The 67,506-nt window shown below is 35.5% G+C and overlaps 1 long non-coding RNA gene across 1 annotated transcript; it reads right to left on the minus strand.

The window, feature by feature from the left end:
- Positions 1–30,565: 30,565 nt before the first annotated feature.
- LOC137851057 (uncharacterized) lies at positions 30,566–40,822 on the minus strand. Its single transcript, XR_011092979.1, has 4 exons — positions 39,801–40,822; positions 37,974–38,085; positions 36,260–36,410; positions 30,566–35,694 (listed from the first exon to the last, which is right to left on the minus strand). It is a non-coding gene; the product is annotated as an uncharacterized lncRNA (long non-coding RNA).
- Positions 40,823–67,506: the final 26,684 nt, after the last annotated feature.

A 67,506-nucleotide genomic window follows, 5' to 3' on the forward strand; every position in this document is an offset into this window, starting at 1 on the left:
TTATTACTACCATTTTGCTTACCTTTTCACAGAATCACAGAATCACAGAATTTCTAGGTTGGAAGAGACCTCAAGATCATTGAGTCCAACCTCTGACTTAACACTAACAGTCCCCACTAAACCATATCCCTAAGCTCTACATCTAAACGTCTTTTAAAGACTACCAGGGATGGTGACTCCACCACTTCCCTGGGCAGCTTTTGCCACTGTATTTTACATGCTTGTTGAGTTTCTGCACCAGTGCCAGAATACAACCATTTAAAATTTATGGCAATTCATTTAATGTTCTGTCATCCATCCAGATTTATAGCAATACTGTCAGAAGATGTCTGAATTCTATATAATAAAACACAAGGGTATTGATTACAAAACAGGATGATGAAAAGGGAACTAGGTTGTCTTTCAATAAAGTTGTGGAGGAAAATATGAGTCATCTAAAAGTACCCATTCGAAAATGGAGCACGATAAGCCCTCCCTTTCACAGGGCTGAGAATTCTGAGTGGTATGGATAAAGTGGTATGGATAAAGGTTTCTCCAATAGCTGTACTGCATGAGTGCTGCCATCCTACTCTTCTCTGTCCACACTTGGGTGTTTCATGTTGATTAATTGTTAATTGGCGAATGTCAATATACCCTGAAGTATATTTTGCTGAAAACATACAACTATTCCAGCATTGATCATTAATTTTACACTTAGAGTGGGGTTCATGTCTTGTAATGTATCTGAGGGTCTCCAGGGTACAATAGATCCCATTTTAGCTCCTAGTACTCTCTATTAAAACTATGAATTGAGTATAAAAAAGGAAAAAGGGTGATTGTTGTGTCTAAGAGAACGGATTGCACTAAGACAGTACCTAATTGTAAATACACAACTACTCATTTCCTCAGTACAGTTAGATGTGTTTATACATGCTATGGAACTGAGAGCGTAGTGTGATCTGGTCAACAGCACTCTCTAAATCAGATGTAAATCAGTAAGGGGAAAAAGAAAAAAGAAAAACCAAAAAAAGCACATAAAAGAAAAAAAAAAAAAAAAAAAAAAAAAAAAACCTCTTGCTTAAAGAACTGGCTTCCTGCCATTGTGTTACCAAAACAGCTAGAAAGCTCTAAACTCATGAACTCATGGCATGGACTTTTACTGACAATGCAACTGCTGCTCAGTTCCTGTTGCTTTTTTGTGTCATTGTTACAGTTTAGTGACTGTATTTCAACTGTAATGCTTTTGGAGTTGGTGTGGAGGTGGATACTTCTGCAAACATCTAGAAGAAAAAAAAAAAATCTCTTTTGGCACTAATGGATATCTCTGTAGCAGTCTAAACAAAGACGTTAAAGGCTGAGTGAGCATGAAAACTGAAGTATTGTAGCGTATTAGAAAAAAACAGATAATTTTTTTGTTATTTGTGAATACTCTAACCAGGCTAAATGTGTCCAATTTTAAAATCATCGAAAGAAATAATGAGTAAGTTTAACTGGGTTTGCATGCAGGATACATTTAGAGAATGTGATTATTTGTACTCACAGAGCCTGCATAGTTTCTTCAGATTATCTAAGGTCAAAATATATGACTGTACTCCAACCCTTATAAGTTTCCTTCCAGAATTGTGCTGATGGAATTCATACCTGTTGCCTGCTTATTGCCCAGTATAGAGATTAACTGAAACCTTCATTCTCCAGAGTTGTCATTCTTTCATCTTTCATGTGTACTAAATTCAAAATAAATAAATAAATAAATAAATAAATAAAATGAAACAATAACAGTGCTTCGTAACTCATACACTGTGATTGGTGTCCTGTTGAAATCTGAAGCTTTACCTTGAATTTCTAATGCACCTTATGTTTGAAAATACTTCACACAAAGTGTATGGCAGTCCTGTGTCTTTGCTGATGTAATTTTCACTTTAAACATACAATATTTTTATTGGTTTATTCTCACAACATTTACAGTTACACCATATATATATATAAATAAAAGTTTTGGTCTAGAAAAGTGACTAAAAAAAAAGTTTCTTAATCTTTTGAGGACATTTCTTCCAGACTTTCTAGCTAAGTCTTTATTTTTAACTAGAAAGTTCTTCAACTAGGCCTTAAATTTCACTATTTCATCTCAAACTAGACTGTCTTTTAACAGGTATAAATAAAGTTTTACTATAATCTCAAGATTTTTTTAAAAACACCTAGTGGTCACCTGCAATGACTTTTTATTTGCCTTACTTGGGGGAGGGCACAAAGTGCACAGTTCCTTCTCACTTCCACACTTTGCCCAAAATTAAAGGACCCTCACCACAAGCCTGAGAAAAAGTTCTTAACCACCAGTTGTGAATGCTAGAGTCTTATGACTCAGAGATCAACTATTAGGAAGCCTAGGCACAAATAACACATGGGTCTTTTTGAAGACAGTGCTGACTTTCATCTAAACTTGCCATCAGTTTTGGTAGCCAAATCTTGTTCTTCCTATGAGGAAAGTGCTGTTCCTCAGGAAGAAAGCTATACTATAAGATAGTCCTCACAGACAGAAGAATGCTCATGGGAGGAGATAGATATGGGGGCTCCAGAGCATTGAATAGGTCTGAGGAACTGGTTATAATGAGTACAAAACCTCATAGCAGACAGGTTTGAGTACAAAGAATTCAACATTGTTTTTAGTATCAGACATCCATCAAAAAACTTCAAAGGAGTCACTCAGCTAAAATAACAGTAGGCCTAAATTTCCACTGAGCCTTTTTTGAGTTTTAAAAGAAGTTAATACTTGGTCATAGTGACCATGAAGTGGTCAAGTTTAGAATTTATGGCGACAAAGAAAACTGACACCAAAACTTCAGCCCTGGATATGAAGAAAGCAGACTTCAGGCTGCTCAGGGAACTTGTCGGCAAGGTCCCCTGGGAAGCTGCTTTTGAAGGCATTGGTATCCATCAGTGCCGGTCAATCTTTAAGCACTGCCTCCTAAAGGCACAAGATCAGGCAATTCCAAAATATCAGAAGTCAGGCAGGCAGGGCAGAAGGCTGGCCTGGCTGACCAGGGATCTTCTACTGGAGCTTAGGCGAAAAATTAAAGTGTATGGCTGCTGGAAGGAGGGTCAGGCAATGAGGAAGGAATACAGGGATGCTGTTTGTGTTTGTAGGGAGAAAATTTGTGTGGCCAAAGCACAACCAGAGTTGAAACTGGCCATGTCTGTGGGAGACAATAAAAACTTCTTTTTTTTAGATATGTGAACAGGAAAAGGAGAACCAAAGAAAACATAGGTCCACTACTTGATGGGGAAGGTCTCCTCACAGACAATGACATAGACAAAGCAGAGACATTTAATGCCTTCTTCGCCTCTGTCTTCAACACTGATGATAGGCTTTGGGACCCAGGGTGCCCTGAGCTGGAGGACCATGACAGTGGGAATGACAAAAAGAATCTATGATTCTATGATTAATATTTTCATTCATATTAGGAACTGTTTGTGATACTACCAAACACCAGTATTGTTGGAAGATCAAAATCAGTATCCTTCCATGCCCTAAAAGGAAGGATGAGCTATTGCACATATAGTATTACTCAACTGTGCATTCAAAAAGCATTGATGTATAAATTTAACCATGAATGAGAAGCTTGTGACCATAATTTTGTCTCAAATGAGTCCACATACGGTTCACTATACTTTTTCAGGTCTGTATGTGTCATTTAATTATTTCTAGCCTATTCAGAGAGCATTTCTTATCCTTTCCATTATCTCCCTGGACAAAAATGGATGGAATTGGGTCAGACTGATTCTTCTCACATCATTCCCTGGGTTGCTGGACACCTGCATCTTTAACACATTGTAATATAACAAATGTAACAAACTTATTGCTTTTTACATCCAGATCCAATACCTTCAAGATATTTCCCAATAATTTCCCAAGATATTTCCCAATCTACAGTAGATTGGTGGGAAGGTATATAGAGTTCTTTTTTTTTTTAAGTTGATATTTCCCAGCTGCATTCATAGAAGAGCAATGCAATGTCTTCCAACAGCTCAAAGAGAGCTGCATGGTCACATCTAAGGTCATCTTTAGACACTCATATTCACTCCTGTCTCCATATACTAATAGAACCAATGCAATCATAAATCTCATGTAACTCAGCAATATCATATGACATAGAAAAGGGGCAGAGTTTGGATTCGTTTTCCTTTTACCCTGCTTTTGAATATGATTGATATAGAGAGCTTACCATGAACTGGATTTTAGTTATAGCTTACCCCTAAAAAAGAGTAGTCAAATGACAAGGTTTTCACTTCATCAATTTGCAAAGAAAATGCAGGCAGCATTTACTATTTTTAAGCGATTTCTATGGTTATTTAAACTTTAATTGTCTGTATTTGGGAATCTGATAAATAAAAAAAAAATCTATTCTTAACATTAATCAAAGGTATTGAATTACCTTTCAGTAAATTTTTAACTAAAAAAATATGATTATCCTACAGAAACAACCAAAATAATTTTTATTAATTCATTGTTTCAGGAATGCATAGACATTTGGATTTCCATAAATCCGTGTGGGATCCTGATTTGCTAAACTTTAGATTTATATCTGTAAGTCATTGAAATAAATGAGACGTTTTCTTTTGTTTATGCACCTACATTTTGTATGCTATTGTACATGAAGTTTCTTCACTGATGAAATACGGCATGGTTCATTTACATCTAGAGCACGGCAATGTATCTTCCTTTCTTGAAGCAAACCCATATCATTTCAGGTTAAATGCTACCAATGCTGCAGTTCTTGAAACTTTTTGTATCATTAAAAGTAGGGCTAATAGTCATTGTTTTATGTTCCTTCAGCAATATAGGTACTCACACGTAAACCAATGTATAACTTGTAAATTACTTATTGATATAATATCTGGTTTATATTGTCCTGAAATAAAACACAAATTAACAATAACAAGCCTGCAAACCCAAATGTTATGAGCAGATTTCCTCAAAAGTAAAAATAATGATGCCCTTAAGATCCAAGTTTCCAGAGATCTAGAAAATTTTCAATTAGGGTGCCACAGAAAACACAAACATATCATACACTATCTACTACACAGCCGTTGCCAAAATTGCCTCTACTGCAAATAAGGAAACAAAAAGCTCAAGCTAGACCTAGTGTTGACGACCTCTAGCATTCTCTCTACTATACTGTGGTTAACTGATTTTAACAGAAGTAGACAACAGGCATTCAAAATGCTAGCAGTTTATCAGCAGCACACAGCAAACACTGACCACCATCAACTCTGTATTAATACTCTGTACTGGTTCTGTCTGGGATGGAGTTAATTTTCCCTGCAGCAGCCCATACAGTGCTGTGCTCTGCTGTTGTAGCTAGAACGGCATTGATATCACACCAGTGTTGTGTCTACTGCTGAGCAACGCTGGCACAGCATCAGGACTCCCTCTAGCCCCCCCAGAGCCAGCAGGCTGGGGGTGGGCAAAAGGTGAGGAAGGAACCAGAGGGATATTCCATGACATATAATGTCACACTCAACAATAAAGTTGGAAAAAGGAAGAAGAGAGGAGGGGTGGGCTCTCGTGAAAACGTCTGTCCTCCTGAAAAACAGGTATGTGCATTGAGGTACTGCTTCAAGGACATGGTCAAGCATCGCTCAATTGTGGGAAGCAGAGAATAATTTCTTTCCTCTGCACTTCCACGCAGCCTTCGCTTGATTATTTTTTCCCCTTTCCCTTTAGTCTAATTATTTAATATTATTTTTTTCCTCAATAATTATTTTTTCTTTAATTAAATTATCCTTATCTCAACCCATGAGTTGTTTCTTTCCTTTTCTTCTTTCCCTCCTCTTTTGAGAAGGGAGAGTGAGAGAAGATTTGCAGTGGAGTTCAGCTGCCTAACAAGGTAAAACCACCGCATACTCTCTCCCTCATTTCAACTGGTTAAACTCTGCAGATATTAACTACTGTAGAAAGTACTTGGGCAAAAAAGTACACACTGCCATAAGAACTGAAAGCACAACTTCTCTAACCTCAACCGTGTGGCTAGAATTAGCATATAAAAGCTACGTTACAGGACAAATAATTATTTAAAGACTCCTGAAATAACACAAGAGAATAAGATCCCTGTTATGTATGATACTGATAAGCAGTTTTAATCTGTTTGTGTGTGGTGGGTTTTTTGTTCGTCTGTCTTTGCTTAGGGGAATAATATAATTAGATGCAGACAGTGAACCTGACTCTTATATTACTGTGGTCACTTAACAGTTAAGCCTGCAATCACCTTCAATTTAGAAATCCAGTTTGCTGCCATATTCACATCTTTCACCAAATCAAATAACCTCCATGAAATATCATGTACAAAGGTTGTTCTTTTTGGTTTGTTTGTTTTTTCCCTTTGTGATTTAGAAATAATCAGGACTGTGGGATTATAAAGGCTAACAGCCACATAGTTTAATTTTGAGTGGAGCTTCTGCAGAGCATAAGTTTTGTATTTTATTATGACAGTATACAAAAAAAAAGAGATGTATTGACATGAACACACAAGACTAAGCCAAGAAGGTTGATCTATACCTTGAGAAAAGTAGGGTGTTAGTGAGAATCAGGAAGAGGAAGCATGTTGTGACAGTGTTTACAAATTATGGAGAAATTAGGAACTGCTAATTCATTTCAGAAAATCTTCACCATATGAGTTTTCAGAAGATACTTTAAAAAAAATTTTGAGAATAAAAAATTTTTGAGAATAAAAACAATTTTGCTGTAACTGAAACATATCTGAATGTTGATTGCTTTAGAAAAAGAGATTTAATGAAGAGATTTGTGGTTATATCTGTAAGGAAATAAATAATGGAAACAGAGCAGGTATTTTCTAATGAGAAAGTAGTATTAGCACAGCCAGTATAGGAAAAATTCTGCATTTTAGCAAGGCAGCTTCCTCCACATAAGCCTCAGTACCATAGCTTAATGCTGTGACAGCATTAGTTTGTTGTACCAGCTTATCAGACTTTAGCTGCTCTGCTGGGATAGTTGGATTCCAGCTTTGGTAAGAACAGCAAGACACATGAAAAAAAACAAAGAACAGTTGAATGTCTGTGAAAGCATGTCACAGATATGCATCTGTCTTTAAGGTTGGAGTGGAGGTAGGGAACTCCTAAGATGCTTGAGCCTCTTCTCATGCAGTGATTCACTAACACATAAGATCTGAAAAAAAAGGAAGCAACACTCAAATTTCAATGTGCTGCCTCATTATGAATTGTTTCTAATCGAAGAGGGAGAAAAAGTACAATGAAGTACATTCCAAATTTGTTGTTCAGTAAACCACCTAAAAAATTTCTAGGCCCACTGTTTAAATTTTATGACCCTGGATCTCCCAGGACAACAATGAAATGATTGAAGTCCAGGAGTTGTTGGTTTCTTCCCAAATAAGACATAAGGATTCCCTTGCTTCTAGTCTGGTTGTTCTTTTACTAATTTTTTTTTTTTTAATTTTGTTATATTGATCACCTATTATTTTTATTATTTATTTTTTACAATTCAGTTGAAGTACTGTATAAGGCCATAGCTTTCAAACAATAACATCCAGTACCTCTATCTGTATGTAATGCAGCTTTTAATCACAGGAAGCTGCAACATTCATCAACAGTACTTTGAAATTCCTATTATTATTTTTCCTCAGTTCTTGTCATTGGCAAGATAGATGAAGCTTCTCTGGTTTTCAGCCTTCCTTCAGTTGATAGTTGGCTACTTAAAAAGAAAATACTAAACCTTGTATGAAATGCTTTTGGATTCAGATTGAAGAAGTATTAGCTTGCACTACCAATTGCAAATACCTCTAAAGGAAAGAAGCAAAAAAATGCAACAAGAAAAAAAATAGTTTTCATTGGCTTCTAAGCCACTGAGTATAACAGGACTCTATAACACTTTCAACTTCTTGGTCCTGAGGTGAAGGAACCATTCTCCTCAGTTACACAGAATTAGGAAAATATTAAGAAAAGAGCACTTCAGAATGAATCTGTGGGGTTTGCATTTTAAGGAAATTGTCTAGTATCTTGTTCTTTTCTATAGCTTTTACATATCATGGAAGGGTTTGATTAGAATCTTAACAACAGATGATGAGCCACTGTTTGAACACACGAAGAAGCTGAGAAACACATGCTAAGATATTAGTATAGTCTCCAACTACTTTTTGCTGGTATCTCAGTTAGGTAGCTGTAACAGCTACCCATGTGAGAGACCATGTGACAAAACTCAGCTATTCTTTTTGTTAATGTGAAAATATGTTGAGCTGCTGACTCCCCTAAAGCTATGAAGTTCAGCCTATGATTAATTCTCTATAATTCACCCTAGTTGCAGGGTGTTTGTTATTTTTTCTTCATATATCTAGTAAGGCATAATACATACATTAAAATATTTGAACAAATTAACTTAAATTATTATAGGTAAAAATAAAATAGTAACTTGTTACAAATTGATGACAAATATGACTACAACTCACAGATCAAATCCGATCCATGTCAATAATAACTGAAAATCCTCACAACTGATGGCTCTTCACTGTTTCTATAAACAGCTATATCCCTAGGACAGGCTGAACATTACCAGTTCCATCTGGTGGATAGTGATGAACATAGGATGAACAAATGCTAATTTAGTTCTCACATCCACTGACACTAGTGTGAACTAGGATGAAAACTACATTTTTACAAATTTAGCAAATCAAAGGCAAGATTAGGCAACGTTATTAGCCTTCAGGGCTACTACAAGAAGTGCTCATTAATTCTGTATGTTTCTACAATTAGGCTTCTGTAGGACTTCCTGCTTATACCAAGCATAAACAGGTGTACAGTCCAGATTGATGACAACTTATATGCTTAAATCTTGTCTTATTCAAAAAATGATTTAATAAAATTCAAAGCTTAGAAATTCATATTAGTTCATCTGATATTTTTTCCAGCATCCTTCTAAATGAGGACTTCTCTTTTAAATTCAAACCTCAGAAACACAGATTCTATGTTGAAAAATACCTCTATTTATCATTTTGCTGTAAATAGATATGGTGACTCATCATCATTCTTTAACAAAAGTGCTTTATAAAAATGTCATTGTTGAACAGTCTTTCACTGGACCCATCACTTAAAAAAAAAAAAAAAAAAAAAAACTCTCAATAGGGATGCACTTGTTCCCTCTTTTTGAAGTTGCCCAGTGGTCTTCAGCTTAGGTCAAAGTTCATGGTATCTACAAGTGCATGCTAAGCCCTGCTTTCTGACTAGATCCCCATTTCAGGAATTCCAAAGTGTGGGCTGAGACATAAAGGCAAGCGGCAGCTCTTCTTTTCTCTCTGGATATGCTAACACATAAATAATCAGTCAAAACTATAAATAGCAAAACAGAAAGATAAGTTGTCTTTAAACAGCATATACAACAATACACTTTTTGCCTAACCTCCCTGCATTGCATATTTGCATAATGTAGTATTAGCTATATAATCAGCCTCTTAATTATTTATTATTTTCCCCAGAGAACCAAAGCAATTTTTTCTCAAAGCAAGCCTTATTAAATGTACAGAGATGCATGTAGTTATGCCATGAAGTGATTTTCTTATACAAAGTAACACTTTGTTTTTATAAGACTTATTATAAACATCAAAGAAAAATATTGCATATTGAACATATATAGTTTTCCATATTTGCACTCCCCAGAAACATACAAGAGGTATGCCTTTCCTATTACACATTTATAAATTCTGTCTACTGATTGTGTCTTAATATTTTAAAAACATAGTTTGGTCCAGACATACTCAACTTCTGGATGGTAGTAAACAAAAGCATCCTGTTTCTGCTTTCATTGCTGTTCTGCCATGATAACTTAAATGGTATAGATACCAGCATGTCTTTCTGAGGGGTACCTCATGACCCTCTTTTAAGGCCAAAGGTGAAGCACCTTAGCTGAACAACTTTGAATGACTAGTTCACAGGTGGATAAGGAAATTTAGTACCAGCTGTGAAAATGACTGTGGATTGCCTTCAGCTGTAATTAGAGTTGAATATACAAGATTACCATTATCAGTCAAAGGCTGTCAGAGTGCTTGTTCCTCAATTCATCATGTTTGAGGGATTTTTCCCTATTGGGCCATCATTGCCTTGTGCAGGGCAAGAAAGGTGTAATGTTCTTTCTTTTTTTTTCCCCTTTTTCATTTTTTTCTACCTTCAGAACTCTTTGAACATTCTCAGACTTAACAGGTGGCAAAAATTTCACTTGTAGGTTAAACATAAATGTTGGGTTAAGCAAGGAGTCTTTGTATTGTCAAGTATTTTAGATTTGTAATCAGACTAGGAATCAGATCCATATTCAGCATTTTCTAGATAACATCCAGAGTCGACCAATAATAGTTGTACTCCATCAGAATTGTCAGCTACTTTCCACCCAATTGGGTGGGCTGTGAAAATGATATGAATCACTACCTAGGTATCTGTTGCCACCTAGATTCAAGATCAGTAATCAACTTTAAATCCCCCCAGTTCTGAGAGTTCCTAAAAGTATCAGAAGGCTTTCTTCCAGGTAAATAATGAATATTATCATTGTAATAACCTTCAAACCTAAGAATCTTTATGACTGATGCTCTTGGTTTTTCTATAGCTACAAGGCCTAGTCACTTGCCTTTATTTCATTTTTTTTGATTTTGAGGGGTGTTTTTGTAATGAAAGATGAATTGCTTGTGTAATTGCCTGAGCTCAGAAGCTTTAAGATGAGACCTTGTGAATAACCTTAGAAGATAACAGCCTGAAATATTGCAAAAAGATCTGTTCATGAAATGTTTCTGAAACCTTCTGTCTATGAATAACTTCTTTCTGTGTCTCTCAGTTTCTGTGTTAACCCTCCATCAAAAACAATGCTTTGGCAGTTGAAGACTAAATCATGAAGCAGTAATTTGGCCAATTGATATGTTAAATACTGTCTCTAAGGTAATAAAATTTTATTTTTTTAACCAACACAATTTTGTGTTGTAAAAGGTTCTATTTATTTTACTACTCCCATTGCAGCACTTTACCTTAGAATTATTTAGATTGAAAGAAGATGTCTACCTACATTCTTAGGAAAATGAGGTTTGGCAATCATAACGTGTTTGGAACGTTTATTTCAGAAACTTTTTGGGAAAGGAATTTGCCTTTCCTTCTAAGAGTTTCTCGCTGAGACAGAGTAAGTCATGATACAGGAGTGGTCTCCCCTGTATCACAGGTACAATCTACAATTTATATGATTTTGAGCTTGTATAGACTGGAAACAAATGAGCTTATTAAGTTAAGAGGCCAAGCTATCAACACAGAACTCAGTTCTTGACCACTAATAAAGAATGTTGCACTGTTATGAGTCATGCTTTTCTCTTTGGTAGTAGTCCATTTTTCAGTGTATCTACAATTCTTTTCTGTTAAGAGAAAAAAAAAAAAAAGAAAAAAAAGAAAAAAAAAAAAGCAATTAACCATGTACTCTTGTATAATATCTTAATAACTTTGCTAAGCAAAATCTCCACAGGGAGTTTTGCTTGAAAAAAGAATGCAGAACCCAACCCTCAGCAATGATACTTCCTACTAAAATGAAGTGTTGGAGTCAACAGATGATCTTCAGAACTACACTAACAGTTTGACATGTCTTGGCAGTTCCAGCAAGTGTATGAATCTGACTGCAGAACTTAATATATTTATATTTCATGAGAAATATCTGTCCCAAGAGATGGTGTTTCTCTTTCAACATTTTGCTGTATTACTCAAGTGAACACACCTCTCCAAGAATACCTTCGGCTGCCTGTTTGTTTATCTCAGAGAAATATGTAAAGAAAAAGAAAGGCATATTTACTTACTTCTGTCTGTATGTAAGCTCACAACGGACTGTAAGAAGATTTGAAAACAGTAAAATTAAATGTATTTTTATTTTCAGTTGAATGTGACCTTTCAAAGTACCAGTTATTCCTCTAGATAGCTTCAAAATATGACATCTCTAGTGTATAAGAACTCTTCAATAATCCACAGTTCTGATGGCTCTACTTTGGGAAGAGGCAGAAGGGAAAAAACATGATTCTTATGAAACACTATATAAAAATAAGAATAAAGGCTCATGCCAAACTATTTTAATAGTTAATTAATACACTTTAATAGCATTTAATAGCCATGCAGATGTGTATGGAAACATTCTAAAAACTAAAATACAAACCACCAGGTTATGAGGAAAGCACAATTACTTTTTAAACAATTCAACATGGTATAGGCAATGCAGAGTTCTTGTTTATATAAACTCATCTTTTGTAAGCCCAATGTTTAATAAAGACAAAGTGCTGAGCAATTATTTCATGTGCAAAAATAAACAGATAGCTATTAAATAGAACAAATATTTGATTTCCTATAATGGAAAATGTTTTAAAATACTGCACATATTTACAAATGCTGTACATATTTTCTTATTCTTGTTTATCTAATGTATGACCAAACTTAAAATTGCTCACATTCAATTTAATTTCTTGTTTTGAATTCAGATAAGCAACATTGAATTTTCCTAATTTGTTTACAACTGCTGCTTTGTTAAACTGACATAATACAGTAACCAGTTCATAACCATCTCCATACTGCAAAGGTATTAATGAGCTGAGGATGACAGTGAAAATCTGGAATAACAGAGTATTCTTGTCTTCAAGTTATGTTATAGTCAGGAAGATCAAGCGGTAGTTGTTCATTTCTTCTGCACCATGCACTGATTAGTAAATCACATGCTTTCTTTTTTTTTTTTTCTTTTTTGATAAGAAAGTATTGGCAATTCCTCAAATAAGTCATCTGAACTTCTACTTAACCTTCATAGAGTTCAGACTTTTTCTAACATCTATTCATTTCTCTGTTGGTTGGTGTGTGGGTGAGGGTGGGTGTCAGTTTATTTGCAGGAAGAGCATAGGAAAAGAGCTAGTCCTGTAGTCTTATATGTAGTTAATCTTGATTAAATTCCCTTTCTTTTCATGCTTTTTGTATACTTTGTGTCATAAGCTTCCAAATATAGTTCATAGAAAAACAAAAGGAAAAAAAAAAACCTTTAATATGCACAAAATTGAATGCAATTAAGGAATTACCAAGGATAGGGAAATGATATTTTCTTCTAATTGCAAGGAGGGGAATACATTGAGAGGAATGTATTCAAAATTAATGCTGAAGTACTAATTACTGAAAAGCAAAATAGTGAAATTATACACAAAAGAGAAACAATAGTTTAATGCATTTGTATATGTACATATTTGCACAGTTACATGTACATAATGTGCAAGTTATTCTTACATCAACTGTATACCATTGCCTCTTCTTCCTCTAGATTAAAGGATTCCATCCCTTCTCACAAATTAAATTGTAACTAAACAGTTTCCAAATGCAGAAAACAAGAATGTCAGCAACTTCAAAAAATGTCCACATAGGTTCAATGAAAAGACTTAGCTAAAAAGAAAATAAAAGAAAGCTCATGATATATAATATCTTTAGATGAGGTATAGAATAGAGAGGAATATTTCTAGTAGTCCTTTTCATAAAGCAGTCCACTAAACCAGCAATGAAGCATACAGTGAAATTGGAGAGAAAACACTTCTTAAAATGTTGGAAGGAAATCCTTTATGTCCACACAATTCACCTGCAGAAGTCTTCACCACAAGTGTGGCACTGAGGTCAAGATCGTAGAACTATCCAGGGCTGAGCATTAATAGGACTCTGAACAGCCACACTTCCCATCAATTAAGACTGACATAACTGTTTTGGTAATATTAATCCTCAGGCTTCTAAGCACCAGTTGTCACATGAGTGGATAGGATCAAAAAAAAAAAAATAAATGTTAGTGACTGCTACAAGATTCTTAGGCATGTCTCTAAAACTCTTGATAGTATCCACTTCATTGTGTGGTTGGGATTAAACAAGTCCAATATTATTATATTTGAAAGGAGGATACATATTTAATTTCAAATTACAACCTTTGTTATTTAATTATTGGAAAAACATGTCTTTTATTTTCAAAACCCGTTACAAAATTCAAGCTCATTTTATCTACAGGTGTAATTATACAAGACTTTTCATTAGAAAGATTTTGTGTGATATTGCTTACTTCTCCACTTGTATTATTATATATTCAATCTCCTTTTATATTTGCCCATCTGAAGTAATTTAATATGCATCTCTACAAAATACTAAAATGAGAAATAAATGTGAAGAAATTAATTATTATATATTCTTTTCCTGCAGTAAATTCTTGGTCAGAACGATTTCCATTAGTATTTTAAAATGAGTAAATAAATAATAGAAGTTGAAATATGTTTCTGGCCTGATTTAAAATAATAATAATAATAATAATAATAATAATGAAAAAATACTCATTGCTGTTAAGAAATATAGTAAAAATTTCCCCATTTAACAGTTATACTAATACATCTCAGGGTAACTAAAGACTAACTTCTTTTGAAGTAACTTTGAGCTTTACAGTAATTTCTTTCTCCTTTTACACATTCTTTTATTACATCACTTCCTCTGTTTTATTCAGCTTAACCTGTATATGTAAGTAATACAACAGATCTTGGACACTAATAGTTACAACTTATCTGTGGCTACATTTACTGACAGACTCTGGTCCCAAGTGATGATTGAACCTTTACCACCAAAACCACAAGACCCTTCTCTTGCTAGCTGAATTGAAGAGTAATGTTAGATATGAGAACATAGTAGATTACAATTACCATGGGAAACTTATAAACAAGGTCAGTATATCTTGTGTTTCCCATGATGTAGTGTGTTCTAAGGCAGTAAAAAATAACTGTTCTAACTGTCTCTCTGGTGTTTAAGAGCTCATGTCATTTCATGAGAACAATTTTACTATTAACTGCGAATGTATGTCACAGAAAAAGTAGGACTGTGATAGATAGCCCTCAGTTACTGTAGATTGGGCATTGCCCATCTGATCAATGCTTTAGCTTCTCACATTCTTTCCCTGGCAACCTTTCACTATCAGTGAGATATACATTTCCCATATGTCTGAGGAGCAGCAAAGCTATCTCTATTTCGAAATGTCTGCCCACACATGGGAGGCATGGGCCACGGAGCAGCTTGAGGCACAAATCACAGAATCACAGAATGGTTCAGGTTGGAAGTGACCTCCAGAGTTCATCTAGTCCAACCTCTCTGCTCAAGCAGGGTTATCTAGAGCATGTTGGACAGGATCGCATCCTGGCAGGTTCTGAATATCTCAAAAGAAGGAGACTCCACAACCTCTTTGGACAGCCTGTCCAATGCTCTTGTCACCCAAACCATAAAGTTCTTCCTCATATGGTGATGAAACCTCTTGTGGTTCAAGTTATACCCATTACCCCTTGTCCGGTCACTGGCGACCACTGGGAAGAGTTTGGCCCCATCCACTTTACGTTGTCCCTTCAGGTATTTGTATAGGTTGACAAGATCCCCTCTAAATTTCTTCTTTTCTAGGCTAAACAGTCCCTATAACACTTTTTGCTGTTCTGTGACAATCTGATCTGAAGACAAGGAAAAGATTCATTATTCTGGAAGCTTGTTCAGCTGAGGAGTGATAGGGCTTTACTCCCTACTGAGTAGGTTTTCCTGAAAGTTGGTGTCTTCATCACAGTCTCCTCCATGCCTTGGAGCTGGTCCTCGCTGTGGAACTTATTCCTGGCTCTGCCTTCCCCCAGACACTGATCTTTCCAAGACATTCTTAAGGGATTGTGATAATGGCTCTGCAATTCATTGTGAGATGTTCTTATTTCATATAGCTTTTTTTTTTTTTTTTTTTTTTTAATTGTATAGTAAAAAAAGATAAAATAATGAAATACCAGACAAAAATGAACTTGTCTGGATGCATGTTGTAGAACATACTGCTGGGCAGTGTATATTATGGAAAACTTACCTATCAGGTACTAAACTACTTACTTGGATGTTGTGATGGTTTCACACTCATGGTCAACTAAACTCTACCACAACAGGTCTCTCACTCCCACGCCTCAAAGGAAAGGGGGAAAGAAAATATGATGCGAGAAAAAAAAAAAAAAATCACTGTTTGAGTTAAGAATAATTTAATTAAATAGAAAAGAAACAGACAATAATAATAATTGTTGTTATTATTATAATTATAATAATAAAGACCCCATGGAAGCAGAGAGAAAGAGAAGGAAAACAATTATTCTCTAAATTATCCTTCACTTCCCATCAGCAAGTGATGTTTAACAATGTTTTCATAATGAGAGACTCCCTTCTCCTACCCCTTTCCAAGCTTTTGTTGCAGAGTATGACATCATATAGTATTGAACATCCCATTTTGGTCAGCTTAGGTCAGCTGTCCTTGCAGTGTCCTCTCCTTACTCACCCCCAGCTGACTTGGGAATGGGGAGGGTAAAGAGAGTCTTGATGTTGTGCCAGCACTAGACAACAATAGACAAAACATCAGTCTGATAACAAGGTTGTTCTAGCTACAAGTACAAAGGACAGTACTATATGGGCCGCTATGGGCAAAGCTAACTAAATCTCAGACAGACTCAGTAAGGATGTGCAGCATGCTATGAGCCAGTTCTTTTCTCAGAATCTTGTCAAAGCGGGATGACACTGTCTGAAAGCAAAAACCATTCTCACAGTTTGCCTTCAAGATCACCTGTGCTAACAGACGTTTGGGGCTTTTGGAGTCCTCACAGCATTTTAGGACTGGAAATGGGCTAGCCAAGTTAATTAATTCCTCTGGACCACATCATTCACAAAGAAAAATGACATTCCTTTTCAAACAGCTGAGGTCTTGATTTTTTTTTTAAGTCTCTCAAATGTACAGACACAAATATATTTCTTTTTTATGAGCCTTCTGGCTTTCACATTAATACTATTATACTGTTTTTTGACAGGTGACATTACTAGCATACCCAACTCATTGTTCTTACCTTATGAGTTTTCCAAACTAACATTAGACAACCAGCTGTACAAAGTGTACAGTGTAATTAATTACATAAGACTTTTCAAATCTATATGAAGAAAGACTGTGAATCACAGTGCTGCAAATGCTTACTGTCACATATGGTTAAATATCTTTAACTCTTAGAGGTAACCATAATGGACAATTAAATTTATAACCTTGAAAGATAAGTATGATATTTATAGAAATAGTTGATAGATGCACAGTTTATTTCCTTCCAGTTATCTGTAACAGTGGCACAAGCAACTCAGATTGATATCCCTAACATAAAGTGTAGTGAGTTTGCATAAGTAGCTTGCCAGAAAGGGAAAAAATGACTTTTTTATAATGTCTTATCATGTGCCAACCTTGCCACACTGGTGCCACATGTCTCTTTGCAAAGGATTATATCAGTCCATATTTAGCTACAGAAAATAGTTTAGCATATTTATTGTAAACAGCATATTTTCAAACCAGAAGTGTTGTGTATAGCTGTTTAACACATAATAATAAGAATGGCAACTCCTAAATAAACAGCACATGAGTATTTACCCTCTCCCCCAATTAAGAAAAAAATAGGACTCGAGAAAACATGTAGAGTAGATAAACCTCAAACATGGAATTAAAATATGTGTCAATAGTTGTAGTCTATTACTGTCCCACAGCTTGTGGCTAACTTGCATCTTCACATTCCTCTAGTTCTGATGCCATATCCAAACTGACTATCTATTCATGGTAATTTTATGCAGATCTGCCTCTGCTTATTCAAGACACTTTCTTCAACCCGTTTTCATATGCTGACATGAAAAAAAAAATGCATAACCGTTAACAACATTTGTACTATTGATGCCTGTGCATGAGTATGAGAAAAGAACCTTCTTTAGTTAAAACCCTGCCAAGACAGTACTGCATTTGATGTAATCTGCTCCAGGGAAGAGAATAACAAAACAATTTTTAACTACAGCTCAGGGTAGTCACTACTGGATAGTATTCAAAGATTTGGAGATAGGACCAATTGGAGAACTTACATAACAGGACAGCATGTCTCTCCCACTAGACAAAAGAAGCTGACCAGAGTTATGCTGACATATAGTCAAGGCACTAGCCTTGATCTCAAGGTGTCATTTGTATAATATTTATTCTAGATATACATATGTACATTTATATGTGAAATATACACATGGAAGAATGAGTTACAAATATATTCATATCAAAATCCTCCCTGTCTAAAAGGTAGGGCATTTGAAACTGGGTTTTAAGAAGAGCATTTTCTAATTTAATGTAGTACAAATTATTTTGACTGGGCTCATGAAAAAAAAAAAAAAAAAAAAACCTGTATTTATGTCTACAACAAATTTTTGTTGGTCAAGTGGAAGAAATATCAGATGCTTCCAAACAGGAAGTGATTTGTTTCCAAATAGCTCAATGTTTAACCAATCCTTTCAACATCACTGTAAGGATATCATTCTCTTTACTTCATTACACCTGTAACTGCAAGAAGATAAAGTATTTGTTTAATGAATAATCATATACATGCTGACTACTGCCTTACATCTTTATTCTTCAGACCTTCTTCTTCCTCCTCGAGCAGACTCCTAGAATATCCCATACAGCAGCTTGAAAAATGTCATCTGGTCCAAAACAAAGTTCAGTTATCTATCTCTTTTCCAGAGATCTTTAAACTATTTGTCCAGAATAAATTTGTCACCAATATCAAGAATATTCTAAGAGTTAAGAACAAAGCCTTTAAAAGGCATCACTATTTTTAGATATTACAAACTCCTATTACACAGTTTCAAAAGTATTAGCCTTATCAGCTGTTCTTTAATGGAAGCAGCATTTATACAATTATATTTGCCTTCTCCTAAAAGCTTGCTATCTATACAGTGAGGGAAAAAAAAAATGCCCTGAAATGCTTGCTTTTCCTTTCTGCCCAACATTCTTTTTTCAGTAAAACTACATTGTACACTAAATGGCAACAATTACTGCATGCCACAAAGTCCAGACAGTAACCATTATTTTTTCAGTTTTCATTAAAATTTTAGGACAGGTACCTAAGCAAAACATGCACTTACAACTGTCACAACAAGTGCACTGTATGCAATAGTCTATTAAACTAATAAAAATTACTAAAGTAAGTGCAAAATTGTATAATGCTGTACGGCTAGCAAAATGCCTTCTACGAGTATAGCATTTACAATGCTGCCAGCCCATTGACTGCTGTGAGATGGTAACTACTTTTCCTAAAAGCTGAAATTACTTTGCCTCTCACAAGTTCCAGCTCTTGATCAGATAAATGATAAACATCTGGATGCAAGAGCAAGCCTTCAGATGTTTGTTGAGCATCTGGAACATTAGTGCAGTGACTCCAGAAAACAGAGAAAGGGCTGTTGGCTTATGGTTTTCTTTACCCAACACAGGAAGTCACAGGCTAGTCATGGCTGAAAGCAAGTCATATTAAGATAACGACCACATTTGCTCTCCAAAGAGCTACATAAGCCCAGAAGACATATTACCAATGTAGTAGGTAGCAGTCATATTGTAAAACTTTTATCATCACTTTCTAACACAAATAACCTCCCACAATTTGCCATGAATGTATTTACATGGTTCTTTTTTTTTTTTTTTTTTTTGTAAAACTCATAAACATTTCTTTTCAGATGTGTAATGACTTTTCTAAATGTGTAATCAGTTAAATAATCTTATTTTGTCTTAAAATTTTCTTTGGAGGGAGGAGCTACATTTTGCTCCTGTTACTCTCATTAATAACCTCTTTCATATGGTCATTTGAAGCAGTAACCCCTTATTATGATAATTATATCTCGATGCGAGCAGTAGCAAGGAGCAGCCAGAGGCAGCAATAAGATAGCTATGAAAGATAAGCTTTTTACTTTGGATCAGATGACTTCAGATAATCTGTGCCAGAACAGCAACGTCTATGGCATTTAATTGCCTCCAGCACAGACAACACATTCTGAGAGACATTCACCTTACAGTCTCCCTTCTCTTTTGGAGCAACCACATCATCAGCCTAATGTCAATATAGCCAAGATAACCCACAGGTCCTGGCTATGTCTTTTCTTGTTATTACACCTATTCAATCTGAAACTGCAGTCAAAGTTGAGCATGGGATAAGGTGTGGAAAGCCAAGTCTCATAAAGACCAACCACTAGTCTGTCAAAAAGCTGACAATGCCCTCACTTCACTTGAGCTCAGCATCAAACTGAGTCTTTTTCAAACCATCTGTGACTCAGATGTTTCAAACCATTTGTGAATGCAGTTACCTGGTTTCAAAGAACTTGCTTCTCTGCTTATACCAGCCTTACCAGAGCATCACATAGGTGTCAGGCCTATGTAGCTGTAGGCCACTTTGCCATAGTACTGCCACCTGTTACTATGATGTGCAAACATACGTTTCCAAACAGGTTAGTTACTCAACCTCAGAGCTATGTATGTGGTATTAGCAGAATAATAGGAATTCCACCAGAGAAAGTAAACGAATAAAAAATAAAAAAAAAAATAAAAAATAAAAAATAAAAAATAAAATAAAAAAAGCAATGACAAATGCTTCTTGAAAATTCCTTTAAAATTCTGTCTTGTGGTAACTTAGCAGCACGATCATTTATTTGTTTCATACGAGGGTGAACCTGAGTACACAGTCCCAATTTCAGAGAGACACTGACATGAGTTAATACCCTAATATTCAATTTTTCAGTCATGGAGAAGAATTCTGTGCACTAAAAACACCTTTCACCATTAAGGAAAGCAATAGTAAATTGGCTGATTAGCATAAATGTACAATATTGTCTCTTAAGAGTCATTAACATGCTTTCCCAATGTAGTTGTTTCAGTTGTTAAATTTATGAACTCTTTTTTTGTTGTTGTTTTGTTTTATTTTAAATCTTGGCACCTCTATCACAAATGTTATGATTCCCAGTAGGTAGAAAAGCCCTGAGCAAGCATAAAATGAACTTTTTAAAAAATATGAACCTAGTGAAAAAAATACAGCCCAGAAATGCAATTAGTGTTGCAAATAAACTTTGTATTGGGAAATTTACAGAATTTAATCCAGTGAGATTTTGTTATGCCTTGATACAAACTACATAAAATAAATAATAAATGTCTTCCATCTTTCATTTTTAAAATAAAAGTACTCCACTTCCATTATATCAACAAGAAATTGTATATTGGGAATCATAGGATTATTAACTTTCTAAAAATGTTAATAAATAATCAGACCATTATCACTGAAATTCAAATGTGATAATCAGCTGAATTCAAGGGGTCCTTTCCTATAAAAAGGCAAAGAAGCCCTGGACCAGGTAGTTTCTTTGACTTAAATAGAACCACAAAGTGAGAATCTCTCAACTAGTCCAGAGCTTTTTCAGCACTACTTCGTAAATTATAAAAAGATATACTGTACCATATCTGTGCCATTAGGCATAGTTCAGCTGTCGAAAATTGTACTGTTGGTACTTTTATCATCCATAGAGAATGTATCCAAGATAATGAAATCATATGCTACCCTTTGAGATTTACAAATCTGACACCACATGCAATGTCTGCTCTCCCTTCTTCAAATTAATATAGAGAGGCATATCTTAGTATGCTGAAAATCTTTTCTCTCAGCTCTCCATAATTTTAGAGGTCATTTAATGAATGCAGTCATGAGTTGATAGAGTCCTCCCCCTATTGTAACTAATCCAATAAGTATCTAACATTTTAGGTATTATTGTGCTATCTGTATTGCTGCTCAGTAAGGCTGCCACTTATCCCAAAGACAAAAAACAGACTGGCAAGGAAGCAGCAGTTTGGCTTAAATTCACATACTTGCCTGTCGGAGAATTTCAAATCACTGTTCATATCTTTCATGAGCTCATTCATTCACCAGCAACAGCCTGGTGCTGCCAACTGATTTGGGGAGTATATTTCTCCGATGTTCTGGGGAGTAGTAATTTGCATCTTGTAAATTACACAAAGTATCTATCAAGCAATAAATAGGTAAATAGAAAAGAAGGTCAGTAATATTTGAATGAATGCACCGATAGAGATTTCTCTGATATTTTAATTGCTCCTCTCCAATGCATTGAAAAGGCAGACCACATGTTGTTGTTGTTGTTGTTTAGATAATGGTGAAAATAAAGAAAGTATAAAGTTCATGTTTTATTTTTATAAGGTTGTACCAGTGAGGCTCCTTATAAACTTGTCCTGAAGTACTAACTTCTTTTCTCTCTCCTCTCCTTTCCCTTTCAAACCCATTAAACTGCTGTTTTGTTTTGTTTCATTGTTGTTTTTGTGATTATCTATCTTCTGATTATCTAGGACCAGCACTGCATCATATTTCAGTCTTCAGAACAGCACTTGTATATTATTGTGTTATTTTGATTCTATTTTTAATAATTTGCTTTACGTTTGATGCTAGGTTATTGGATATATTTTGCCCATCAAACTAATGCAACTTATTGTTTCCACTTCTTACCCAAGGCCTTTATCAAGGTTTGATCCTATTTGCAGGACAAATGAGATTTTTTTATTTTTTTTTTAATACCAGGAGGATGAAAGGAGCAGGTTAGCTGCTATGTCCAGACTGCAGTTCTATAATCCACGTGTACAGTTCACAAAAGCAGGCCAAGGAGTTTCAACCAGTGGTTTCAATCACAGTTTATGACTCTAGGATTTTATAACAAGTTTTGAGGAAGACATTACTATTTTTTTTTTCCTGAAAGGCACTCACACACTCTCACCCCATGTGGGGAGCAATCCTAGCTTGACATGAATTTTGCTTAGACTCTCAGTCATCCACTTTAAACAGCTTACTGAGCCCAGGGCAAAGACCCAGAATGCTGTGGGTCACTTTGCTGGTACTGAAGTGAGTTGCAACTGAGCCCTCTTCCCTGGAAACCTCAAAGACATTTGTCTTGACATTTCTGGTGTTCAAAGTTTTTAAGAGGTTACTGGTTGAATAAGGATAATGAGTTCCGTCCTTCAACCTGTTTTATAGATCCAGGTTGCTTTTCAGTAGGTTACAAATTAAATTCCCCAACACGCACAGACTATTCAGTAATTCACCACAGCTTTTTAATCATAACTCACAGTATGTGAACTAGTTCTCCACAGGAATGAAGGATTTTTAGAAAACAAAGTACAGATACAGTTTATTCTGTCTTTGAGCGGAGGATGGACACTGTGGCCTCTTAAAGGCCTTTTTATGATTTGTTTAAAATATTTACTCGGTTTCCATCCAGTATTTTTGCAAATACAGTACTTCAGAAACTATAGCTTCCCCATAGTAAAAATATTGAGCAGACAGATTCCTTCCATACTGGAAGATGCTACCCAATTATCACACTCATCAGGACATCTAACCAGATGTTTGAAGCCTGTAATAAAGATAATCTGCAAGACAAACCCTCACACATTCACTGCTCAATGTAGATGACTTCTGCTGTGAGCTACTTCTATTTCTTTTGATATGAAACACCCCTAGGAGACTAAATAAAAGGTATGCCTACTTACATGCTGATTGTATCAATTCACTGAAATCCATCGGAGATATGCAGCACAACAAAACTGTGTACAACAATCAAGTTTGTTAAAGATGTCTGCATAACTTCTCTTTTTTCTCACCCCCCTTCCCATGTGCTTCTCTCTGGTAGGCAAATGCAACCCCTAGATTATGGGGAAAGAGTTTTGGAGATGTTTAACAAAATCTTAAATGCTAAGTCTCTAGATTTCTAAATTGTCTTCTCCCAAAGCTTGTGGTCAGGCAGCAGCAAGATGAAACTTAAAATCTACCCATAGATATTATTATTGGTGCACAAATTGAAAGGGAACATGGAGATAACCTGCTTTAGGCAGACAGCAGAATGAATATCAGGAGATGGTAAATAAAGCACACCTTAAGAAAGCACACAGTAAGAAATGCCTGCTGCTGGTGACTGTCTTCCCTGTGTACCTAAGTAATTTATTCCTGACTCAATTAAAAATAATAATAAAATAACGTAAATATAATTTACATTAAAATGTAAATGTATTTTACATTTATGTAATTTACATAAATGTAAATTAATGTAAACCTGAGGATAGAAATCAGTACCACAATTAGAAAGAGAGGGGAAGGAAGGTATTGTATTAACTAGACTAGACTTCTCCAGAAAATCAAGGCATTCCAATGGTTTGGTGTAGGGGGAGGTTTGCTGATTTGTTTAAAGAATGGAATGAGTTCTCAGCATTTATTATTTATTTGTACTTGTTTACATTGATATGCACAAATTATTACATGAAAATCTTTCACCTGTAGTGCTGAAGGTCTTTTGTCTTGGATAGTTCAAAAGTAAAGTTAAACCCAAATAGACTTTATTCTCATTAATCTTAAAACACCAATTGGTTAAAACATTGTGTTTGCCCTAAGATAATGCTGTGAAAAGACTATTTAAAATGACATAGGCACTCATTCCTGGGGACTTCCTCCTGATGGATCCTTACATTTCAGCTTCATAATGTACGAGGCAGGTTTGTTTTGTTTGTGCAATTAGTCACATTACTTAGCAATATAAAATGTGTTTTTTACACTAAACTCTAGGGAATACAATATGCAGAATTCATAAGATACAAAATACATAAAAATTCATTTCCTGAGCAGAAGCACTGCAACACTGTATAGCAAAAACTATTACTTTTTTCATTGTATTTGTAATAAAGAACTCAAGCAACCATGCCCTTCAAGGCTGGGCTCCTCACCACTTCACTTGAACTCAGCCTCAGCATTCAGCCATGGCATGTGAAGTTAATTACTCTGGGCACTGGGGCTCTGAACAGAAGAATGACCCTATTTGCAGCTTCATGTACTATGTACCACGCTACAGTGAATTCTTTCAGTACCTACACATTGCACACTCAGTGACTCTGAATGGAGTAATAATTCTAGCACTCTGGAGGAAAACTCTACTGTCATCTCATTTTCACAGGGACACTCTTCTTCCCAGGTAACCATTTAATGGGGGCTGACATCAGTCCACATTCAGTCACTGTCACCCTCCCAGTTAAAATGGCATGGAAATCCAGTGATTATGAATTTCAGAAACCATCATGCAGGAAGGCAGGCTTGAAACTGTTTGCAAGCATTGGATCCCTAGACCTTTCCTACAACTTTTATATGAAGGACATTAGAATTATGGTGATTCAAAAATCTTTGGTTGTAAATGACTCCTCTTTCTAAAGAACAAAACATTATCTTCAGGAGATCTGGTTACATAATCTGTCAAGATAGCTGAGGAGCTGAGGAGCTGAATATTTTCATAGAAACTGCAATATCTTCATAGAAGCCAAGAAAAAATAAAGTAATTTAATTTAAGAAAAAGTCCATTACACATGATTTTTTGCCAAACACCTAACTATTTTCAGTTGGAGTAAGAAAACACCTAACTATTATGCTGTTGGGGTAAGAAATTTCAGCAGCCTCACAAAAAAAAATAAAAAAAAATAAATAAAAAAAGTCTACAATTAAAGATGAAATGCCCTACATCAATGTACTGAGGTGGTCAGCTTTGTCTGACATAATCAAAATTATGTCAGATGATGTGATCTATCACAACAATAATAATAGTAAAGGGAAATTTATAAAAGTGATAAAATATCTGTACCTGGTATAAAATAGTTGCAAATCTGATTCAAAGAAAGGAACATTTATAATTTCTTTAAAAAGACTTGTATCAGAATATTTGCTGACATGCCGATATACCTCCAGCTTGAAATGTTTTTTAAGAACAAGTCCTTATCACACACTCTTTTGAATAGTAGTTGTAGAAAGATGACTAATCATTTCCAAGCACAGGATTTATTTGCTAGAATTTTCCAGGACCCATAAAAGTACAAATATTTTTTAAGAGTACATGAGGAAACATGTTCTTATTAGCAAAAACAAACAAACAAACAAATCTGCAACTCAAAATTCTAAAAAATAGCTCTCAGATCTCCTAAGGTATCAACAGGGACAGAATCCTCTTTCTTTCTTTTGTTTATTTACTTATTCACAAGCTCTGAGCATTTTTATTTCCCAGCACAAAATCTGAAGCTTTAAAACAGACAGCCATGAAGGTGACACTTTAAGAAAGCTTAAGTAGGTGAGATCTGGAACGATTTTGTGTGAATTGACAGATTAATGTGCACAACTTTCATCTGACCCAGACAGAAAGGGAAACACCATTTTTTTTTTCCTGATGTACTTTCTGAAATCACTAGAATGCTTATTAGGTGGTAATTTCCGTATTGGGACACAAGTGTGATATTTCCATGAAACATTACTCTTTTGCTACAGTACTAAAAGAATTAAAGTGTACAATGGGAGCCTGGGTTCCCCTTTCCCTTTTCCCTTTTCCCTTTTCCCTTTTCCCTTTTCCCTTTTCCCTTTTCCCTTTTCCCTTTCCTTTCCTTTCCTTTCCTTTCCTTTCCTTTCCTTTCCTTTCCTTTCCTTTCCTTTCCTTTCCTTTCCTTTCCTTTCCTTTCCTTTCCTTTCCTTTCCTTTCCTTTCCTTTCCTTTCCTTTCCTTTCCTTTCCTTCAAAATATAAATCTTCTGTATTTTTTTCTGCTTTACAAAGAAATATTACCAACCATCCAGATTATGAAGTTTCAATTTAACTACTGTAAATTTATATTCTGCTTAGTCATGAATTGTAATAGTCAATGCTGATCTCACAAAGTACACTTTTAAGGTAAATAGTGTTCAGCATGTTATCCCTTTACCTTTTTGATTCGTAGTAGTTATTATAGGCAGTGGCTTGACTCTAGGAAAATATTTCTTCTTTCACCTGGGTAAAAACATTAAAGCTAGAGAATAAAGAATAGAGGGTAGCAATATACAACCTGTGCTACTTCTAGAAAAACTTTAAAATTAATATCAGTTTGTGAATTTACTTCTGAAAGTGTTGTGTCTTTGTGCATTTCCAGAATTTATTGCCTGAATAATCATCAATAATTTTGAACTATTTATATCAGCTGAGAAATTCTACCTTCCATATCTTTGTTGAAAATTGACCTTTATTTTTAATATATATCTAACTGCCCTACTTTACTTGTAAGAAGCCAAATCAAATCATAGAATCATAGAATGGCTCAGGTAGGAAAGGACCTTAAAGATCATCTAGTTCCAACCCCTCTGCCATAGGCAAGGAAATCTGATAACATAAATAAGTATTATACACTCTCAACTATAAATCACGTTACTCATTAATTAATATTAATATTTTAACTATTCCAAAAATTTTTAATGCTCTACTTAATATATATAATCACTTAATGGATGTAGAATATGTTTAGGATACTTAAATTATGAGTTTTCTGTGCCACTTACCAGCAAATTTTAAGGAAATGTGACCTGATGGGAAATAATTACAAAGAAAATTATTCCAAGTATATTGAGATTAAATATTTGAAAAGTGAAAATAACTTACAGAATTAAATTCATGTTATGTCACATATTGTGTGACAGGCTCACTGAATTTTGAAATCTTCAGAGTTTTGTGACAGCATAGAAAGGTTAACTTTAAAGAAAACATACTTGCAAGCCTCCTAGATTATGAGAAAATCAAATGATATTTATCAATAATCTCACAGAACATCTCTTGAATCCAAATGAAAGGCAAATTTACTGGCTTAAGAAGTATATAATATTTGAAAGTGTTCTGTGGTAGTGAAGCAATTACTGATAGAAGATCCTTTGCAGTTTTGTATCCCTGAAGCAAATTCAGTACTTTCTGTTCAGTATTTGAACAGAAAACCTAAATTTGGCTCATGTTTTGAACTTTCCTTATTTCCTCTAAAATAAAAACAAATAATTAACAAACAATGCAGAGAAAGAAGGAACCTGCATTGAAGATTCCCTGCTAGGGCTCTGAACAGGAGATGTGGAAGTCCCTCAGAGTAATTTACCAACATGGGGTCTCCCCACGTCTCTCCCATTCTCAACAAGATGTGGACTATTTATCCACTTAAACTATTTTCTCCCTTCTATTCTCATTAATTTTGCCGAAAGATGGACAAAGAAGGAGCATTTTTATAAGAACTTTCCATTTTAAGAAATCATCACACAAAGCAACTATATCAGGTACACAAGAAGATTTTTTAATATAGATCATGACCATCTCTTTCTAATACATATTAAAATGTGCTTTAAGCCTATTAACTCTGCTGTGTGAGAATCCTAGGCACAAGGCCTAAATTCCTGGGAAAGTGTTAGAGTCTCAACCAATAGGTCAGATCTGCAGAATATGTTCCTCCAGTTTCAATATTTTAATGCCCACACAATGGGCATATATGGGCGTGTAATGGGTACAAATATGATAGCATTAAAAGTTGTATAATGGCAAGTCTTTATCAAAATATATAAAATCTAGCACTGATTCATGAAATGTGCTATCTCTGCCAGGAAATAAAATTATATGTTGATTTCAGTTGAACTATTCTTACTTGTACCAGCTGCAGATCAGGTTCAGGATATGTAGAAATGCCATTATTACACATAGTGTTTATCTATGATTTGTTTTTTATTACTGCTTATCAGTGACGCATATGTTCTTTCCTTTTATACTGCCACAGTATTTTGAAGGATAAAATAAATAAAAGTAGTATCCATTTTACTCCTGTGGTAGTCCTTTTCCTCTTCTTTCTTAAGAATATTGAGTAATGTGCTTTTTTAATATATATTTTTCAAGTCCTATCTGTAGAGTATCAAGTTATATTCACAGAAATTAGACTGAAAGAGAGTCACTGGATATCAGTAGCTTGGTCTGGTTTTATTAAGAAATAATAAAATAAATAAAATAAAATAAAATAAAATAAAATAAAATAAAATAAAATAAAATCCATGTACAGAACAGAATATGGAGAAAAAAGTGCTGTTGACAGGTGCCTGGATAAAATAACTTTCTGTTGGAAGGTTTTAAGCCCTGAGGATTTACTTTTACCTGTCGGGTTGGAGATGGCCAAGGAGCAGAAATAATGATCAGACAGACAAATACACTACCACAAATAAGCCTGTGCCATTCCTCCTGGCAACTCTTCATTATTTAAAACAGTGCTACTTTGAAGAGAAGCAAAATGCTTGAGACTTGCTCTTTGTGTAAAGATAACAGACGGCTCTTTTTAAAGATAAAGCATCCTGAGACATCTTTGAAGGTAAAAGGCATTCTTCCAGAAACATCTCCTGTGGTAGGTATTTGGAATCATGATGTATTTGTTTAAAGTAAATAAAGAGTGTTCTCCAAACTGCAGGTCCCTGCCTAGAGCAGCTTAAAAGAGGATGTGTGTATGCATGTAGTTACAGTGCTGTTTACTGAATCTATCTATTTAATTTAAATATAGGTTTAATTTACATACTCAGTGAGCCAAGTTTATTCAAAGGACATAAGTAGGACTAAAGTATAAGTCACACCCTGTTAGAGTGGAAGGGGTAAAATGGCATCTTTACATGTTTTTCATCATATCCACTACAGAATGAACCAGAAGTGATAGAGACATTCTTGATTCTGAGGGATTGCATGTGACTCTTCATACATTCAAAAAGGATGTTGGAGGAACGACCAACAAGCAAATATAGCTATCTCATTGTCAGTGTTCACACAGGGAGCAAATAGTTCTTATAGCATTACTGAGCTGCTAGTCCCGTATTTCCCACCATGACAAAATATACAAAGAGCTATAAGATTTGTTTCATCTTTTTATTCTGGCCACTTTGTTTTTATGTTAATTCAGCATGCTTGTATTAAGAATGACAAACTGCCCAAATACAAGAAGGGCGTTTGACATGAGGAGTCAGGGCAGCAACATTGCTACCTTTTATCCTTTTCTTATTCCCTTTAACTTTTGATCAACCACATTGTAACACAGCAGTTTATCAGACTAACACTTCTATTTGGTTGGAAAGCTGCCTGGCAGAGAAGGACCTGGGAGTGATGGTTGACAGTAGGCTGAATATGAAACAGCAGTGTGCTCAGGTGGCCAAGAAGGCCAACACCATCCTGGCTTGTATCAGAAACAGTGTGACCAGCAGATCTAGGGAGGTGATTGTCCCCCTGTACTCAGCTCTGGTGAGGCCGCACCTCGAGTGCTGTGTTCAGTTTTGGGCCCCTCGCTACAAGAAGGACATCGAGGTGCTTGAGCGAGTCCAGAGAAGGGCGACGAAGCTGGTGAGGGGTCTGAAGAACAAGTCTTACGAGGAGCAGCTGAGGGAGCTGGGCTTGTTCAGCCTGGAGAAGAGAAGGCTCAGGGGTGACCTTATTGCTCTCTACAGATACCTTAAAGGAGGCTGTAATGAGGTGGGGGTTGTTCTGTTCTCCCATGTGCCTGGTGACAGGATGAGGGGGAATGGGCTTAAGTTGTGCCAGGGGAGTTTTAGGTTGGATGTTAGGAAGAACTTCTTTACCGAAAGGGTTGTTAGGTATTGGAACAGGCTGCCCAGGGAAGTGGTGGAGTCACCATCCCTGGAGGTCTTTAAAATATGTATAGATGTAGAGCTTAGTGATATGGTTTAGTGGAGGACTTGTTAGTGTTAGGTCAGAGGTTGGACTCGATGATCTTGAGGTCTCTTCCAACCTAGAAATTCAGCTCCTCCAGGTGACAGTAAGTTTACAGCCAGAAAAAAAAAAAAAAAAAAGAAAAAGAAAAAAAAGTACAGTTGAAGAAATGCCGCTTCTCTTTCCTGTTGTTTCTATGTTCCAGTTTTAAGTGAATAAAAGCAAGCCTGTAGAGTTTGAAGTACCTAAGAATTCTCTCAGCTGCAAAGTGCAAAGGAAGAAGCTTATACATCAGATGTTGCTGAGGTGACAACATTCAGATAAAACCAGTACTTAGCAGACAAAATACCAGTGGAATTTCAAATGGATCTATTTCTTGCAATGTTGTTATTATTTTCAGGTAAGAATGATGTTACATAAGCCAATTATAACTAGTAATTTTCACTGTAGTTCGAATCTTGTCCCAATCTTGTGTAAATTTTGAAAGTATCACCTTCAGCACATGATCTAAGGGTTTCTTTGTAGAGAATAAAAATATATATCCAAGTAATATTTTCCCATTAAAAACAAATATTTAAATAATTTTGACCTTCTCTTTAATTATATATAACATTGTCCACTTTCATCCTCAGACAAGAACCATGCTTCGAAGATCTGTTTTGCACAAGGTCCGCAGGCAATTCTAAGCAAGTGTTTGAAGACCTCTGAAAACAGGCCTAATGTTACTTGCCTTCAGGGTGGTTATCAGAGTCAAACTCTCATCTAGTGCTTACACTAAAGAATTAACCTCATTATCATACAGGAATGACTTCTGAGTGGCTGTAGCAGTATTAAAAGAACAAAGGGAGCTGGATTTTATATACTTAATAAGGGATTTTAGTGGGTCAAACACAATATGGGGAGACTGGTTGAATACCAGTGAACGGTTTTGTAAAAAACAGAGCATACAACAGGTTACTTGTTTCCAAATTTAATTGCTTTGCTGTGGGAAAAGAATTTAGGGTAATGTTTGCAATGGAAGCATTTTTGCTGAAATCTCATCCTATCCATAAATCTTTTTCTCAGTAACATGGGTTGTTTGTTTTTATGAGCTCTGAAATCTGTTTTATTGCTGTAAAATATAGAAGCATGGATTACTTAGGGTCTACTTTCATTTGATTTGATGTGGGTGGGTTTTTTTTTTATTTATTTTAAAGAAATTAACCCTTTAATTTTATATTGCTTTGTGCCTAACTTAACCTAGGCCACAAAAACATGATATTTTAAAAGGAAATGTATATAGTTCTGAGGATCTGGGCATTTCTGTGCAGCTACATGATTTCATCAACTACAACTGCATCTCTCCACACAGACCTTCACTGATTTTTGTCACTTCCTCCCATTGCCCTTGTCAAACAGGATTTAAGAAGAAGGAAATGTTCTGTCCATGTTCATCCTGAAAATCACAGCCAGCATCTCCAGTACTATGGTGACCACAGGACAAGTAGTATTGTTCCTTTCAAATCCTCCCTTCGTCTTGCTATTTAGTTATTGAACTAACTACATCAAGAAGTAGGTACAACAAGGGTAATTGGAATCAGGTTACTAGTGTGCTTTCAGCAATAAGAGGTGTATGAGGAAGGAAAGCAGAAGGAGATCTATGTAAGAGTGGTTTAATTGACTTTTGGGTCCAAATGAGGCACTGCTGCAATTTCATGGAATTCCATGATGTTACTCCTGAGAAAATATGGTCTGTAGAGAGATTAACCCTCTAGGAGAAAATGACACTTTCTCATAAGCCCCTATTTTGCTTTCTGGAAAACTGGTTACGCCTTGAAAGCTTGGAACAGGGTATGAAACAAAAGGGAAAAGAGCAATTACCAGTCAAGGTGGATATAATTAGGCCTAAATCAATGTGATAGAAGTTAAACGCCTCATTTTTATAAGATGGGAAACTGTGTAAGACATAAACAAATTATAGCTTTTTTTTTTTTTACAGTAATAGAGGCTCCTTGGAACATAAACAAACAGATAGAACCAGGAAGGTTTATGTCAGAGTGCTAATTAAAATCCCGGCCAAGCAAGATAAAAATACTTTGGATTTAACAAGAAGAAGAATAAAACATTTTTTAAAAGAACATATGGACAAGCTTTTTCGCAAAATACTTATATCATTACAGGAAAAAGATATGGAATAAATAACTGGTGTGTGGAAGATGGAAAATATGTCTTAAATGAGAACTTAGAGTTGGTTGTCAGGACAGTTTTATTAAATGCAAAAACTGAATACCTCTTTAAGCATTTCACCTCCTTCTATTCCCAGTACTGGAAACACCCTCATTACTACAGCATAGACCATTAATGGGCCAGATTCTCCACCTTTACTAACTGCATCTGGAGCTGTCAGCCTATGAGTCCTCAGGGGACAGAGAAAGAAAAAACAAAACCAAACAAAACTAAACAAAACTAAATCACAAGTCTCAATAGAGTTAAAACAGTAGAAGTCTTCAACATACATATGTTAGCTAAACTGGAACAACAGAGGTGCAGATGAATATTCCCTTCTCCAGCTGTGCAAGAGAGGTGCTATTCTCTGGCAGGAGGACTGTAACAGCTAACTGGCAGTGTATAAGGTATGTTAACTTCCTCCACCATCTCAGCTGGTTGCAAGGGTCTCTATTAACTTGAAGAGTGGCATAAAAGTAATTAAACACTATTTGCTTAAACCCAAAGTCCCCACAGTTTGTATGAGGCTAAACATTTATGAGTGCAGAAAACAAACAAACAAATAAACAAACAAACAAACAGACTGGCACAAAGAAATTGATATCTTTTGATAGTCGTGTAATTGGTTAAAATTAGTGATTTTGGTAATTAATATCTTTGTGGTTTAGACCAATTTCCTAAACATTTAAAGCTTTTTATTACAAGTTTGTTGAAATCCAGCAATTAGCCTGTTGTCTCTTTGTGACTTTCCAGATGAGTCAGCCATTTTTTTTTTGGATGGTTATGCAAGAATTTCTTTATTTTCATTCACAACAACCAAGTTTAACTTTAACTCCCTAAACACTTCTGTATTTTTGTGAACTTATGCAAAATCATTTTTGTGAATGTTCTTGTGCAATGGACACTGAAACAAAATGGTCTACAACAAATTAGTGTTTCTGAGTTACTCCCCTGCTTCTAATATTTTTTTATTTTTATTTTTTGAATTGAAATTTTAAATAACTGAATTCTAAATCACATAAATCTCAGTCAATACAAATTCTGGAAATGGAATTGCTTTGGAAAGGGAATAACTCATCATGTTTGGATCACCTTCTTATTTTTTATAAAAGAACCAGTAATTATTAGCTATTATCAGCTGTGTATTTGTAAAATGGATACATGGATTCCAAAATATATTTCTATTTCAAAACAGAGTAAAATGATCAAGTGTAAGACATGTTGATTAAGGAATTATTTCTCCTTGGTATATCCATCACAAAACACTTAACAAATTGGTGATGAATAAATGGGAAGGGAAAGTACATTAGGTAGGGATGATCAGGTAGGGTAAATACCTGAGAAACAAGTAGGAGATGTTCAAAAAAACTTTTTCTTTATGTGTACCGCCTTAGCAATTGTTGGATTATTCATACATGTAGGAGAAGTCAAACACTGATACTTAGAAAAGAAACCTCTTAACAGAGGAGGAGACTTATTGGAAAGAAAGCACAGAATTAAAAAGAGAGTTGTACCAGTACTATACAACTTTTTGAAGTTTGTTTTTTTTTTTTTTTTTATTCCCTGATCACTAAAGATTAGCTATACTATTCCCAAGATCCAAAAAGTGGTTGCATTCAATTCTGCACTTTCTTTCTCCCCAAGCTCTGTTGCTCTGTTAACCATTATGTCTATACATGTCTATGAGATATCTCAGTATCCACATAGGACTAAGAGGCATGAGAGCCCCATAAGATCTAAACATATATCTTAGCAATGTGAAGCTTAGACACAAATAAAGCATGTCCATTGCCCCTGTGGTATTTTAAATTATTGTTCTAGACTTTCTACGTTTCATTTGCTGTTTTTCATATTGCAAAAGGTTTTGTCTCCTTGTGTTATATTCAAATGTTTTTACCTATGATTTGTCTTTTATCCACTAGTTCCTCATATCTTTTCAGCAAATCTTTCCAAAGATGCTGCCTTGGAAAACATATATAGAGTCCACATATACTAAGAAATGTTAATGATGCATTCTTAAGTATGCATGTACAAACCCTGTTAATGGCAGGGGATGATCAGTACAATGCATCACATTCAGGAGTACAGCTTGCTTGTGTTACTTTATGTACTATATGGCACACAGTATGGTCAACAGAGTATTAACATTTAAGTAGTTGAAGCATATGAGATAAAGCATATTAAAATATCTTTATCAAAAGACTTGTCTAGAAAAAAATTAAAAATCTTCCAAGCTTTCCTGGGAAACTTGTATTATTCACAAACTATTCATTCAGTTAAAAATATTCACTATTTTGAATGAAAATAAAACTATTATTTTTAGTAAAAGTTAAAGACAATTTATTGTCAACTAACATTGTCATTCTTTTCCATTTTCTTTATTTAAGTTTAAATAATCAGAAATTATGAAATGTTTATGAAGACCTGGTGCTTCCTTTCTTTTCTCTCTCTCCTCTATCTCGTCCTCATCTCTTTGTTCACCAACAAAAATTTATCAACAAATGAGAACATTATTTTAAGTTCTATGCTTTTTTGGCTAATAATTTAACCACCACAGGTTTATTTTACATTTCTTTAATCAAAATAAAGCTAACAACTGAGAAGCAATAAGCAATGCTTTTGCTGCTTTTCTGTGTTTCAAAATCTAGTGTATTCCTTGTTCTTTTATACAATTGCTAGTACTGCATCCATAGAAGAAAAAATACAAAGTGCTCTTGTACAGATCCAGTTCCATAATTCTATTCAGAGTGTTTTCTAAGTCAAATATGTGGGATATAATCCCCACTGCTAGCCTGATTTGTGCTTCCATTTTCATGTCACTAACTTCTATGAAGATAGAAGCACAGAAGTTAACTCAGGTATGTCCTGATATTTTTTATGGAATATATTTGAGGTACTCAGCTCTAATTGAATAGTTACTAACTTGATGAGGGAATACAAGCCAGCTATGCTGCAGAAATTCCCAGCTCTGTTTTAGATCCTGGTCTTCCACACTTCAGACTCACATCCATGGGGACAAAGCTGCAACATTGGTCTATGGCCACAACTTCCAGGGCTTCTTAGAATCATAGAATGTTCTGGGTTGGAAAAAAAAAAAAATGAAAGATCATCTAGTTCCAACCCTGTGCCATGGGCAGGGACACCTCCCACTTGGTCAGGTTGGTCAAAGCCTCATACAACCTTTCCTTGAACACTTCCAGGGGTGGGATATGCACAGCTTCATTGGGCAACCTGTTCCAGTGCTTCACCACTCTCTAATAAATTTCTTCCTAATATGTAATCTAAATCTATTATCTTTCAGTTTAAAGAGTTTTGTTGTTGTTGATTTTGGTTTTTAAAGAGTTTAAACTCCTTGTCCAATTAGTACATACCCTTGTAAAAACTGTCTCCAGCTTCCCTGTAGGTACCTTATAGTCTATAGGGCACTAATACTATATATTAGTATAAGGTCTCCCTGGAGTCTTCTCTTCTCCAGGTTGAACAACCCCAACTCCCTTGTAGGAGAGCTGCTCCAGCCCTCTGATCATCCTTGTGGCCCTCCTTTGACTCACTCCAATAGGCCCATGTCCTCCTTATTTTGGGGACCCCAGAACTGAGCACTAGCTTGGGTCTCACAAAAGTGGAACAGAGGGAGAGAATCACCTTCCTTGACCTGCTGGCCATGCTTCTTTTTATGCATCTCAGGATATGGTTGGCACAAGCACATCGCTGGCTCATGTTGAGCTTCCCATCAACCAACACCCCCAAGTTTTTCTCCGTCAAGGCTTCTCTCATAGGCTTCTAAGCTTCTTGCCTGGATGTAGAAAAAAAATGTTAAAATAATATCCTTTTTTATCCTTTGTCATTATGACCACACATTTTTTACAGAGTAATAAAATAATTTAGGTTGGAAGAGAACCATAGGTATCATCATTCAAAGCATGGGCAATATCATGCAATGCATTGCTTTCATTAATAATACTTATTTTAGAACATAATTTGTAAGGATTTTAACTATTAATAGTTTTATAAAATTAGAAATATAAGTTCGTCTGATCTATTGTAGTAGATTTTTGGGGAGAAGAAACTAGAAAGAGTCAGTAAGGAAAGTAAATAACAGAAGGAGTGGGTGTTCAGGAAGCTGCTATCATTTCTCCTAGAATATATTTTAAGGAAAACTTGCAGCTATTCCAAAAATCAAGGAGTCTGGTTTTGCATTTCCCTTTGGAAGGGACTTTACCACACTGAGATAATTTAACCACTAAAACTTCCAAACCAGGAAGAGGCCAGGGGCAAAGTTGTTTGGATTTTTACACTGTCCCCAGCACAGTTTTTTATTGCTGCATCCCCTCAAGTCCCTAGGCTGCAACAGATATCAAAGTCAGCTTTCCAAATCTATTTTTACAATAATTCAAGCTGTTTTAATGCAGTGTTTTAACATTTTTCCATCTGTAGTACATTTATAGTATGGAAGCCAATTATATGTGAAAATATAAAGTGGTCCCAGTTAATGAAAAAAATACAGACCACATGTAAGCAGAAGTATAAGCTCTGTGTTATTCCTTACATTTGTCCAATGCAGCCAAATGTAAATACATTTCTTTCAGCTTGTTCAGGAATGTTTTTAGTACTATATACTGCATTCCCATGTCTCAGCTTTACTCAAAGTAGATGTGAACAATAAATAAAATTACCACTAATGTTACTTAAAAACAAGACAAAACAAAAAAAAAAGTGGCTGTTATAATCAGACAAGTGATGCTATAAAAATGATATCTCAGTGTTTCATATTTATTCTCCCTCAGTGACTTCCTTATCATATGTGCTCATTTTGCAAGTCAAAACAAGATTCTTCTACCAGTACTGCAGTTACACATGTTTCTTGGAAAGCAGACAATGTTCTTCTACTCTCTTTTCCAGTGATAAGGATTTTAGAATAAAAAATATTAAGAAAAAATATACCCACCATCCATCATATGGATGATGGCACAGGAGATTAAATAATGAGACTTTGCAGTACAGATAGTGGAAAACATTTATTTATAGTTAAATGTATGAAAATAATACCAAACCTGAGACTGCCGTTTGTGATTGTGTTTCTGATTGCAGTGTCTTCACACCAACAGCATGCCATAAGGTATGGCAACCATAGGCATTAATGCAGCACAGACTTAGATAGTGTAGCATGTTTAAAACAGCTGAAATTGCATTGTCTTGTTAGTCAGCATCTCTAGTGAGCTGAACGAGAACTCAAGTCTGGATTTGGCTCTGGGGATATCCCCTTCTAGTAACTCAGTAACTCAGAAAGGGGCACAGAGAAAAATTGCGATGCAAAGGCTGTTTCAGTATTTCCTTGTGGGAACACAGATGAGTATACCTCAACATCATCCTCTCCCTTCCCACCAGCTGTTGTCCAGCTGGGGTGGCAGTTGGAGTGTGCTGAAGGGTTTGTCCTCAACAGATGCCTTGCTCACATTTCTTGAAATACCCTGAAAGGCCAGTGTGACATATTAGACTGCATCCTAAAATTTTATGTACTATGTTCGTTTCCATGTTTCCTGGCAGAATTTTGGCATATGTACAGAAAAAAAAGGAAAAAAAAAAAAGAATCTATAATCAAGATTGTTTTCTGCCTTGAACTGTCTTCAACATTCTTCAAAGAAGACCATCACTTTTTTTCAGACTTCTAGCTAGTTAAGGTGAAATCATGAGTACTCAATTGCTATACTTGAAAACACATTATTTTATTTATTTTTTTTTTTACTGCAGATAAGGTGTACATAGAATGACTGCTGGAACAAAGACTGAATTAAGGCTGACATTAAAATGTTGGTTTGCCTTGCTTTACAATATTTCAGTGTTCAGATTTTATAGATTGAAAGGTTCTGGATTTGTCATGTGTATTTACTGTATTCACTCTTTCTTGACAAGAAACTATGTCTTCCTGTTTCATACGGACAGGACCGGAACTATGGGTTTATGAAATGGAAAATTTAAAAGAGGTAAAAACAGCTGACATATATATTTGCTCTAACTTGCTTGCTTTGATTCGCTTGAATTTTCAAAAAAACTATTATTTCTGCTACATACTACTAATAAAAGCTTCTGTTTTTAAGCAGCCAGGATTAATTTATGAAGCTTTTGTTTAAACAATCATTAAACAAAATAAATTAATAGCAAAATATGTGCTACTTCTGATAATCCAGTTAAAATAACAGCAAGACTTATCTAATAAATACTTTCAAAGTTTCACTGAACTACCATTGGAGCATCTGCCGTATTGTTCATTCCCTCTATTCTTCTGCACGAAGGAGGCTAAGTTTATATTGCTCTGATGTCTATTAAAAGAATAATCTTTTTTTCAATAATTTTTATTTTGCCTGACTTTTTAGAACATTTGATGCACTCTTCCTTAGAGTCCAGAATTTACAAGTTTCAATTTGAATGGAATACACAGATTTAGTGCAAACTACCAAAACTTATGTATTTATGTAACTACGAAAATTGTACTAATGTCTTCCATGGGTCTATCTGTGACTCTGAAACTGTATGTGCTAGTATACATTAACATGTCTCTTAGAGAGAGATTTTAAACCCTTTTGAGCCTTTTGCAGCCTCAGACTCTGATGATTGCCAAAGATCTTCTATGTTTATGTAGATACCACCCAAGAAAACCTCCCAGTTCTTAACTTCTCTGTTGTTTACCCTTTCCCATTCCATTCCACTCAGCCCTAAACCAGCTTGTCCTTTAAATGTCAGTGAATGGAAACACATTGCCCTCTCACAGACATAGGTACAATTCACATGATTTGCACCAGAATAAGCAACAAACAAGTTGTGTTTACAGTCAACGTATTTTACTTTAGAAGTTCAGCTTTGGGCACTGGCAAGTTACCCTCAGAATTTCCTCCAGCTTGCCCTTTCCTTGATTATATTTTTTTTCCCCTGATAGAAATCTCTGAATAAGCTTTTACCTTTGCTATTGTTTTTTCTTTCTTTGCAGCTGGTTCCCTTTCTAATGTACAGCTCACTCTCCACAAATAACTCCTCTAGCTGTAAATAAAGTAAGCAGACACTGACTTGTAGCCATGCCACCCAAATTAGCTATAGCTCTAATCACATTTCACCTTTCCTGTCTGAAATGAACAACAATCAAAACTGGCTGCTATTAAAGTCCTGCAAAGCATATGAAAAGCAAACTCACCAATAAAGTTTCACCATGTTTTTCTGAGCCATATTTATCTGGTTCATATTACCGGAACTTGTGATGTCTGTGTAGCGCTGGATCTTTGCCCTCTCCTTTCATTTGTTTTCTTCATAACTAAAAAGCTAGCCTAGGTTAAACAAATATATATATATATATATATATATATATATATATATATAACAGCTGTAATCAGCAAAAAGAGAAAATCAGATATAGTGTGAGATATCTGAATCAAACAGCACAGCTAGGGGCTCAGCTCTGTGATGCTGAATAAGCTGGAAGCTGTTCTCAGGATCCTTTGTTTAAAAACTGAGTACTGAAGAAAGAATTTCAGCCAAGTACTGTCCCACAGTAACTGTAAAAGTAATTTCATTCCTTTTTCATTTCCTCAGATTACAGGCAGTCAAGAACCACACATAGACAGAAAATCTATTCTTAGATTCACTGGAATAAGTGAATCAGTTCAGATTAGACAAGAAACAGCACAAATCTTTGACTGAAACTTTAGCCAAACAAATCAAGACAGTTTTGGAATATGAAGGAGTTTAATTAGCTTTGTATTATTTACTCCAACTCTTCACTTCATCATTTCTAGTGAAATCAGACATGGAAATATTAAAATAAATGGGAAAAAAAATGTATTCTCATTTTGTTTCTACTAAATCTGTTTCAGATAGTGAACCAGAGAAAACCTTCCCCTCTCTCAGGACCTGGGAATTATATTAGATGACAAACTAATAATTCAACAACATGTCATTTTTACAAGAAGGTAAATCTCTTCTGAGGATGCAACAGGACTCAACAGTGTCACACACAGAAGAGAATTATTCTGTTCTGCCCAGCTGCTGATTAAGGCTCAGCTAGGGTGCAGTGCTTAGTTAGGGACACTGCAAGAGGTGTGAACAAATCATAGAGTATCCAGGGAAGAGCAAAAAGAGCAGTAAACTCCTAGGATATGTAATCTGTGACGAATGAGTGACGAACCTTAATATCTTTACCCTTGTAAAGACAAATTTATATGGAGAAATGATAGCTGTCTTCTCCTATGTAAAAGTGTTATAAATATTTATATGTATTTAGTGACAAATTGCTTACCATAAGAAAGAGAGGAGAGGAGAGGAGAGGAGAGGAGAGGAGAGGAGAGGAGAGGAGAGGAGAGGAGAGGAGAGGAGAGGAGAGGAGAGGAGAGGAGAGGAGAGGAGAGGAGAGGAGAGGAGAGGAGAGGAGAGGAGAGGAGAGGAGAGGAGAGGAGAGGAGAGGAGAGGAGAGGAGAGGAGAGGAGAGGAGAGGAGAGGAGAGGAGAGGAGAGGAGAGGAGAGGAGAGGAGAGGAGAGGAGAGGAGAGGAGAGGAGAGGAGAGGAGAGGAGAGGAGAGGAGAGGAGAGGAGAGGAGAGGAGAGGAGAGGAGAGGAGAGGAGAGGAGAGGAGAGTTTAATTTGTTGGAAGAATTACTTGAGTTACTTAAGATATTGGGAAAATCTTTCTAGATTTATACAGAAGAAAAGTCCCCAGCCAAATGGGTTTCATGGAATACCCTTCACTGTAGGTTCTCAGAAGACAGGTTGGAGAAATTTCTCAAAGCCACTAAGTTCTTATAAAATTATTTAAGCAATTGCTTAAATACAACTAGTTGATATTCTTCCAATGCAGAAAATTTTATTAAATAGATCCTTGAGGTCTCTTTCATCCTTACATTTCTATTATATAATTTCCGCAACTGTGATTTCTGTCACATCCACTTTACTTTCACAAGGCATGCTGGAAATCAACTTCTGAAGCTTGTTCATTTTGAAGTCAAAAAGCTCTAGAAGAGACATTTCATCCACAGTCTGTGTTCCCACTAGAACAGTCCATTCCCATGACATAGAAGCTTCCATTTGGCTGCTATATGGTTGGACTGAAGGTCCCAACCAACCCAAGCTGAAATGAAGCACCTGGGTCCATAGACAGAGGGTGTAGGTGGAAGCTCCAGGTGAGAAGTTGGTCAGGGCCATTAAGGCATGTTAGTGTCTTCAGAGCCAAGATAGGAGCACGGCCAGCCTGGCAATTACAGATGGTCACTAACATCTGAAGACAGGTGCTTCACACTTCCCTTCAGAAAACTGCCTACTGCTCAACTGCTCAACTTTAAACTACTTTGAGTATTGAACAATAACAGTGAAATCCAGATTTTGACCACTATGGCTGAAATATTTGTATTTGCATCTCCAACAATGCCTACAAAGAAACTGTAAATTATTTTAGGTTTATGCAGGATATTTTTCCATGTCTCTCTGCATTTGGAAGCAAACAGATGCACAATAGCAAATAATAAGATTTCATTTCAAACATTTAAAAATACATTCTGGTGCAGATATGGAAACTAGTCATTTATAAATGAGCTTCTTGATAGAGAAGGTAAATAGATCCCTATATCATTCCTTGCTAGAACCAATGCAAGATGCATGTGTCATATTTACATCCTGCTAACTACAGAAGAGCTATTGTTTGTGTGTCAATTTATTCCATTTAACTTTGAATACAATATATTATATATGAAAATCTAGTAAATCTAGCAGAGCAGTGCACAGTGTAGGATTGCCCCAGGTTTGGGACCTTTTTGAGCTTCCACTACTAATAATGTTGCTGTGTGCTCGTTAAAGATTTTTTTTTCAAAAAACTTCAGGATAAATTTGCTATCAAAATGGGTGACAAGCATTTTCACAACAAATAATGATATTTTTAACTCATAATTTACCATGCTATGTAATGTTGTAAATTAAATAAAGCTATTAATTCTGAGTGAACATATCCTTCCAGTGAACAGCAATCAGTTCCCATATGACTGTGCTTTCCACAAAAAGGTGGGGGGAGGGAACAGATGGAATATATCTCACATAAGGAAAAAGACAAAAAGTGTTTCTCCAGTACTTTCAAAACCTGAGGAGGGAGTTTTCAGTCTGGAATGATAAACTGAATACAATCACTGTTAAAATTAAAAAGAAGCAAAACTGATTAAAATGTTTGTTTAAAACCTAAAAATAAATCTGACATCAATTTTAGTCTCCTTCATTCAAACAGGATGTTATTTGTTGTCAGCAAATTTCGTTCCGTGGAGATGGGATAAAAACTGAGGTCCAGACTGAACATCCCTTTTTTTTTCTGGTGGAAAACCTGTGGGTGAAATCATATGTGAAAAATGACACAGAAAAATAATCCACAAAATCCATCTTGTTCTTGCTAGTTCTTTCACTGAAATCAGAGAGATACGAAGAAGCATAAGCAAAAGAAAATGACAGCAGACTGAATGCATGTCTTGAAACTACTTCTTTAAAATGACTGAGATCCAGAAACCCTAACCCATAGGCTCGTTAGCATTTGTTGAAAACACAAAAAGGCATACCAGACTTCCCATTTACAAAATTAATTTCTCTTCTAACACAGAAGTAACAAACTAGACAAAGATAGCTCTCTCAGTAGTTAAAATGTATATCTGGTGGCAGAAAGACACTTAAATAAACAGCATGAATACAAGTCTACCATCTGTCCACTAGATCTCAACATAGCAGTTATCTTTTCCATCAGTCCTTCTTTCCATTTCAGCAATTCCCAATGGTTTCTTGCATCAAGAATGCAGACTGTTCCGTGTTTCTATAAAGGTGTCATTCTTTCTGTGCCCTTGGAATTTGAACTCTGCTTCTGCTGCCTGCTGCTCGTTGGCCCCTTTATCCTCTTAGGGTCCTCAAAGATGTACTTGCTCTAGCAGTTCTTTTTATTCTGGTTTTCTCCTTCACAGCACTGTTCTGCATTCCAGAATTTAAAGAAAGTATCTCCACTGTTTTTTAATTCAGGACAGAAGTGCATTAAATAGCTGTCTCAGAGCACCTGAACTTCAGGATGAATCTTTGGGATGAATCTTCAGGATTAATCCAGAAGTGTTCCAGGACTGCACTTAATGGACTCCAAATACCAAATGACATTCAATGCACAGAACCAGACTTGAGATCATCCGAAGCAACTCCCTGTAACACAAATTGCATGGAAGTCTTTGGTTCTGTTTCACTGCTACTCTGGACCACACTACTTGCTCAGAGAGCCAGATCTTCCTCGGCTCTGATGCCTTCCTCCCAGCTGTCCAGACAGAAAAAGCAATACATTGAATTTACATAAGAAACTGAGCAAAAATCAAGCAGTTTTAACATCTCTCAACTTTTGAATATCTCACTTGTGAACATCACAGTGCGTCGGAGGGAAGGCTTTACTGTTAGCTAGAGGGTTCCTCAGGGAGGTAGGAGTTCTGGCTCAAATCACTGTTCAGTTTGCTTTCCCTCGTTTTGCTGGCTGTCTTCTTTCTCCTAAGAGAACACACTGCATCAGATGTTGTGGGAGAGAGTATAAAGCATGATCTTCTTCATTCCAGGACATATCTGGGAAGTAAGAATTAAGCTGCTTATTTGCATTTGGTTCATTATGAATATGACCTAAACTGGCACTGAAGTAAAACTGACAGCAGAATTTAAGATGCATATAGATTTTTAAGAGCTGGATGGAGATATTGTAATTACAAATGAAACACAAAAGGACATTTAGGCAATTTAGTATTCATCTATACTATAGAAAGACCAAATACAGACTCATCAAGCTAATTGTGGTCAGACTTCTACATCCACACATTTTGGTTCAGCATGGTACAAAGCCACAGCATAAGTCTTGAACATAATGCAGTCCTGCTAATGCCTAGCCCTGAATGTAAACAGTACTTATTAAGTCACACACTAATTTTGCAGACATAGTAGTGTAAGCTTCCAGCTCCAGAACCAATACAGCCTTCTGTGCAGTTTCTTTTTTAAACATTCTCTACATAAAGTGCACACAAACTTTACATCTTCTATGTGAACACAACCTCCAGCATTCGAATCAGCCTTCCTGGTGTCTCAAAACAGAGAATTGTAATTGTGCAGGTTGTTGCAGATAGAGTCAGATCAATACATTCCATGTTTCCAGCTAAACTGCAGTCAAATTGTTTCACTTCTCTTGAATTTGATCTTCAGCTTAGTCCTACTTTTGAAGTTTTAAGTACCATTAATTTAAATATAATTAGAAGGCTTCCAACAGAACCATGATTTTTAACTTTACAGGAAAAGGCATAACTTGAACTGAACACTGAAAGTCTTATGAGGTACAGAGAACAGTATGCTGCAAGTGAAGCAATGTGGATATATTACATGACTATGGGTGTCCCCAGCCACATTTGTACCAAAACATGACACATTTGTACAATAGATAAGATAAGATAAGATAATAAATACAAAAATCTTGGAATGCATGTAAAAAATACATGTTTAATGCTGTTGAATTCTGACTGAAGAACTGAATTCCATCACTGATTTTGTTAAAAAGTTTCTCTGTCACTGGTATCAAACTTTTCATAAATGGCTCTCCTAATTTCTTATTTTCAGAGTACCCATCTGGAGAACCTGGGTTCTAGTTTGCAAAAATGTTGATCATTTACTTCTGTAATTAAAACCATGGGAAACATACAGAAAATAATTTAAACATTCTAAAGGCTTTGAAAAATAAGTCTCTGTATTCCAAATATTTAAACTTGGAGGTGTGGCTTTCTCTACATTTCTCGCTCATATGCAAATGGAGAATATTTTCTTATGTTTCCTAACACGTATTTTGAAGATGAATTCATTACAAATGTAAAGCAAATATTTCTGCATTATTTGGCTACATAAAAAATCCAGATGGAAGTCTGATAGGATTTTTTTAAAATGTCATGTGTCCCTGTGGCTAAATATAAATTCTGCACTTGGGATAGTATATATTAGTATTTAGTTTTATTAGTATTATATTATTAGCTTCATTAGTATTATATTATTAGTATGTATGTTACCTCCATGTGGTATGATGGAACAAGAGTCATCTGATGGAACAATACCATTTCTACACCTCCAATTCTTTTTGTTTCATTTCTTTCATGGCTTTCATATAAAAGAAATTTGGTTGAGCTGATCACACCAGGGTCTTGGTGAGTTTCAATTGGCATAGGTGGGTGAAGGCTTCAAGCAAGCAAGCCAAGAGGAAGAAACTATTCTGTTACCTGAGCAGAAATTACACATAGAAATTACACATTACACATTCCATGTTAATAAAACATGGAATACTTACTGAAGATAAGCCGTATATTAAATCGCTCTCTGTTCAATAGACATCCTCGGCAATGAATGAGATTGGCATTCTACAAAAAAAAATGATAACAGTAAGACCTGTGGAAAACCAAACATAGTGCTTGTACAGAGTAGACATTTAATATAGACAAAAGCTCATAATTCTGCAGGCAATCTTAGTATTGGCATTTTATAAATGTTATAACCCTTATATTTGTTTTATATATGTATATATATTAATCATCATACATAGTTTAGTAGATTTAAGTAAGCAAAAAGGTACTTTGTAATTGAGGAAAGTCTAACAGCCTCCAATTCCATCAAACGTATTCAGGCAGACAATAGCTTTTAGTAAAAAAATATATATATATATGATACTCAAACAAGGAGCATTACATTCTGTCCATATTTCACTTGAAATAATAGCCAAACACATTGCTTATAACAGTCATTTTGGACATTACCAAGGCTCTGGAGAGAGATGGAAAAGCTGCTGGGCCCAGCCGTCAGGTGTATTAATGAGATAAGGGAGCTGGAGAGCTTCCTTGAAAATAGTTGTCTGAGAAGTTAGGAGGGGGAATTTAGGTTGTTCTTTTTTTTTTTTTTTTTTCTTTTTCAGGCCACACATGCTCAAAGAAAGATTAATATTCCATATCTCAAAGGAATCCACATAGTAGACCTGTAAGAAATACCAAAAAAAATCATAAGCAGTGCCCAGTAACTTCTGCTCTCTGTGGATATATGTATAGAGATGATGAAAAGGAAGCTAAACAGCAAATTGAATAGCACACTGTCTAAAATAAATCACAGTATTCAGTTCAAGTGTAACCAACATTCTCAACATTCTTTTTGGCAAAACAATAAGAAACTATTGCCAACTCTGCACAGGCTTCCAAATTCATTTCATTTTTAAAAATGTTGCATTCTTTCACTTCTAGAGAACTAAGTCAGTGTGTGGTGAATGTTGACGTATATATCTTCTTTCCATACCAGATATTCTATATATAACTGTCTGTCCTGCTTATTCTAAAAATAAATAAATAAATATATAAATATAAAAAAAAAAAAAAAAATTATTTAAGTGCAAATTATATGTTTGATGGTTCGGCAGAGTTCAATTATTTCCAAGTGTGTGTACACTAACCTTTGTTGATGAGTTCAAGTAATTTAGATCATTCATGCAAACTAGAAATGACTCACCAAAAAAAAAAAAAAAAGACATAAAATGGTGTCAGCTCAATTTTTCTCTTAATTATGACCACTGCTTGCTTAAAACACACACAGATTGTTCTGAAAACATACATCACACAGAAAATAGAGATCTAAAGAATTTTCAATAGTTCTATTAAATGTGTTACCAGTCAGTTCAAGCACCTTACACTCTACATGTATTTCCTTCCCCTAAAAATGATAGAATATGATTCAAAACAAGGAATTGAGCTACAGGTTTCTTTAGTTAATGAAATCCTTTTACTTTTTATATAGAAAAGAAGTATGAAGAAGAATATAAAATTTTCATGTGGGTTTATGTTCTTTCAAAGTTAATGCATTTTCTGTCTCATAAACTTTCAGGGTTTTCTGGAGAAAAAAAATTCACACAAAAATAAATGCTTTGTATATTTAAAAATATATTACTTAATGCTTTTTGTGAACATAAGATGATCATATATTTTCTGAAACACCACTATGCAAGTGTAAACTACAAAATACTCTCCGATTTTTAGATCAAAAATTTCACTTTTGAAAGTCAACCTCAGTTAACTGCAAAAACTTCATTTTTAGATGGTTTGTGATTGCTAAAATTTTGAACATTTAAAATCAGGACTGAGATTGATGGAAAGGTAGGTAAAAGACTTCTTGTATGACTTTGTGGTCAATAGGGATTGTACACCCAACCCAGTCTCCTATACCATGAAAGCAAGAATGTGGTCAGCTAAAGATGACAGAATTGGCAGTCAAATGCCTTTCAACACTAATGCATCACAAGACCACCCTGTTTGGTAGATCTGATGAAGAAAAGGATGGAACAAAGTGTGGATATGCACATTTTTTCTTTTCTCTTTTTCCTAATGGAAGACTAAAGTTCAAGAATTATGCACTTGAAAAAATGAATGTGAAATTCATGTCTGTGTTCTTAACTCTTTAACTAGTTTTTGTTCACATCTCAAAATTATATAGCACTTATTGTCAAAATTTTAATCAACACTAGGGATTTTGGGACACTGTACACCTAAATGTCCCAGCAATGAACTGATCTATTTCTTCACTCTCTGACCACACTTTGTGCTGCCTCAAAGAAGAAGGGAAACCTGCTCAAAACAAAGAGAACAGAAGTGCAGTAATGGGGGGAACCAGTGGAAAACCAAACTGATCTTAGATAAACTCAATATTGGGGAGTTTTATTTAGGCACACACAACTGGGACACATGGAAGGTGACTGATTATGGATTTTAGATGGGTCAGTGTGGTGGTTTTATTCAGCTGGGCAGCTGAGTGCCACCACAGCTGCTCTCTCACTCCCCCTCCTCTAAGGGAATGGGGGACAAAATATGATGGATAAGGCTCAGGGGTTGGGATAAGAACAGGGAGATCACTAAACTATTATCGTAATAGGAAAAAGACTCAACACAGTTAATATAATTTATTGTCTATTACTAACAAGCTAGAACAGAGAGAAACTAAAAACAAAACAAAAAACACATTCCACCAATCTGCCCTCTTTTACACCCTCCCCCTGAGTGGCACAGGTGAATGGGGGCTCTGGTCAGTCCCTGACGCTTTGTCTCTACCACTCCCTCACAGTCACTCTCTGCCCCTGCTCCACATGGGGTCGCTCCCACAGGATGCCGTCCTTCCCAAACTGAGCCTGTGGGAGCTGCCCACAGGCAGCAGTTCAAGAACTGCTCCCACACGGCTCCGTACCACAGTGTCCATCCCCCAGGAGCAAATTGCTCCGGCACAGGTTCCCCACTGGTGGCAGCTCCCCCAGACCCCCTGCTTCTGTGTGGGCTTGCCTCCACGGGCTGCAGCTCCGGCCCGGGGCCTGCTCCTGTGGGGGTTCTCCATGAGCTGCAGCCTCCTCCAGGCCACATCCACCTGTTCCACCAGGGGCTCCTCCACCCATGGGGGGGTTGCAGCATGGAGATCTGCTCCATGTGGGACCCATGAGCTGCAGGGGGACAGCCTGCTCCACCAGGGGCCTCTCCACAGGCGAACTTCAGCTCCATGCCTGGAGCACCTCCTGCCCTCCTTCTACACTGACCTGGGGGTCTGAAGGGCTGGTTCTCACTCCTCTCTCTCCCAGGTGCTGTTGTGCAGCAGGCTTTTTTTTCCCCCCTATCTTAAATCTGTTCTCATAGAGGCGCAAACAATATTGCTCACTGGCTCAGCTCTGGGCGGTGATGGGTCCCTTCTGGAGCTAGATGAAACTGGCTTTTATCTAACATGGGGCAGCTTCTGGATTCTTCTCACAGAGGCTACCCCTTCAGCTCCCCACTACCAAAACCTTGCCACATAAACTCAATACAGTCAGAAAATTAACCTTAGATTAACCTAAGCCTCACATTTAATTCCCTGTCATTCCACAGACTATTCTTGGTGTATCTGTGTTCAACTTATTTTTACCTTTAACTCAGTTCCCCACATGCAAAACTTAGGATAGCATCACTTACGCAACAGAACCCATCAATGATTTCATTATCAGAATGTTACAGTGGCTTAGGGCATATCATTTTGGATAAGGGCAGACAGAAGGACAAGAGAAACAGAGGTTTCTTGTAAGGTGAACTGCATCCAGAGGGGAAGTCTCCAAAATAATTATGCCTATTAAGACAAGCTCTGCTTAGAGTGGGCTGTAATTCAGATTGCCAGAATTTATGCTATAATGTCACCCTGGGTATTTATTCCCTTAAATCCCTCCTTATTTTTGTTTAAATCAGAGCCCTAATGCTATTTTGGCCCAACTTTTTGTGCTGTAATAGAATGATATTTATGAATATGGTGCCCTTTTAGTTTAAGTCCATAATTTAAAGCAACTATGAAAGTCAAGATTCAATAAAACCTATGTCCAGAAGTTCACAGAAGCCCTGGTAAGGCTGGCACTTTTATAGAAACCAGTCCTAAATTAAATCAATTGCACAGTTTTTAGAATTATATAGATTTAACTATCAAAGATTGTTTCTTTTTCTGATGCCCTCAGTATAGAGCACTTTGCAAAGGGCTGGCTGGTAATTGTATCTGTTTCTGTAGATTAGTTTCATTTTAAAAATAATTTTCTAAGCTTTATGATTATTGCCCTCAATGTGAATGAATGAACTGCTGAGACTGAAACATATAATGCTGCTCTGAATCCCAGCATGGACAGGCCAGTTCTAAACTGCATCAAATCATGAGATTCCTTCTCAGAGGACACAGGCAGACCATGAAAAGACATTACATGAGGAAGATTAGCAGTATCTAAACCAGTGTGGAAGACAAGCCAATAGTTTAACTTATATGCAGACCCATAGTCTCCATCTCTTCCCTATATCAAATACATATGCAGTTCAGCTGTCTGCAGCTTCCCCTTACCTTTTCTGTTTATCACTTACTCACCCTCCATGGGGTTTCTAGGAGTAATGACAATTAGAATAGGACAGAATAACCTAATGGAGTCGCAATCCTTGTTATTATGTTATCCTCTTATGAGCATCACCTGCTCTAATACCACCAGTTATGAAACATCTGCAAAACCACACAGCCCTCTTCCCCCCAGTTGTTCAGGTCATGTTCAGGGCCACTTAAATAGAACAATTTATGCTCGGAGAAGGAAGAGTCACACTTCAGTTTATGATGAAGTTAATGCTGAAGCCGGCAGGGGACAATGTAGAGGTTAACTGGAATATTTTGCAGCTGATATATTAACAGAATCATGCAGTTCCCTGTGAAGAGAACTATTGCTCTTCACCAACATGGTCCTGCTCTGCATAAACCAACATAAAATGAAGACCTGAAGCATAAGTTTAGCTCAGGCAAGAAGTCACTAAACAGTATTCAAAGACAGGAGGAAATATTTCCAAATATTTTTAAATTGATTTCATTAGCTGTAAATGTTGATCTCATTTTGATGAAGTGATATCTTCATAGTGTCCTCAATGACTTCTTAAGTCAGGTATAATTTACAGCTTTTCCATGGCTTCAAATTCCTCTGATAAAGTCTTGAAGGTACAGTCCATTGAAATCAATTAAACTGCTGAGAGCAGGCTATAAGGACAACAGAAGAGTGTTGAGATTAGTTCAATAAAAAGCAAGAATAGTCAAATATTGATCAGTAAATTTCCTCCAAATGCTCTGAAAGTGTCTACATACATAACATTTAGAGTGGCACAATATGTGGTGCCAAAATGACCTTTAGAACAAATGGAAAATAAAAAAATAAAAAAAAAAGAGAGAGAGCTTAAAATCACCTAATCAAAGACTTGAACAGTATTTCTATGTAATAGAGTTATAGCAGATTTCCATTATGTTATGAAGAAATCTATCAACATGGATTTATAAAATAAACTGAATCCATTTTCTTGACTGAATTTGTGACCACTCTTGCTATAGGAGTGTTTTTAATCTTAAACAAAATAAAGCACAGAAATTCAACAACAAAATGCATATTTCAGAAACAAGACTTGTATACCTTTTTAACCCTGCAAATGATGCATTTAATCTAATATACTGCATACTACTTCATACTTTCATGCCACAGGTATGAAGTTACTTCATTCCACAAGACTTTTAAAAGCTGCTTCACAGAAAGGGAAGGAGAGAGGGTGAGGAAGGTAGAATCTTGGATTTTTGTCTTTGACTATTTGAAAACAAGTAAGTTAGTCCAATACATTTTTAGACAGATTTGCTCAATTTATATTCTCTAGAGCATGAGCATAAGGAAATATTCTTTTACTTAGCTGCCAACCCCAGCTTCCCCTCCAGCAACAAACCCAGCATGTAGAGTCCTGAAGCCCACTCAGTACTCTAATAAGAGGAATACAACCAATATGCCACTAAACAAAACTGTAGTTCAGAGACATAAAAATAAAATATATCTACAAGGGATTCTCACTGATTTCTTCCAGGGTTCACCTGGTGTTGTGACTCAGATCTCAAGATCTGGAGTGACAGCAAATTCATTAAATAACACAGCAGAAATAAGAACTGACCAGGATCAGACTCATATCTCTATTAAGTTTTACAATTTCACATCGATTTTGTCAGCCTAAGAGAAGGTATTATCCAAGAAAATCAACATAACAAAGATAAAAACAATAGATTACAAGGAATATAACCCAATTTTATCTAATATAGATAATATCTAATATAGATAATTTCTAATATATTGTAGACTATACCCTAAACCAAGTGAAACATTGATATTCCAATTAGTATACTAGTATACTATGTGGTCCCCAAACAACCAAAAACAATTGAAGTCACTAGAGTGTCAGTTCTTGGGGTGGAGGGGGGGAGGGAGTTTTATTAATTTTACTTCTAAAAGTTGGTTTTCTGTGCAACTACAGAAACATGCCTTGTAGTATTTACAGCTGTGACAAGAGCCATCCATAGTAGTAATCGTTTACAGAATTTCCTGTGACTGAATCACAGTTGTCCACATTTGGCCTTGGCATGAAAGCCAGCCATAGACACAAAAATCATGGTTTAAACAGGAGAGGGATCAGGAGGAGGGCAAAATGATCCTACTCCCAGCTTTACTCCTGCCAGAACCTGGCTGTGTTGCTGCCATTGAATTTGGCTGTGCTAACTGCCACCAAAAGCAAGAGACAGGTTCAGTGGCCTGCAGCACCAGAGAACAGGGCTGGAAAACCCCTCCCAGAAGCAGCAGTCCTTCTTTGTGTTCTCCCCATTGTACCCTATGTTTAATAGTCACATGGTCAGCTGAAGAAACAGCAGTATTTATTCAGTCTGTCCTTCCTCATTTCCCTTAGTAAAACACATCTTTCTGAGTTAAAAGAGAACATGTTTTCTGGTGTAAACAGGAATCCAGCCCAACATTTCTCTGAAGGCGCTTATAATTAAATAGCATAAATCACAGAGTTAACCTTTTAACACAGTAGTTTTAATGAATATATTTTTAATCTTACATGACAAGATATATCTGCTAATGAGTGATGACACAGGCTAAAGAATGGAGTATGATATCAAGCCTTAGGACTTCTGCATTAAGTGTGACTGTATTACTAACATGTACAGACTTTAGCAACTAGCTTACATTCCAGCCCAGGAAAGCTCCCAAAGTGCTCATATGTTTCATCATAAACATATGAGTTGCCTATAGACATTTTGAAGTGGCTTTCTGAATCAGAGCATTCACATCCAGATATCTTTGTATCTCTACCTGGACAATAGGGACTAGTTAATCTAATTGTACTCTCACAGGAACACAAAGATAATTTAGAAACAGTTTTGGGCTAAAAGATGTCACATCCTTGAGACAGCTTTTCTTCTTAAATAGAGCTAAAGATAGAAAAAAATAATAATAACAACTTATCTCCATGTAATGTTAGTGATGTGTTTGATGGCCCAGTTCAGTAGAAGATCAACAGCATATGAAGATTTCCCCAGAGACCATCATCATTACTGGAGTAGATCTCATCACAATTCAACACATTTATTGCTCTACCGCTTTTCACAGATGGCTGTAACACTAGTTTTCCTCGTTGTCTTTTTTTAGCAACTATACTTTAAAGAAAACAAGCTGGACTAACAAATCTTGTTAAGATTCTAACATAAAGCCCTAAAAGGACAGAAAAAAGTTTCAGTTAAGAGTGAAATGTACCATATGCCCTCCAACAACTATGCATCATATAGAACCACCTTCGTGACTGTCTTGTTGCTCCCAATTGTACCTGGATGTCTGTGGAGATAAAGCTTTCACTCCAAGCTGTAAATTTGTCTCTCTTTTCATTATTTTTGACAGTTCTGTAAAACATACTTTTTTTTTTTTTTTTTTTTTGAGAGAGAGAGAGAGATTTTGTATAGATAAATAGAGCTTGGTAATTAATGGATCCGTAGATGGCCTCTACTATGAACATTTTCAGTTCAAGATCGCAAGCCAATTTTAATTAATGGGGCTGAGTTTTTAACCTACTTGCTTTGTATAGGACTTATTAAAGATAAAAGTGATGTATGGAGAGTCACTGTCTTTGAGTGTATGTTATAACCCTTATTTGCATAATAAAAGAGACTGTGCATAAACTTAATAATAATAATAAATGTATGTTAATGAAGACATTTATAGACACATGAAAATGTATACCACATAAGGAACAAAACCTAAGTTATTAATGTTGACAGATTCAATCCAGATGATGCTATGTATGTTAATATGATTATAAATCCTTATTGTTATTCATAGGCTTATATTAATATTGTCATTATGAATCATATTATGTCAGTTCCCATGAGAAAATAAAAATACATAATGGCAGTACATTGTGGCAAAGTGGCATTGTTGTATTTATATTAATGTCAAGTTCAAATTAAAAATAGTTCTAAAATTAGTGGCAAAGACATAGTTTCATGTATAAAAATAATAAGTATTCCTGTTAATGCTGTTGATAAACTGATATTGAAATAAGCACCTTCAATAACTATAGATTGAGTGTGTTTGTTGTCAAAGTAAATGGAAAAATAACCTTTTGAAGTTGTCATTACTGGCCAATGAATAAGGAAAACAATGTGCAGACTCTACCTATCAATATATGGTTGTGACCATTTTTTCTATTCTGTGAGTTTTCCTAATGACATTTATTTTGCCCTACTATGGGTTTATGGGTTTTGCCCATGTTATTTTTGATACTTGTACCCCCCAAGCCAGTTTTAAGGGTTGCTGAATGGCACAGACAGCTCTGGGATCCAAACTCAGGGTAGTCACTGGGTATTCTCAGGTTCACTGAGCAGTACTTCATCTTTCTTCACTCCAGTTTCTCTTAAGGACCACATGCAGTCTTTGGTCCAGCATTATGCTAGAAGAATCATATTTGTTTGCTTAGTTATATTTCCATTAGTTTTCTTATGAAGGCTTGAAATGAGAACTTACAGATATTTAGTTTAAGGTTTTTATTATCATGACTGAAAGTTTCGCCTTTTTTCCTTAAGACTGTGTCAGCATGGAGCTGTTTATTGCATATATGATACAGTCAATGCTGTTTTTATAAGACAACATAAAGTACCTGGGAGCTGCTACCCACAGACACAAATTTAAACTTTGACCATTTTTTCTCCTCTCTCCATTTTATTTTGCTTAAGCCAAAAACATGTATAAAGACCTACACTGAAATAGGACTCAAGATGTTATAATTTTGCAGACAGAGGTTAAAAGAATTTTAGTACACCATACAATACAGTGAGCACCATTCATAAGAATTAATATTTAGATTGAATTATGTTGCTTTTCTGAATTTTTAAGAACGCCAAATACAACAGCTACACATAGAGAGTTTTCATTTGAAGAAGTTCACATTTATTTACTTTTATTTAATCATGTATAATATTATGTTTTATAAAATAATATAATAATGCATAATAAAATAGTACATATCTGGACATGTACATGGACACATAACATACTTCCTGTATCAGCACATGTAAATGGGCATCCAAGTGTACAAATGACTTTCACACAGCTAAGAAGCTATCTCTTCATTCAGTCACTTAATTTTCATATTTATTCACCATAGATAATTCATAATTTAAGTGATTATTCTATCGATAGACCTTGTCCATATTTTTTTTAAATATCTAGGCTTAACTAAGGACACAAAAATCCATACAATGAGAAACTGTGCACAGGATATATGTATCAGAAGTTATTTCTATAGTTGTTTTTTCTGTTCCCTGACTGGTTACACTTATTTTATGTGTATGCCTTACCAGTGTCATAAGTGCCTAGATAAAAGCTGAAAACTTACATAGATAGAATACCTTTTGCCAACTGTGACAGAAACTTTTTATCCTGCTTAGGAAGAGAAAACTCACTGTAATTTACATTAATACAAGCCCACTAGATTAGTACCATTGAGATGAATTGAGTTATTCTGCTGTAGTATTGGTCAAAACCTGACAATCTATGTATGAAAAGTTACTTCAAAGTGGTTAGTGAGTAGTTTGCACTAGCACAGCTAGTACAGCTTCCATAGGTAGTAAATATGCAGAAAAAAAAAAAAAAAAAAAAACCTTCAAAACATGAAAAATACAAAAGGTGAATCTAATTTTAAAATGAGAAAGAAATATTGCATCAATATGACCCAAATAAGAACTGCTAATTCTTTCTGTGAAGCACTAATCTTGTTTCTTGTTCAGGAAAAGATGATCTTAGTAATGCATAGGACCCTGCTTCAGACAAACACTTTAATGGTATGATTAGTTTTAATAATATAAATCATCCCATTAAAATCTATTTACCAAATCAGGAAGAAAAATAGCTCTGAGAGCAGCATTCCTCAGCCTTTTGTGGTAAAGTAACCACTTTTAGCCTAGGAATACAGAACTTTATATGGATGTCACAGCAGAAAAGTAAAAGAAAATGGTACTCTAAAAAGCATTTCAAAGCTGAGTTTTCCACTTAATGTGCATTACTAAAATCAAGGGGGTTCTGTTAGATAAATTTGAAGACTGTCTTGATTTTTTGTACAGGTAATTTTCACATAAATCTGTGGTGGTGCTACGCTTAGGTCATGTCTTTCTAATACCACGAAAACTGAAAAAAAAAGTCGTCATTTCTCTCTCTCTCTCACCCCCCCCTTCCCCCCTTCTGCCCTCCCACCTTTCATTTAGGAAGGATGAGAAACAATCTGCAGCTTAAGCCTGGCATGAGATCAGCCTTTAAAGTACTCCCTTTCAGAGAAGCAGCTTACCTACCTCCTATAAGTATGTGAAAGTCTGTTTCTTTTCTATGTTTTGTCAACACTTGTTTATCTCATTCTACCAAATCTTCTTGAATTGAGTTGCGTGTCTGCAAAATGAATCTGAAGCTCAGACAAGCTATTGACATTCTCTGCTCCCATCCCAGAAAACTTTCTTTTTTCTGTTGGCAGTGATCCATGACATTTAAATTCTGTATTCCACAACAGTCTTTTAGAAAACTAAAGAAAGAACTACAGTGCAAGTGAAGGAACTGTAACTCTATCATTCTCAATTAAACCAGCTGGCAAAGCTAATATGGATAATATGAATTTTCTTTACCATCCTATTGCTTGTTGTTTTGTTTTGTTTTTTACGTGACTGTCCAACACACTGTAGTAGGTCATTTTCAAGACTCTAGTATGGGGTGCCAGAACAATAATCTCCATGATGATGAAGGAATATGGGCCCAGAGAGTATATCTTAGTCTGTCAAGAATTGATGTGAAACACGTTTTAAAAAGACTAGCAGTTGTTATTTTTTATGGAATAGAAAAAGGTAACAAATTCCTCCGATCAGAATCCAGGCTTTCAGTTGGCTTCTGCCTGGCCATGGTCATGCCATAGCTGGTCTGGAGGGATTCCAGACTGGGTGATCTGGCTGTCTTGTGTATTTCTGCTCTCCATTTCTTAATGTTAACTCAAGGAAAAGATTTTCTTTTATATGTGGCCTTAAGAAAGCATCATTACCAGAAACTTTGTCTCTGGGGTCTACAGATACTCAAGCTGTAAGGAAAATAGTTCCAGACTTCTGGAAAATGCGTTTCCTTGAACAGATGTCCCTTTCAATGTCACCTGATAAAGTTGCTGTGATTTCATTGCAGTACTATAAGTATTTGGGCCTACTTCTCACTGACCTTTATCTCACACTTTTCTCTCCATACTTTTCCTTTTATTCCTGATTCCAAAGAATTTTACTTTTGAGACCATGTACAGGCCTGATGAGGAACATATAACTATATCTTTCTTTTTTTTTTTTTTCCTCTTCTTCCAATTCACTATTCCCCCTCTTATTTGTAGAATAATAATGACAATAATGAGGAAGACATGCTAAATGCATTCTACTAGTGCATGCTCTGATGCATGCTCTCCAGTGTTTTCCCCAAGCTTGCTTTAAAAATGATGGCATTCCCATGGGGAAAATATTTCTGCTAAAAAAATGCCATTTTTCTATGCAGCCTGTATTTATTTAACCACAGTATCATTCTAAGTTTGAATCATTCTCAGCAATTCCTCACCCTGTTTAATAATTATATTTGTCATATATCGGTTCATGCATTTCCATATTTGCTGTTTGGCTAAGTAAAATGCTAGGAACTGTTAAATTGTTCCTCATCTTTAACTCTTTCCTTCCATTTCCTTCCACTTTTTTTTTTTTTTTTCCCCCTAATTCTCCTGTATTATTAGGACCTTCCAGTATGTAAAAGAACTGAACACAATAGTCCAGTGTGATCTGACCAGAGAAGTACAATGAAAATGCTGTTTTGCAGAATGATTGTTCCATTGGTTTACTAAACAAAATCACACTGTTGTTTGTTTTTTTATCACTGCATTGCTAGCTCCTACTTAGTTAGTTGTTCTCAGACCCAGATCTCCTTCAGGATGAGGCATCTCACATACTTCCTTCCCCTGGAATATATGGACTCTGGAAGCATTTTAGTTTTGTTCTCTAGAAAAATCACATTTTTCTGCCTAAACATGTACCAGAGTATCACCTTATGTGAAAAAAGTTTTTAGTCAGGACCTCTAGGGACATAAAAATAGTAATATTTCCTCTGCTAGTTCCGGTTTACTGTACTTATTTTCTCATTGTTCTGCAGAAAGAGAAAAATATTGGATACCATATCACATAGACCTAAAAATTCAAGGAAAATGAATGTAGTCTACTTAGTAGTCATCAACTTCTTATGCAGACATACATTTACTAATACTTAAAGATGCTTGTAGTAGATGACCTCATGAAACTTAGGTGGCATTAACTTTGCAGTTACTTTACTCTAGAGTCCTGTCTACCTTCCAAACCGTTTTTAATTTCTAAAAATCTAAAGAGTTTTCCTGAGCGTGAGAAACTGGAAGAATTGTACCAAGAAACTTGCTGCCCCTTCTCTAAATGTCATGCAAGGGATTCTGAACATAGACAAATCTCTTTTTCTCTTGGTTCCTATGGAAACACCCACCTCTACTCTCCTTTATCACTATATAGGTTATTTCTAATGTCTCTAGGTATTTTATTTCTCTGTTCCCAAACTGCTTGAATTGAATATACTTTCCATATTTACTTTTTATATGATTTAACATTTTCCGTGTCATTGGGAGAAGCATTTAGCAAGATTTCAAGAGAATATTTCCCCCACCCCTTGGCAGAATGTCCATAACTTCACTGTGGGAAGAGGTAAGCTGTCAGGATTTCTATCCAAACCTGTTCCTGTCTGAGATGCTCACCATTGCATCAGGTAAACTGGATGGCTGAATATCATATGCAGCCTCTCTTCAACATTAAAATCACATATTTTCCTGTAAAATTAATCAAGGTAATAACTGTAAGCATCTGTTTATCTTCAGGCAGAAATGTGAAATGTGAATTGGGCAGGCAATTTTCAACATTTTGCTTCTTATAGAGTAAAGTGATACTTGTGATAGATGCAGTGCATTAAATCTAATTGTAGCATTAGAAAAAGCATAATTTCAGAAGAAAACATTATAGACTATGAGTGAGACTGTACCTTCAAGCCATGAATAGATCACTTCAATCTTTTTGCTTTTGTTAATAAAGAAAAAGGAAGGGGGCACAAGAAAAAAAAAAAAAAAAAAAAAAAAAAAAAAAAAAAAAGTCCTTTTCTGAATTTTTCTGAATGTCTAAGGTCAAGATTTGGAGTACTTCTATGCTGTATCTAGGTGTAGTATTAGATTGCTTTATATCACCTGGGGAATAGCAAGCTTTTATCTGATTTCAAATTTAAAGGTTCTTTGCATCATTAGATATAACACTACTTCTACCTCCCAAAAAAGGGAACTGTTTTTAACAAGGATTAAACTAGTAATGAAAACCACAATGCGGTTTTGTTAATAATTATACGAGTAAAGTCAGGGTCCAACAAACTCTGGGTACAAACAGAAATGTACATCATGGATGTTTTAAATCATTTCTAATGCTAAAACCAATTCCAACATGAAATAATGAAATTACCACTAAACAGCAGTGAAGGAACTACATACTGAAGTGTGATAAGAAAGCAAGTTGAAGAGCAAGCATTGGGCACATTTATTATAAAAGTAAGGCCCAAGTAACCTTAGACTACCAGATTTTTTTTTTTATTTTTTTTTTTGCAGTCTTTGCATTCTTACTAGATGATGCACAGAGAAGATAGTCACATTTATCATTTTAGAACATGAAAGAAATTCAGACAGGACTTGCATTTGGGGGCATGTAAGTCTCAAGGTTGTCTTTTTGCCAATGTGCTGTAACATTATTGCACTCAGGGTGCAATGCTGACAGTCACTGTTCTGCAAAAATGACGGAAAATAGGGAACAAGAGTAAGCAGTTTCACTTCTTGCACACAAAATGTCAACTTAGCTGTTATCTCATGGCCTAAGTGATTAGCAAAAATACACAATCATTTTTGAAGCTGTTTACTATATCTGCCACAGAGGCAGCCAAATTCCCAAGCTATCTGAAATCCTTTGCTTCAGATTCTCAGGGTTGCCTGCTTGAGAGGATGCTTCAATCTCTCACGGTGATTTTGCTGCCAATTTTTTGTGTGCTTTTGTTTTATTTTCTAACTCACTTCCCTTTAGGTAATGTTCTCTTTTACTAGGAGGACGAAGTGATCAGGCACTTTTCAGTACAAAAAGCCACCAATCAAACATTTGTTGCATAATTTAAACATGTGGCAAGGGAGAGACTACTGGTATAATTCCATTGTGTTGTTTACCCAGATAAATTCCCTGAAGGCACTGTAAGCATATATTAAAAAAAAAAAAAAAAAAAAAAAAAAGTTGCCTTTTCCATCTTTCTTTTTCCCTTACTCCCTCATTACATACTGGGCTTTCTTCCAAAATATTGGAGGTCAGTCTAAGGGGCTTTTTATAACTTAGTCCTTAGAATCTGGGATCTAGCTGTTTGTTTTGTTGTTTTTTTTTTTTCTTCACCTAAGAGAAAAAAAAATAAAGAAAAGCATTTCTTTCTGTTTCAGTCTTGTCTTTTTTTTTTCTTCTAAAAGGGAAGTTGGATTCTTGGCTCTGTTGGAAGATGCATTTTCATTCCTTGCTTTCAAATGTGGCTGGCTTTCAAAAGATGTTTAATTATCTAATATAAAATTGCCTGATTTGTCTCTTCAGAAGTCTCATGCAAAGCAGAATGTTTAAATCTGCCCCCTCTGACAAACTGCAGCTAAAGTAATATTTTATTTTCTAATTCTGAGATGATTTATTATGATAAATAAATTACCTTATTATGGTAGTGAATTACATCAATAATTGCTGTAATATCAGCTGCAGGCCTAGTTAAAAATATATCTGTTTGTGAAGTAATAATGTTTTTGCACTTATGTAGCTCAGTACAATGATTGTTAAAAATACATGCCATGGTTGCAATAAAAATACCTCATTTATGCATTTTCTTTCACCAAAATACAGCCTAGATAGTCTGCATTATATACTTGTGAGATTCAGAGACTCTATGAAGCAATTGAGCAGGAAAAAAAGGTCAATTTTATTTGATGTGGGCATGGGACAAACTCCAGTACAATCACTCTGACCCTCTACATTTTATATGAAATTAGTTCCAAACGCCAACTGTCTACCACTAGAAGATGACTTGGAAATTGCATCATCAAACATTCAAGAGCAGGTCTATCTTGGGACACCACAAGAGCTGTGGATGAATATTCCATATTCCAGGGTTTCTCAAACTATGGTCTCTGGAAGCCATAGGTTAAAGGCATCACTACACCCTTTTTCTGAGAGCACACACTTTTCCCATTTGTTCATGGCAGGGATATGATGAAAAGAGCAAAAAGTCAAACTTTAAAAATGGTATGCTACAGAGTGGAAATGCATTTGCTGTATATATTCACATAATGATAAACTGAAATAAAGGTGGCACCCTGCAGAATGCATCTCCTGCAAGTGTGCATCTCAGGCATGAATTTTGCACTGAGACAGATGCATCTTTGAGTAGAAAGAAGAAAAAAACTCCATCTTCTGAGCTTTTAGGGGAAAGGTCTTTAACAGATAGTGTAATACGTTTTGCTTCAGTAATGACAGAAGAAGAACCAGTGTGTGGGTTTAGCACCAAAGTGCTGCAGTGGTACTTGTTCCGGACTTAAATGTGCTTCCTACTGACTGATTGACAACTGAAGTCAAAAATGCCTGAATCTTTAGTTCCCTAAGGGCCTGACCAAAAAAATTTTGTTGCATCTGCCTTAGACATCACAATGTCTGGTCTGAAGAGCCTATTCCCATAAGTATCATTCAAAATCCCAAGTTATGAGCTCCCTATACATGTATAATAAAAGGGAATCAAGTGCCTTACAAGTATGATTCTAAAGCTTATACTCTCACCTCAGGAATGAATCAGCCAAACATACAACTCCAGAGAGGTAAATTCCTAATTTTCTCTCACATTGACACTTATGAGCCTGAACTGTCCATAATACAAGGGGATTCAGAGTTGCGTTCATCCTAATGTTTTGGGATTTTTTTGAACATTTGAGGAGTCTGTTTTGGGCCAACCAGTTTTCCTGTGAACAATAATTTTACACCTCCATGATGTGGCAGTTACTTAACTGCCTTTGCCAAACTGGGAACCAGAAATGTGGTGTTTTCTATAGAAGAGTCCTTGGGGTTTACACGGGGCCTAGAAGGCCAGATATTCTTCAGTACGTTGTCTAAAGTTTGTGAATATTATAGAAATAACTCACATATCTTCATGGAGCAATGTGAGTCACAGGATTATCTTGACACATTATTAGCAACCTTCTAACTAACAGTCTTAACTGGACAAGTGACAGAGGACGTGATTTTTGTTTTGCAGAGTGCCGCTATATAGGTTTAGGTGCTGGGCTGGAGGGCATCTCAAAAGCCTTTTTGAAGTTAAAATAAAAATTAAGAAGCAGCAATAACCAGCAGAACGTACTTGTGCCTAGGTGCCAAGACAACTGTGAGCTTTTTTTTAGCAACTATGTACAATGATTAGCATGAGTACTCTACAAGATGCGCTTTCTCAAGGAACTGAGACTGCAGGCTGCTATTTTCTTACCAATTACATTTAGGAGTGTTTCCCAATTTCTATGCTGAAAGGCAACAGTCAGTTCCTATTGGAATTGACCTGGAGTTTGCTTAACCGTAATAAGAAAGTTCACAAGAGAATGTTGGGCCATCTCTAACTCAACTGATAAAATCACTCCTCTTTCAATTACAGAAAAATCACTATGTAGAGAAAGTAGGTAGTTTTTAGCTTTGGATGCTGGGTTTTGGTAATAAGAAAATGGTTCTTTCCCTAACAGTGTTAATGATCTTAAGGAAGAAAGGTATTCAACATGACTGCATTGCCAGCAAGAAAATTGACACAACAAAGCTTTCTGGCTTTATAACCTATATTCACTTAGGTAGGTAATCTATCTGTTAGCCTGATTAAAATTACCTGTTTAGTGTACTCAGTGGTAACTGAATTTCAATGCAAACGTTTATTACGCTTGTTAGTTTCAGTATCTTTCTCTTCTACATACTTTTGCAGGTGGCAATGTTTGTGTTTGTTGAAATCTTTTGCTGTCTTTCATTTCAAAACCTAAGGCTCACCAGACCAAAGATTCTCAGCCTAAAAGGGATTATGATCAGATCTCATCACATCATAATGCCTTTGCCTTTCTGATATTCTTAAAAGAAAAGACCTCACCTAGAAGCTGACTGCCTGAGAGAGAGCAGATGGAATATTAGTGCTCCAGAAATGCAGTTATGGAAGGGTTTGGTTTTGCTTTTGCTTTTGCTTCCAAAGAAAACATGCTCACTTAAATCTTGTAGTAAGATGGAGGTTTAGCTTTGAATGAAATATATTGTATGACCGGAATTTACAGAATCAAACCAGTGAAAGAATAAACATGTTGGCAATATAATTTTGAATATATAACAATATGAACAATATAATTGTTCATATAATAATATAATTGAACATATTCAATATTAACAATATAATTTTGAACAGCTTAGCAACCCTTAAAAATGCCTTTACAGTATTTATTTAAATAATATAATTATAAATAAATAATATTTATAATAATATTTAAATAATAAATTTATAAATAATAATTAAAATAATTTAAAATAAATTATTTAAAATAATTTAAAATTATTTAAAATAGCTTTTAAAAAAAAGAAAAAAAAAAGAAAGAAAGGGGATAATATAGTTTGATAAAGTAATACCTAGGTGTGCAGCTGTGATTCTTACACCATGATTTTCAAGTACAATGTGCCACCAAGCCTTTAGTATACACACTGTGCTGCTCTCCACCATTGGAATGTATTCAGACCTGTTTCTATGAACCTTCTATCCACAGAGTTGCACATTAGCTCTTTAGAGTTTCTGTATAATTCCAGCACTATGGATTTATATGTGCTTATTAAGGTAAAAGCTGCACAATGAAATATATTTAAAACCTTTCTTGGTAGACCCATATATCTCAACCTTGAATATATAAAATCCAATGTTTCTGAAATTTCCACCAGCAGGAGTAGTCTGAAATTTGCATTTTGTTTCTATGCCTTGATGTGCACAATACATAAAGTCTGCAGTTTTGTGATGAATGGTCTTTGTCTTCCTTTGTGCTTCCATTGTTAAGACACATCCCATTAACCTCAGCCTTTCTGCCTTCTCTGTCTACATGCATCTTCCTTCCAGTTCACAATACCTTCCAATAATGCCTCTCTAGCTCCTTTCAGCAGTCATGGTCATGTTGCCATTTTCCTTGGGCAAACATATCACTTCTTTCCTATGTTTGAAAAGTACAGTGAAGAGATCTTACAGAAGACATCCTTACAGGAGCTTTAGTCAGTCTTTTACGGAATAATTTTAATGGATGCAGCTCCAATTCATTTTTTATTCCTTGGATTTTCCAGTAGTGTTCCAGCAAGGATTCATATCAGGTAGCAGATTCCTGATATTTGTCAGGATGGAAATTGTCAATCTCTTTTATATATATTAAGGTACAAATTTACTTCTTGGCATTTCTTATAGTTACAATGTGCTAAAGCATAAGCTTAAGTTTTAATGAGATAGAACTATAGTGTCTAGTGTATTTAAGTGTTCTCCATGAAACACCCTTTTCTTCTTGTTCTAAGTAGTTAGGATTAACTTTGAATTCTCTGCAATGTCTATGTAAAATATATCTGATCAAATTTGGAAAAAGGGATTCGCTGACACTACTAGGGTAAATCTTAATATTATTCTATATTCAATAGTAGTCTATTTTTTGAGTCTGCTTTCTGGAGATACTTCAGTGATCGTTTTTCCTCAGACTTTCGGAAGTGGTGGCCTGTTAAAAGAAAAGTTAGTCCTGGCTTTCTTAAGTTACTGTAGATAAAATTTTCAGCTATGTTAAGGATACCAAGAGTATATTCTATAAATTATTCTGTTTATAAAATACCTAAATAATTTTGTTTTTATTATTATGATTCTGAATCAGTGCATTAACTGGAAAAGCAATTGATGGTTGATATGAGAGCAACTCTAGTGCATGTTGTAAACATCAATATCACTGAAAGACACAGGAGTATGAAGGGGCATCCAGTTTCTGCTTCATAAATAAATGATTGTAGGAAGAAAACAACTGATTAAATTTCCCCTTCCCTACAGCCCTCTGTATGTACCCCAATCTATTCCAATGAAACCACAAGACCAGGCTATTGCAAATGAAAGTTTATATAAACTTGGATTCTAAATTGCATAGTTGTTTTGAAAATTCTGCTAGATGCTTTGCCTCATTTTAAAATTAAAATTATGTTTGTTTATATTTTAAACTGAGATGGATGGCCATTAGACCACTTATTAGGCACCTTCAGCCTGAAAATAGAAACCTCTGTAGAAAAAAATATAGATCTTATAATCTGCGGAATTTTGTGAAAATTGTCCATTTCATTAATTTTGCAAAATAATGGCCATTCTTAATTAAATTATATATAATATAATATAATATAATATAATATAATATAATATAATATAATATTATATTATATTATATTATATTATATTATATTATATTATATATAATATATATATAAATATATATTAAAAATATATATATATATTAATATATATAATTATACATATATTATATATAAATTATATATATATTATAAATATATTATAAATATATATATAATATATATAATATAATATATATAATATATAATATATATATAATTAAATATATATATATATATATATATATATATATGCAGGAAGTTGTTTCTTTAATCTGAACTGGAGACTGGATTCTTGACTAAAGTAAAGCTTTCTAGTTCCATCAAATTCAAAGTTGCTAGCCAATACGCACTAACAATAGATCCAGTAAATCTGTATGTTAATCCTCATTCTATTTATTGAAACGAGAGGATGAAGATATTACATAGCCAGATTGTTCCTTCCCTTGATACATTGTCAAAATCATATTGGCAATACTTATCTGACTAACCAGCTTAACAAAAAGGAGTGATTTGTGTAAGCCACGTATGTGCATGCCTTACAGGCCTGTCTCAGAGAAAGCAGCAATTTCCTCTTGCCCTTTTTCAGTATTCTTTATACATAGCTTTATGAAAAGTTCTAATATTCCCAGACACATAGAAAGGATCTAGCTAGTCTTACCTACTCAGAACTGAAAGCTTTAAAGGTTAGTCTTGAGGGACATTATTACACTGCAGGTCAATAATGCCTAGTAACCTTTGCCATGTCTCCTGAGGGTGAACACACTTTTTATGATACCCCATTCTGCTACAGATGAAAGCCGTTGGAAAGGCTGGCTTAAGGTTAGGAACTTTATGGAAAAATCCCCCAGAGAATGTTCTGTAAGGGGACTGAGTGCGTGTGGCACAGCAGCACATTTGCCTTCCCTGTTCCTCACTCTGATATCGCTCTGCTTTCTAAGCACAGGTACAAATGGGATTCTTGGCTCTAACAGAAACAGATAAAATATTTTAGATCTGTGCTTCCCAGGTCAGATATGATAAAGGGAAGCATTCTTGATGCAGCTGCTATTGAATGCTATTTTTCAAAGCATGTGAAAGAAAAGGCTGGGTGACGTTTTTGTTTAGGGTGAGGCCATTGTTTTAGGGTTTTAGTGTTTTGAGTTTTTTTGTTTGTTTCCATCTATTCCATGTAAGATTGACAACTTTGTTTTCTAACAAGCTCAAGTTTTTGTTTCCATTCCTCTTTGTGATCTCTCAACTAAATATAAAAATTGCCCCAGGAAAATTTCATTGAAGAATCATTTCAATTTTGTAATATATTTGTTTCAAAAATCACGGTGGATCTTACCATCTTAACCTCCTGAATTAAAACAACCTGAATTAAAACCTCCTGAATTAAAGAAAAAAAAAAAGAAAAAAAAAAAAGCATAG

Source organism: Anas acuta, chromosome 2, assembly GCF_963932015.1.
Source record: "Anas acuta chromosome 2, bAnaAcu1.1, whole genome shotgun sequence".
NCBI lineage: Eukaryota > Metazoa > Chordata > Aves > Anseriformes > Anatidae > Anas > Anas acuta.